The sequence below is a fragment of the Cololabis saira genome, chromosome 2, assembly GCF_033807715.1.
Source record: "Cololabis saira isolate AMF1-May2022 chromosome 2, fColSai1.1, whole genome shotgun sequence".
Taxonomy (NCBI): Eukaryota; Metazoa; Chordata; class Actinopteri; order Beloniformes; family Belonidae; genus Cololabis; species Cololabis saira.
This window is the reverse complement of record NC_084588.1, coordinates 29,574,763-29,646,851: the sequence shown is the minus strand read 5'-3', so window position 1 is coordinate 29,646,851 and position 72,089 is coordinate 29,574,763. Positions and strand designations below refer to the sequence as shown.

The 72,089-nt window shown below is 40.6% G+C and overlaps 1 protein-coding gene across 1 annotated transcript; it reads left to right on the top strand.

Moving 5' to 3' along the window:
* The first annotated feature begins 43,168 nt into the window (after positions 1 to 43,168).
* On the top strand, positions 43,169 to 68,720 carry lmo1 (LIM domain only 1). Its single transcript, XM_061742796.1, has 4 exons — positions 43,169 to 43,810; positions 57,248 to 57,461; positions 65,802 to 65,927; positions 68,019 to 68,720. The coding sequence occupies exons 1-4, from the start codon at positions 43,789 to 43,791 to the stop codon at positions 68,122 to 68,124; spliced, it is 468 nt and encodes a 155-aa protein (XP_061598780.1). The 5' UTR covers positions 43,169 to 43,788; the 3' UTR covers positions 68,125 to 68,720.
* The last annotated feature ends 3,369 nt before the right edge of the window (positions 68,721 to 72,089 follow it).

Sequence of the window (72,089 nt, the reverse complement as noted above, 5' to 3'; positions counted from 1 at the left end):
ACCCCCAACCCCCAACATACAGTACAAAGCCTCTTACGACCACATTAATGCAACTAATTACCATGTCAATCACAAGTAATGCTTATTAATTGCCCCTCAGAAAGAGGCTATATCAAACACTGAGAAGTGCCTTTAAAAGCCCACTGAAAGGCTGACTGTGGGGTAGGTTGAGGGAGAGAGAGCCATGTTTCAGCCCCACTGCTGGCATTAGTCAATCTGCTGTCCAGATGTCTTCCACAGGTGACAGCTGCAATAGCCTAACAAGCAAATTAATCACGGAGCTTTTGTGGCGCTTCATTTTAGGGAAACTCATTTCGTTTCATAAAAGGCTTCATCTCGTGTGAAAAATGACAAATTGCGGCCATGGAGCGATGTGGAGGACCAAGCAGCCGGCTCTCATTTCTATAGCGTGCCTGCGAGGTACTGAAGAATAGAGAGGCAGAGAGCTCGAGTGAGGGGAGAACTGAGCTAGAACCAGCCAAAGAGTAATGAAGCCCAGCTCTGCCCCCGTGGGCTCCAGTTCTGACGAGCCTCACAGGTGGCGCAGTCAGATTAAAACTCAGCTTGGTTGTAAGGACTGGGCTTTTAATGAGAGGGTGCATTCTGCGGTCTGTCTGTCTTTGTCCGGAAATGGTACCACGGAGGACATTTTGAGAAAAAGGCCATCACAAGTGTTTCATGGGGAGGAGTTTTATTTGCTCTAAACTCAGATGGATTGTACCTCGCCTTCCGCGGTTTGCATATTACACTTTATCCCAGAGATATAGCAGTTGTTTTGGAACCAAATCTAGGGAGTTTTAGTTTAGAATGGGCAGTCCAACTTGACAATGTTACCCTTTCAAGATCAACCGCACCATAGTAATAGTAAATACATTTTTCTTTGTGTTAAGTGACAGAATCTCCAACAGCCATGTTCAGTACAAAACTCGATACTGTCCTTGCAAAATTGGTTGAATTACAAAAAAAGAGAACTCCTTCCACTCCTTTTCTTCAATTTGATTTTTTTATATGCTTAAACTTAACACAATTATTGTGTCAAAGGAGAAAAGGGCATTACAGGGCACTGGAAAATTATGTTGTTGTACTGATAGAGGCCCATTTAGGACACACTTTTACGTGTTCCGGAAAGCAATTACAAACTGTGTTTTGTAGAAGTGTCAAGTGTGAGTGGGTTTTGAATTGAGCCCATTTAACTGCACAAAAACAGTGACCCCAGGTCAAACCCAAAGTGTACTTCACATTTTTGATGAAAGTTTTAATATTGTGTCTATATTTTAATGCAGAACATAAGAATGTCACATAGCAACTTAAAGGTATTTCAAACAAAAGTGTGGAAAATTGAAAAGTCACAATAGCCACACAGAAGTAACGAATTAAACTTTTTGGATTTAAAAGCCTCAGAAAGCCATTAATACAAAGAGGAGATAAATCCTTGAAAGCCGTCCAACAAAAACTATAATTATCATTGTCAGTAGAAAAGAAAAGAGCACAGGGAGGCAAGAGGATTACATTCCTACAGAACAGAAGAATGTTCTGTGTTTATTTCTCTTCATTTGTTGAAAGAAATTCTGGGGTGACAGATGTCAGAAACACTTTATAATTTACCGTAATTACCATGTTCCCTCTATTCTACCGGTGCATATTGTATTCCACCTTCTATTCTTCAAATTCTCACATAGCTCTGAGTGTAGACACATTCATTGCCACCCTCTTCAATGTTTGACCATGGCACAGAAAGGGAGTCCTTTGCTTAATGGATTAACAAAAGCAGATTCTTTGACAACACATTGCCTGAAAGTTTTCATTTCTTTTTATCTTTGCTGTTATAGCTCATAGCTTTTCTTTTTGTTTCCAGTGTCTTTTAAATTGTTGCACGTTGCTGGCTTGCTGATCCAGTTGTGCTATTGCTCCACCAGGATTGGCTGCATTGACCTGACTTCCTCTGCCCACCTGGTAACTGGCTGCAGCCTGGTTGGCCCACTCTACAATCTTATTTAAACTCAGTCTGTCAGTGGCAAGTGGGTTTCAGTTTGAGCAATGTGCCTCCTTGTTGGGTAGTGGTACTTGAAACACTGTATTGTTTCAAATCTTGTCTGCCACTGAATGGTCTTAGACCAGAATACATGCTTGATCTGTTAGTTCCCTATGAAGCTCCCAGACCCCTGAGCTTCATCTGGATCTGGTTTGTTGTGTGTCCCAAGAACCAGAACCAAGCAAGGTGAGGCAGCGTTCAGTTATTCTGCTCCTCACCGGTGGAACAAACTTCCTGTAGACCTGAGGTCTGCTCCAACTGTCAGCTCCTTTAAATCAGGCCTAAAAACATTACTGTTTACTGAAGCGTACTCCTAAATTAAATACTTACCTGCTGTACTCTACTGCCCTTATTTTTAACAGCTTGTGCTTTTTATTATTTTACCTCTTTTCTTATCATTTTATTTCATTTTATTTTTTATTTACTGTTTAATTGTGTCTTTCTGCTTTTAATGTTGATGTAAAGCACTTTGAATTAACTTGTGTTGAATTGTGCTATACAAATAAACTTGCCTTGCCTTGCCTTAGCCTTGTGCGATTGTATAGACTGAACAGAACTGCTAACAAGCGCCAACATTACAAGTTTTGGGTTGAAGATAGCATGTAACTAAGAAAGTTGCAGTTCTTCGACTGGCTTCAAAAGCGACTTTCTTGTTCCTGTCTAACAATGCTTTTGATACTTTCCAATCAGGCTTTAGGTCCCATCGTAGGACTGAGACAGTTCTGGTCAAGGTGACAAATGATTTTCTACCTGAACAAAGATGCAGGCAAAGTCTCTGTTTTAGTTCTGCTGGACCTGAGCACTGCCTTTGACACAGTTGACCATGAAATCTTATTTATAGAGGTTGGACGACTGGGTGGGTGTGAATCTCTGGGACTGCTTTAAACTGATTCAGGTCCCTCTCAAGTACAGGAGTTTTTATTTTTCCGACGAAATGAGGGCCTTTTTGCCCCCCTAAACGTGCCCCAAAAGTCACCAAATTTTGCATGCAAGCCAGGCCTGGCGAAAAACTTGATATTTCATGGTTTGCATTAATGGGCGTGGCAAAATGGCTCAACAGCGCCCCCTAGATAACTTTGTGCCTCAAGGCCCACAATACGGTTTGACGTACATGCACGAAAATCGGTACACACCTGTATCATGTCGCAATTTAAAGAAAGGTCTGTTGGCGCCATGGCCGAAACCGAACAGAAAGTCTGCCATTTTGAATTAATCGTGTAATTTTGGCGCAATTTATGCCATTTCTTCAGCCGTTAATGCGGCCTGAACCGTAACCTGCACCCAGGTGTGTTATACATCAAAATGTGCGTCTCGATCGTGCAACGATGAGCATTACTTTTCTCAGTCAAAAGTGTTACAGTGGCGACGAAAGACGCCAAAAAGCGCGCCCCCCCTTCATCTGATTGATCCATATTTGATAGTTCCTACTTTCTGCCATAATTTTTGAATGGTTTGATATAGAGAGTCGTGGGTGGTGTCATCCGCTAAATGTCCAGGCCTGAAGACATCTACATGTAAGTCATACAAGCGCTTCCACTGCAGCACGCCTGAACGTGCACAAGGGTGCGAGGGCCCGTTCATCGCTGCTTGCAGCTTTAATTGAAAAACTGTGTCTTGGACCAAATGGTTATGAGCTGCAGGGTTTCGCAGGGGTCAGTCTTGGGACCCCTTTTTTTCAATCTGTACATCAATCCATAAGGCCAGCTAATACGCATCTATAATCTGTTCTACCGCAACTATGCAGATGATACTCATATCTACGTGTCAATGACGTCCGGAGAACATGGGCCTGTAGATTAATTGTGACACTGCATCAAACAGATCAGTGAGTGGATGCAAAACAACTTTCTCCAGTTAAACTCAGACAAAACTGAAATAATTGTCTGTGGTCCAGAGAAACCAAGAGAAAGTGAAAGTGTTTTCAGTTACCTTGCGACTCTCATTCTACAACCTAATAATCAGGTTAGAAATGGAGGGGTAATATTGGACTCAGATCTGAACTTTAACAGTCACAATAAATCAATAACATCAGCAGCTTTATACTATCTAAAAAACATTGTCAGAATCAAAGGAATGGTGTCTAAACCAGATTTAGAAAGACTAATCCACATCTTTGTCTCCAGCAGGTTAACCTACTGTAACGACCTATTCAGTGGGCTCTCTAAACGAGCTGTAAGACAGCTGCAGAACATCCAGAATGCTGCTGCTCCAGTCCTGACTAGAACCAGGAAATACGACCATATTAGTCCAGTCCTCAGGTCTCTGCACCGGCTTCCTGTCACTCAGAAAATAGACTTTGAAACAGCTTTGCTTGTGTACAACTCTCTTCATGGCTTTGCGCCAAAGTACATTTGTGACATGTTACAGCCATGTGAACCAACTGGGACTCTGAGAACCTCAGTGAGTGGTCTCCTGCTGGTGCCCAGAGTCGGGACTAAACAAGGTGAAGCTGCGTTTTAGTTTTATGCTCCGAAAATCTGGAACAGTCTTCCAGAAGATGTGAGACAGGCCTCAACTCTGACAATGTTCACATCCAGGCTGAAAACAGTTCTATTTAGCTGTGCACATGACAACTGAAAAGATTTTATTTGCACTCTTTGTTTTTAATTGAACAAATTATAAATATAATATTGATAATTAATAATTAATAAGGAATTTATTTGCCTTCTTGTGATTTTATGTAGCTGTAAAGCACTTTGAATTGCCTTGTGCTCTACAAATAAACTTGCTTTGCCTTACCTTGTCTTGCCTTGCCTTGTTTCATTTCAGAGAACCACATCTATTTGCTTTTGCTTATAAAATCCACATAATTAATAGCTTTTACTTTTAACCAATTCTGTTATTCAATAATGTTTTCTTTCTTTTCCCTGACCTATCTGCGTTATAAAATTTGCTCAATACTTTCGCTCAGAAACTTTGTTGGTGAATTTATACTTTGCAATTCATAAACTTTCATCAATTTTTCTTGAGGGTGTCCAGTGTTTATGTTCATGTCTAAAGAGCCCTTCATCTGTTAATAAAAGCCTTCCAGTACTCTGTTAAAAGGACTGGATTACTTTTAATGACTTCTGGCCCCATCGTTATCAATGCACTGTGGTATCAGAATAATGGACACATTTAAATTTGAGGATTTATTTGGAGTAACCTGTTTCTGAGTTTTTTAAATGCTTCTAATATGAATTAAAAAAAAATAATCAAAGAAATTAAAGTGAGTAGTCCTCAAAAATAGAGCTTGAATGTAAAACACAAGAGTCCATTTTTAAGGTAGCATCTACATGTCTACATGTATGTTTTACAAGAATGTAAACGCCCGCTCAAGAACAACAAATGGGGGGACATTTGGAAACCAACCAATTCTGTTTAAATATCCCCTGTAAGAAGTTTAAGGAGGATAGTAAATAATGTTCTCATCTTGCGTCAGACTATGCTCTGCCACTGGGACCTTGGACCTTTGCTCAGATGCAATTCTTGTCCGAAGACTGATAGGACCAACCTCTGACTCCTCTATGTGGTCCCCCTGGCAGCTGTGCTCTTATCAGGACAGCCTACAATTTGAAACAGTCAAACACAGATACAGACAAGAAGTCTTATATAGCTTAATAGGTGAAACTGAGTAAAGGTGACTGTTGTATGTAACTCACTGAAATGCAGCCCAAACACAGCTGTGGAAAAACAAAAACAAATATTTTCCAAATTTGTTTTATGATTAACTAGTTCTTTTAACTTTCTTTTTTAACTTTTAACTTTTAAATGTGACTTGACTTTTAAATTGTTCAATCTTTATGTCAATATTATTCTTACATCTATGAATTTAGTTTAAAGCTGTAATTAAGGAGCGACTTCACGTTTTCAAAACCGATACCAATTTTGAAGTACTGTAGGCCTATAGAAAAGGTGCAATTCCTTAAACGATCACAAGGGGATGGATTTAAAAGTTTGTCAATTTCCACTGACTGCATTTTACACTCCAGCTGGGATGGGAACTCCTTGAATTACCAAAAAAAAAGAAGAGAAAACATGCCCTCGACAAGTAATGAGTGGCTCCAGTCCATTATTATTTCCTCACCGGGAACTGCTACTGATGTCCACTTTAAGTCCACTGTTCAATTTCTAGTGTGAACTTCCTGTTGACAGCAAAGCAAAAGCCAAGAGAAAAGGAAAACTTCAGTTTTTTAAGGTACATCAAACGCAGCAAGATATAAATTGGTACATTTTTAGGGAGAAAAAGATTAAAATGGATAATTCTACCTGCCGCTTTGCCACAGCTTTGATTCTCTTAATATGAGAGAATAATCACTGTGGATTATCTTTCAATTTGAGTTTCATTCTTGGAAGGGTTTAATAGTCTTGAGTGAGTTTAATTTTAGTTTGTTTTGTGACTCCATGGGCGTTGCTTTAGCTATGGGAATGATTTAGATAGTCTGTTTGTGTGTGTGCGAGGGGGCGGACTGAGAAAGAACAGGAAGTGAACTAGTGCCGACTTGAAGATTTGGCAATATGCAGAAACACACATCGTCACGCACACGGTCGGACACTCAACACACTCCTCCCTTGAGGGCCTATAAGCTAATTAGCTCCTGAAGAATTTATTTATCACAGATAAACTGTCAAACAATCTCACTGGCTCATCCCCAATGGAAAGAAGAACTACTCATTAGTTTGTTCAATTAAGCCTTCTTTTCCCACTGCAGTACACCCTCCCCACATCACTACCGCAATGAAAATACCTTTTTTGGTTTAGTTAAGTTGTGCCGCTGAAGTAGATTTCCCCATATATATATGCCATTGGAAAAGCTGAATCCTTCAACACGTCTTTTCATTTATTTGTATGTGACACAAATTCGATTTAGTGATTAATCATAATAAATCCCTACCAGCATTAGGAGGCTTCTTATTTTACATTATTCTGTCAGACACTCAAAGAAGCAGCCATCTGCCGGTGCTGTTGAATAAACTCATGAGGTGAACACGCATCACAATCTAAACTTTTCCAGCCCAAGGCTTTATTCAGGATTATTTTAAGCTGAATGAACTGAATTCATATTGTTGACTCTTCTGTATTTCATTTATGCAGCCTGACAAGCACAACAAGCTGGGCCCAAGTGGATCCAACAATTTGGTGTCAATAGCCAATTATTCACTGTACTGAAATGGTATTTCGAGCTTCCATCTGTTTGGTGTTTTCAAAAAAAAAGTTCTCCTTTCAGATTGTGCTGGATTTGGTAAATATGATATGTAATTTCTACTTGCCTTTAACATTATATGCATTTATTTATTATTCTGTGTGACATATTTTGTCCTCTATTGGAGCCAGCAAAATGATATATATACTCTATGAAATAAAAAATGGTTTTGTGGCGTAAAACAGAAGACTTCTTTGCCCCTAAATGGAGGCAAACTTCTCTGGCCTGCTGATGAATGCACTGAACTCTGAGAAGGATCCTACTTTCTTCCGGCCTGGGTATCTATCCCCACAAGACAGTATTGCACAGACACTACAAAGGCAATATTTGGCCTGTTCCATCACTCTAATTCACTCCCTGCACATCCATATTTCATTCAGCCTCGGCTTTAATGAAAGTCACGGCAACTTCACCACCACCGGAGTCTGCAGCGGTGGTGAGTGCACACACTAAGCAGAAAAAAAATAAAATCATAAATAAGGACGTTGGCCTTTATACACAACAATATGAGAGGCAATGAAACCCCCAAGTTGGACGGAGAGAGCCGAGGAAGGGTGGGAACATTCAGTACGGTAACCGAGGACACCATCTGCCCGGAAGAGACTTGCTATCTCCCATCCCCAGTCCCTACTTTTCCTCCATCTGACACCTCCTCCCTTCAACTATATGGACAAGTGTCTGTTTATCACCTATGCCCCTAAGAAAACATTAGCAGAGGTCTCATGTGCCACGCTGTTATCTTTGGCCTAAATATGCTCAGATTTTAAGTAGAGTTTGATGTGTTGACTTGAGCGTCTTTATCCCCAGGAAGCAAACATGACATCCCCACTAAAAGGCTGCTGGGACGCTGGGCTGTGTGGCACAGCTGTTACCTGTATGCATTGCATTTACTGTACACAGCCCCCTCCTGCTGGATACAACACTGCATTAGCTGGAGAAGCACCCTGCCATTTCAATGTGAGCTATTTTGAAAGTTCCTCACTTAACAGAAACATGTACAGAGTAGAATTCAACAATTTGGAACGGAATTCATGATATCTTTAATACAAATCCACAAAACACAGCACAGCATTGGCATTACACTATTTTTAGTTCACATGGTAGAAATCTGGAAAAGGATTAGACTCAAATGTTACACATGGTCCTCTGGCCATGTTCGGAGTGACCAAATGATGTTTACTTGCATCAAAGCAAGCCAATCTGCCAAATAGTCATTTATTGAAACATCTGTGACGCACCTAAAGTCTAACTCTGATTGACAGTCAGGCTGATTATATAGTTATGTGTCTTTAAGAACAGTAATATGTGACACTTTCCTCTCTGTGGACGCCTTAAAAAAGAAGATACCATTCTCAATTGTAATCTTAGATAAAATCAATTTAAAAAAAAAAAAAAAGCTGTAGTTTTACACTTGCCATGTTTAAAGGGGAAGGACCACTCCAAGTTCAGGCAGCAGCCGGTGGAGAATATGGCCATTTTCAAAACTGCATACAGAATACTTCACAGTATACAGTATTTACTGTATAGTGGTTTGGTGATCTGTGTTAAGCATGTCTCCACAAAGTTATTACACTACAGAATAACCAGAGGTCACATGACTACAGTAGTCAGTTTTCATTTTAGTGGCCCATTGCATTATGAGAAGCAGTATGCAAGGTAGACATACACTATTTTCAAAAGTGCATACAAAATTACTAGTGGAACTGAAATTACCAAAATGTAGTATGCAGTGTGTGAGAAATAAATGAAATGGTGTCCCACTTCTGGAACATTTTCAGCATCCAACAGACCACTTTTCTTCGTACATTAGATATTAAATAAATTAAAGTGTTTGGCACAAATGTATTGGGAAATGATGCATTTGCAAATATTTTTTTTTTATGTTTCAATAAAAAAACTTTTTTTTTAGTCAATGCCTGCTTGAAGTTGATCATGAACTTCACCACATTCTGAGTTTTCCTCCAGAGGATGCTTTGCCAGACCTTCACTGCAGCCACTTTCAGTTGCAGTTTATTTGTGGGCCTTTCTACCTTCAGGTTTGTCCTTCAGTCAATGAAAAGCATGACCTACTTGTAGGTTCAGATCAGATTTGAGGACAGCGAGGTCTTCAAAAAGTCTTGAGATGCTTTCACAGTATGTGTTACTTTCCATCTACACTGTGAAGCATCGCCCCATCAGTTTTGTAGCATTTGGCTGGTTGTGAGTAGAAAGTATGGTCCTTTACGACTCACCAAGCATCCGACTACTTCTGTCAGCAGTGAAATAATCAGTAAAAACCAGTGAGCATGTTTGATTAACATTCATAGATGTTCATACCATCACACTGCCTCCACCATGTTTGACACCTGTATCTGGTATGCTTTAGATCACTCTGCTCCTTTTCTTCCCCCATACTTCACTCTTAACATCATTCTGATACACATTTATATTGGTTTATTTAGACTGATGAAAGAGTTTCTTGGTTGCAAATTTTGACAAAGATACATTTACTTTCTCTGGAGTATTCTTGACTTCTGTTGATGTTGTGAAGGGAGTTTTCTTCATCAAGGAATGATGTTTGATGTTGTTGAACTCACCACTACTTTCTTTCTTTTTAAGAATGTACCAACATGCTGATTTGACCACAACAAAAGGTGTGATATCTCTCTAATGTATGTTGTTATTCATGATGATCTCCCTTCACGTTCACTGAGACGCCCCTGGACTTCACAGAAGTAGCTCCAGCTACCAAATAGCAACTCAAAACCTGAAATAAACTCCAGATCTTTAATCTGAGCATCCAGTTGTGTAGTTGCAAAGTCACATTCATGGTGTTATACTGCACAGTAACAATGACCACCAGAACAGTAATCAGTAAATACTATATACTGCATTGTATGCACAGTAGGTAGGAACCTATGTGGCCCCAAACCAGCCTCTTCAGTTGTTTTTTCTGGAAATTCATCTTGAAGAACCATCTGGGAAGTTCTTGCATACTGCAAATTGTGCAATAGCTCACATTCTGCATACTGGGCATTTCATTTGCGCAAAATCCGTACAAACTAGTGGCTTATTGCACAGTTTCTAAAGTCTAAGTTTAAAACAGCCTTTCTTGAAAGGGGTTGTCAGTGTTAGCTAAGCTATTTGTGGCAGATTTTTATCAGACACTGACATCCATGCGCCTTAGCGTGGTTTGGATTTTATAAATGTTAAATAGTAGTTTGCACTCTAGTCTTTGAGATGCAGTTGGAGGTGTTACAAATGTTTATTGGTAATTCTAAAGTACAAAACCGGTGGTGTCCACTTCCTGTTCTTTTACATGATACAGCTGATGTCAGTGCTCACATACTGGATCTGTGTAATGCCGGCTGAGCTTAACTGATTAACATAGCCTGTCAAAAGATTAATGAAATGGGTTCTCAATTAATTATTTCTAAATAATTATGACACACACACAGGATAATACATGCAGCTGCTGTTAAGATGGATGGATGGATGGATGGATGGATGGATGGATGGATGGATGGATGGATAGATAGATAGATAGATAGATAGATAGATAGATAGATAGATAGATAGATAGATAGATAGATAGATAGATAGATAGATAGATAGATAGATAGATAGATAGATAGATAGATAGATAGATAGATAGATAGATAGATAGATAGATAGATAGATAGATAGATAGATAGATAGATAGATAGATAGATAGAGACCTGTTTGTCAGCAAACATCATTCTTTACCTGCACTGATTGTAATACATGTATCAAAAAGGTTGATACACAAATACAGATGAGTCTATTTATCCTATTATAGCCACTCAGTTCAGAGGGAGATAAAGAACAGGCAAAGCCCATCAGAGGCCATTAAAAGGACCGAGCTTTCACTCTGTCCACTCTCTGCTTTCACCGAGAACCAATAAATGTGAGGAGGGAGGATCGGACAAGGACACAATTACACAAATAAATTGCTACAAAACTCTTATGCTGCTGTGTACAGTCAAATCCAACATAAAGAAAGTCTTCATGAAGAAGAATTATTTTATGCAAATAAAAACCCAAACAATTCAAATAAAACACCTAAATAACACTGAACATTTAAAATTGAACATTTTGAAATTTCATGCATCAATCCATGCATCTTCAAAAGCAGCTTTATCCCATCCAGGGTTACAGTTAGATGCAGCGTCCCCCAGCTGCAACGGGGCGCGAGGCAGGGTACACCCTGGACAGGTCGTTTGCTGCAATGTCACACTGAAACAGACAGCCTTACTCCATTTTAGGGAAAAGAATGTTTTTCTTTGTCTAATTAAAACCTGAAACTACATGTCATTCTGCTTTATTTACCATGTTTAGATCCACATAACCCATCTTTTATAAATACATAAAAGAGAGGCTGCTGTTACCTGCAGCTGAAGACAGTGTTTTAATTTGAATCATGTATGTAAAGAGGAGAACTGTAAGTGAAATGAGGGAGGAAGACTATCCCCTTAAGCTGCGTCTTTAAAGAAGCAGGCTCAGCATAAGGTATTCACTTTGCAGATAAAAGCGTTCTTTCCTCTCATAATCAAAATATACAGTAATGCATCATTCTTTACCAGATAGCAAGAGAAGAATTAACTCAAATTATTTTAAGTTTTTGTTAATTACTTTTGGAGCCTGAAGCAGCTCATGCCTATGAATTGAAGAGAACTTTAGAATCGCTCGGTCAAATTAGCTGACTTATAATTCAAGCACTTATCATCCAACTCTAAAGCAATGCTTTATGGAGCATCCCGCTCTTTATCTGTGTGTACACCTCCAATGTGATCGCAAGCCCAAATGATATTTCTGCTAACACTCATCCCTTAAATTAAAAAAAGCAGTGGGCGTGCATTTCTGTGGGCTTAATCTAATTTTCCCGATCTCAATGGAGCATTTATGGAAGGTTTTATAACTCTAATTATCTTAGCCTATTACAGTATATCAACTTTTAGCAGTCCTTTGTATTCCTAATGCGCATCAGCCGGACAGATGCCTCTGTAGTGCAGTATATTCATCTCTACTAAGAACCCAGAGAGGCTCACTTTCAACCAGGTGCAGTGTTTAATGTCTGCATATCTGTGAATATAGCATACTAATTAAGTGCAACAGTTCACTGTAATATAAACTTTCTTTTTATAAAATCAGTTAACAGGTGGGCCGGAGCAGCATGAGGTTGACCTCACTGTCAAAGCCTGACACCCAGGTTTCATCCTCCATCTGTGGCCACATTTGCATTCCAACACAAAGTATGAAAGATTAAAAATACTCACAAAATAATACAACTCACAATGCAAACAGACAACAAGATAAAGGTAAAATTTGGCTTAAACACATGACTCCCTCTGCTGAACAGAATTAGAATGGTAGATTAAAAGATATGTAATTACTGATGGCATCTTTTATCTGTGTGTTATGATGTAAAATTAAATATTCTGAACGCATTTTTGTACAAACCGAAAAATTGTTTTTCGAGCTGAGGCCATGCAGATATAGGGAAAATTGCCACCTAAGGTCGCTTGCAGGTCACCCATAGGTTTTGGAAAGAAAACGTCACAGATGGTTTGTCTAATTATTTTTATACATCTTATGCTTCTACCCCAACACTTCGATGGATGTGTGAAACATGAACGGCCAGCTCTATAGCCAATGACCGTCCCTTATGGGCTACAGTAGCAATGTGGTCGTGCATGACTTTTTTTTTGGATATAAGTTGCCCTTTCTAGGTTAATAAAAACATAACAGTTCTTATTTTCCATGTAATTCACTCTAATGACAACATACAGTAGTTATCATTATATTGCTACATTGCATTTGGGTCATTAGCTTGCCACAAATGTCCTACTTCAGATGTATAAAGGTTATACATACATTGTAGTTTAATGACATTCTTACCAAACAGGTTACTATCCTGTGTGCATTGTTTTCTAAGCTCCTGTGTTCTGTGTCGTTGTAGCCAGTCCACCCACAAGTGCATGTGTATCTCTGATACGTTGTTTAAGGCAGGCAATGTTTCTTTCCTTCGAAAGTCCTTTATCAAAAATTTTTTGAGGGATGCCAAAAGAGGAGGTTCAGACTTGAGCCCACATTACTCAGATTCTCCTAAAACATAGTAACCTCCAAGATGCCCGAAAAGCTCCAAATAAGGTTTTTGACTTATTCTGCCTATAATACATATAACATAACTATTGTATCAACATGTCTTGATGTGTGTAATCACATGTTGTAAGTGGTATGTTTTTATATTGTTAATAGGCACTCACTAACGGCTTAAAAATAGACCGATTTCAACTAAATCCTGCTGTTACCGTTTTCAACTGCATTATAAAAAAAGAATCTCCTTACATCTTTTGTTATGAAGCATTACTATTCATTACCATGCTTAAAGATGATAAATAACGTGGTCTTGCACTGTATATTTCAGGTACAAATTGGATAGGAGGCAATAAGTTGTTCCTCTTTTTTTTTTACAATGTTTTGTTATGGATCCTCTGAAACTTGGACTCACACCACATCAGCCCGTAGATCAGCCACTGACAGAGCTGTTAATGTTCTGCAAAGAATGTGCAAATTGCAGAAACGAGTCGAAGTGTGGGCAGAAAACACTTCTGGTACTTAGAACCACTGATGGAACAAATTTGGTCAAATTGGTAAAGTGCCCAAAGGGAGGAGGGAGATGTTCCACGGAAAACCAATTCCAAGCTTGGGTGAGCTCAGGATTGTTTGGAAACTCTCCAATCTGAGGGCCTGCATTGAATTGTGTGTCAGGCAGAGACTGTTAAATAAGATTAGAATAAGGACCAAGAGAGCAGCACAGGTACCTCACAGGATGGCTGTATGATGTTGAATCACCGTTATTCTCCAGCAACCATACATCAGCTACAGCAGCATTGGAAAAATGTTACATGAGGTAACATGTAAGCTCACTGGACATGAAATGTGAGGTTTTTAGTGCATTGTGAGCTCTGTTTGGAACAAGTCCTGTTTCCTGCTTTGATTTCTTTCTTGTAGCACCAATTAGGCTATGCCTACTCCTGGAGGAGTTGAGAAGCTGACAATGGATATGTCATGGGATGGTATGATCAAAGCAGAAAGAGGAACAGAGAGAGAGAGAGGAAGGAATTTCATTCAGTTTCATATTTATTAGGCTTTCAAGAGACTTGTTTTACAGCTTGTAAACGTAGACACTTCCAAAAAAATGCAACTTAAATCACAAGAAAGCAGAGCGAAGGCCCTAGAATAAAATGAACAGGAACATTAACATCTTTTGATGAACACTTCAGCGAGCTAAAGTGACAGGGAGATCTTGAGGCCTTCAAACACCGACTGATCCCTCTCTGTATTCCTTTTGGTTCAGTTCATCAAGGGGCAGTGAGTGATTATGTGAGAAACATTTAAAAGGGGTTATACTCTCTGCTACTTTCTATATTTTACACTGAGTGGCTTTGGACACAATAATCACTGGAATAATGGAAGAGCAGAGTGGATATGCTCTATTCACATCCTGTAATTTAAACTGAATAAAATGCAATGAGGTGATACTGGAGGATGAAATAGCACACATTCACTGTAATATTTTAACAGCCACTCAGGCACTGAAATGCATAAAACAACTGTAAGATGTGTATGCAAATTAAAACACAGATATATTTGAAGACACCAGTGTTTCAGCTATCACAGGAGGGAACACAGTACTTGTGAATAGTTGCTGGTCCATCTCATGAATAACGCAAACTGTTCAGACAGCTGAGCTCTAATTAAGGAGGTCTGGATGCTTTGCTTTTGTCGGTACAGACACTCAGCACACATATACTGTATACACGTATGTATGTATATATATATATATATATATATATATATATATATATATATATATATATATATATATATATATATATATATATATATATATATATATGTTGGGGATCTTAAGCAATTAAATGTTTGAATCGTAATTCATTGAAATATTTTTATAGTTAACTTATAATTAATCACGCTAATATTTTTATTTTAATGTTTTGTTCTGTTCTCTTAAAAGATCATTTTCAAATTACAATAACAGGTTCAGACAATTATCCTTGCTTTAAACAACTGCTTAATGTCGTATTATGATCTTTGTATGTATTATATTATGATGTGTCAAAAACATAACCTGAAAGCCGAGATGGCAAACTTTGGTCCAAAAAGCAAGAAATGAGAATGATATGTATATATATATATATATATATATATATATATATATATATATATATATATATATATATATATATATATATATTTATATTAAGAGCCCGAGCACTGACAGTGCAAAGGCCCTATTGTATCTGTTGGAATTGTTATTATTTTTCCTCCATCTTCCGACAAAATGAGGGCCTTTTTGCCCCCCTAAACGTGGTTTGCATCAATGGGCGTGGCCTAATGCCTCAACAGCGCCCCCTAGAAAACTTTTCATCAATTTTCGTCATCAATTTTTTTTTGTTTTATTGTAATATAGCTTTTAAAACAACACTCAAATCCACATATGCCATTTGTCGAAAAACTATTATGTTTCATTTGTTTACAGCAAATAACCATCTCAGGGAACTTTTCATGAAGAAAATGTAATCCGCACAAGCACTTTTAGACAGTTGGGAAAGAAAAGATTCACTTTTTGCAGGAAGACCCGTCTTAAAATAAACTGAATCCACCTGCGCTGTAGTTTAACATGTTTGGATAAGGCTTAAAGGAGACCTATTATGGCATTTAATGTATATTTTAAACAGGCCTTGAATGTCTTAAAAACAATCTAAAGCTTGTTTTTTCTACATAAATCATAAATCCAGCCTGTGGGCCCTGTCACTAGTTTTACCGCTTCTAACCTCTTTTTCTGCGCCTCATTTTTAGGGAAGGGGGGGCTATGATAATGAGGCTCTGTGCTGATTGGCTCCCTGAATGACGTGTAGCAGGGGAGGAGCATAAACCTCGCTCCGCCAGAGCAGCCCGAGCCTGTAAATTATCACAACACTGAATTTTCACAAATGGAAACTTTATTGTTAAAAAAATAAAATATGAGTTGTATATAAATAACATTTATGCACTATTTCAGCCGGATCTACCCGGCGGATGCTGAACGCTGGCCCCGCCGGAGCCATGCCGGGCGCCCGGCGTGGCTCCGAGGCTGGAGCAGCGCGCATCACCGCGGCTTTAACGGGGGAATCTGACCGGTTCCGACCGGCCGGGACCGCAGGAACCGGCCTGGACTGGTAGCAGGGACTCCCGGGGACCGACCAGCGGAATTTCAGCCGGATCTACCCGGCGGATGCTGCGCGACGGGCGCTGCAACCCCACGCCTGGCGCACAGATCCGCTCCGGAGCGCATCCGCGGCGCATCGCCCGTTACCGGGGATCAAACCGACAGATTTGCCTGAAAATCTCGGAGGGTGAAGCTGGTCTGACCTGGGACGGACCCCCGAGGACCCAGCTCCCAAACCACCCGGGAACCTGGATGATTTAACCTGGATCCGCTCTGCCGCGGCGCCGTCCGACTGGCTGAAGGAAGCCCCGCTCCAGCAGCGGAGAGAGCTGGTTGTGGGCGTGGTTTCAGCAGCGGAGGCTGAACCTATGGAAATGAGCGCCTAGGGTGACGTCACCGTAGGCGCAGATTCAGAATGGCTCAAAAAAAGGTCACGTGACACTGGGGGACTCTGTCGGCGGGGGTCAGAGACCTTGCAGAATTCCATGGTATTTTGTCTCCCCTGTGCTGGCAGGGTGAGGGGAGACCACTTTATACATGTTAAAACAAGAAAAAACGTGTTTTTCATAATAGGTCACCTTTAAAGCCTGACAGAATCAGATTTTTTGTGCTCTCTGTTCTCTCATGGCCATAAGCACAAAATATCAGGTCTTCCATCTTTGGACAAGAGAAAAACAGGGGAAGTAGCTTCTCGTCATCGCCGTCTTGTGTTCTCCACCTGAAGCAGCCATCTTCTCCCTGGCCTAACGCCGCTAGCTGTTGCTACCTTCTTGTCAGAACTTGCTAGTTTCTCCTTTCATCAGATCCTTCCAGTGCATGCAAATTAGCAACAAAGCTCCACTCTGCACGTAGGAAGGATTGGTTCCTCTAATCTTTTACGTGGTACTCACAGGCCATCTTACCCGGCTTTTCAGGGACTGCTGGTAGCACTCTGCAGATACAAAGCAGAAATCCTCAGCCACAGCGCTGATAGCTGATTTTGATCATGTCTTCTAACGCATAGAAAGACACCGTATGGACATGTTTAAGAGGTAGAAGAAAAAAAAGCTTCACTCATTTTGGAGAGGGACTTTAAAGATTGCCAAAGCTAATTGTACTCTTTTTCATAAAACGTAATAAGAAGGATAATTTAAAGCAGAAATGTAGTTTTGGTTTATGTAAAAGGAGTTTAATGCTAAATTCAAGGTTGTGGAATTAACAGGCCAGCTTTCTTCCAATCATTCTTGACTTAGTGCTGTTTGACTGAGACAGATGGGGAAGGTAAATCAAGGCAGCTGAGTGGAGAGCATCGCTGACAGCACATTAGAGCCTCTCTCAATGAACTGTCACAAGTGCACAGAGAAAGTAAAGTTTGATCATATGTGGCTGCTGTCCTGTCCGACATCCTTAAAAGCAAATGGGACATAAGTGCTGCAGAGTTCAGAATGAGATGACAGTTGTAGCCGGAGCAAAGGCTTCGGCACTCCATTCTCCGTCCTGCATAAGGACAATGAGATGAGAAAGACTCTGGCTGCATCTCTGGCCCACACCCGCATCTGACAAAGTGTCTGTCTTATACATCGTCATTCGTATCATTAATGACTAAGACTGAACCTCTATGTGCATATCTTCACACAACATGCACATTTTCATACCGTCCTTTACTGGTAAATAAAACAATTCTGAACAAATGACCCACATTTTATTTGTTTGTTATAGCAACACCAGTGGTCTCATATGATGCCATAAATGGAATTAAGATCCCAAATGTGATGAGTAAGATGCTAAAAATTGCAAATGTGTACAGTTTATAGGAAACTGAGCCTTTCATTTGAGCTTCAGAATTTTTATAATTTGTCCTAAAGCTTTATGATTCCAGATGTCATCAGCCAATCGGCCCATCTCGCCAACTGCCCCCTCAGCTGATATTTCAATTCATCCTAGTCTCTTTGAAAACATATCACTTAAAAGCCTTTGAATGTTATCTTTAAAGTTTTTATATTCCACATGTCACTGCTTTACCATTTGTATGGGCGTTTAAGTTGCAAATGCATTCATTCTTTTATATTTAATCAAAAAGCCAGGGTCTGCTCATGAAAAGCAATTTTTATGGCTACATCCTGAACAATTATACGATGAACCTAAGCAATGGTATTACCGACAATACATTGTTTTTTTTATTATTATTAAGCAAACATAATCATATCAAAATTACTGTCATCACCACTGAATAATTGTGGTATTTCCCTGTTTTAAGGAAGAACATGAGTACAAGTTGTTTTTTTTTTCTTTGGCTGAGGACTTTTTCTAATTTTTATGGCAGACAGTCAGTCAATAAATCAATGTTTATGTCTACTATTGCCAAACATTAACTGCTAAATGTCTGCAAGGACCAGACAACACAATATATAAATAACACATGGTAGCTGCTTTTTACTCACTTTCTCTTCATGATTATTTTAATGCATTAAGATAACAAAAATGACTGCAAACATGTAGCCTTTTTCTTGTAACACTTTTTATTGTAATGACAATAAAAAAAATAAAAAAATCAATTCAATTTAAATCTGTAAAAGTTGCACGCTTGATCAACACTTTATTATTAAATATTGAGAGTAATAGTGAAGGAAGTGGTTGAAAAGGCTACTGTATCTCTGCTGAACAACTTTGAGACCCCTGAATCAGCTTTGTTTTGTGTCTTGTTTACTTCTTCCTACACCATATGCTACTCCTCTTTTCCATTAGTGTGTGTGTTCAGACCTTTGCCCACTGTTTAGCCTGGCACAGAGGTACTTACAGCTGTTGGAATTTGGTCTTCCACATATTTTAAAACCCACTTTCACTCACTTCCCAGTAGACCAGCATACCTTATCTTTGATGCAAAACAACACTTATTTGAGTGTCCTGCTGGAGAGCGAGAAGTCACAAACAAAGAAATACTAACACATAGATTGAAGTTTGTTGTTCTCAACCAGTTTTTGTGGTAGGCGGTGGGGTGCTTTTTTTCTTCAGATGGAATGTTTTAAACACTTAAAAGATTTACTGGATGGGTGAGTAAAACATGTACATTGAATGTGGTATCATCATTATGGCATTAAAAATGTACACATTTCAAGAAATCCCAGTGTTAGAGCATTTCTTCTACACTGATGCTTTCAGTGTTGACCATTTAGGGCTGAAGCTGCTCCTGTCCTCAAGGGAGTTTTGCCTTAACAAAGATGGCAAGCTATCTCAGACACATTGTACAAAGAAAAATAGACAGTAAAAAAAAAACACAAAAAAATTTGGCCCATCTCTTTCCAGCTGAATGCTTTTAACGTCACTGTTCCTCAGCCCGACATCACACTGCGTCAAAAAGTGGGTCTGAACCAGGAGACACAGCCATTAAGAGCAATATAACTGCATGAAAGTACCGCCTGACAGGTCCACTCTTAGTGACAGATGCCATTATAACCTGTAAAATGTGATACTGGCACTTTAAGGTTATATCATTTTACCCTTCAACTACAGCAGCCCATATGCTTGATAATGAGGGCGAACTCTGTTTTAGGTCATACAGCCACCCCCCCCCTTTGACCAATGTTTATTATACCCATCTCACAACACACATAATAAGGATTTATTCCTTACTGTACATTTGTTGGCCAGTATTGTATATGTCTACCAGCTCAGAAAGACTTTGTTTTTTTCACATGTAGCATTTTTATCATCCCCCGAAAACAAAATGAAATCTACAAGTCTCTCACTTTTAAAGCAGGATCATTTTTAATGCTTTGAATCTTCATTGAACCTTCAATGCTTTGAACCTAAACGCTCCAGGAAATACAAACAGGAAGCTAAAACTTCCACAAGTTTTCATCCTCACCACAATTCAGATGACAATTACGACAGCTCAGGTTTAATCATAAAATCAGCTAGTTCATTTTCTCAATGTCAACATGAAACCTTGTCAAAAAATGAATTCCGTCTTTCTCTCGGGAGATAAGCAGGCTCCAGTGCACCGGGCTCATTCAGAAGAAGAAAAAAAACTTGCAGGTCACAAGGCAGCGACTTGCATGTTTTCTTATTTTTTCACTCCTTCTTTCTCTCTCTCCATCCTCCCCCTCTCCTTTTTTTCTGAAAACCACCCAAGAAGAGATTAATCATGAAGGGAAAACTCAACTTCACCCTCTAGCTGCAGGTCACAGTTCTTATTTCGTGTGGAATTGGCTTTCGGAAAGCAGAAGGCCTGCCCGGGGGCCAGGGACCTGATATGAGAGGAATTTGAGAATGAAGCAGAGGGGATTGATTAGCCCACTTCATATCCCACACTCCGTAAGCACAGTCCAGCTGCAATCTAACACACCGCTGAGCTGAATAGACAAGAGAAATTGGATTCCTTCCTAATATTTAACCTTCAAGTCAGCTCTAACAGCTGTTGATGGGCTGCTCTCCCAGGTAGTTACAAGAGGAGTTTTTACATGTTACATAGTGAGGGAATAGCAAAGTGGGAATGTGATGACTTTTCTGTAGGTTATTCAATTACAATGGTGCAAAGAGCAGCTAGGCCACTGAAGCACATCATCTGCATGCCACTGCACTGAAAGATTTAATTTTACACCTCTACTTGTCTGAACAGGCTTTTTTCAATGTGTGTGGGCACACACATTCAAACAGCTCACATATACATCAGTACATGTGAACACTTACACGTGCAGAAAAAGAAACGTATGCACATGTCCGCTCAGCAAGAGCAATTAATGCCATAGAAGTTGAGTGTGCAGCTAATGGATGGATCACATACTGCCATAATCACTTACTTTGATGTTGTTTTTCAGAGAAGACCTATTTTAGACTGAGGGCAAAAGGCGCTTGAAAATATCCTGTAATGCTTTCATTCTTTTTTTTCCTCTTTTCACAAGCAGATGTTCAAACAAAGAGCCATGCCATCACTTCCTTTCATTTAGTTCTGAAGAGAGATTTTCATTTAGAATACCAATTTCCTTGGTCTGCACTCAAACATGCAACGTATAAAACTACGAAGAGTCGATGGATAAATGGTGCATCTCACTGAGTCTGTAGCCATATTAGACACCAATAATTATAAAATGGATTCATTTATGGGGTAGTTTGATCAAATGTACCCACCATCTCCTGTGCCAGTCTCGGGAAAGTGTTGATAAGAGAGCAGGATGTCATCAGGCTCTTTTTCTCAAGTCATTAAGCCATACAGTTTATTCCAAGCAAAGTGTTGCCCATTTGAATGAGCACATTAGCAAATGTCTTATGATAATTGAGTGCTTGAGTTGCAGAATTGCAGAATTGGATTCATTAGTAGAGTCACACATTTTTTATTAGCACCTTATTCTGTTCCAGAGCTGGAGGCATTATTGCCTGACGACATGCAGTTTTTTTTCTCCCCCCACCCTTCTGCACAATGAAGAGAAATTTAAGTACTGAACTTCCATGATTAGAGAGATTGTAAAACTTCACATCATGGACTTAAAAGTAAATTTAGCTCATTTTAATGTTCTCACAAGAATTTAGGTCAATTTACTAAAGCATACTTGAAGCACGGGAAAGCAATCCAATAAAGTAGTCTGGTACAAATCTATAGATAAATGATGCTTCACTTTCAATTATACTGAGCATTTTATCTTGACTTTTCAGTGATTTTGTCAATTAGTCAGCACAGTATTTCTTAATTCATCAAGGACTGTCGTCAGTGTGTGAGCATTTATTAGATTAGCAAAGGTGGGGGAAAGAAGAGAGAGGCACAGGGTGATTTTCATGTTGTTGTTTTTTTTTTTATAAATCCACCAATAAATGATTAATTCTACATTCTCATGCTCTTTGTTATCTGAGGATGATGTCTTCTTCTTGTAGCAGGTTCATTGCAGCAGCATAAAAAGACAGCAAACAGTCACATAGTCCTTGAATTTAGTGCAAATAACAGCACACCAAACAAACCCACTAGGGAGTCCATGCAGGGACCACAAAACTGTAGCCGCAACACAAATTAATTGGGGGGAAAATAACTAATTCTGACATTCCCTGAAGAGGGTCTTTCATCTTATAAATACTGGCTGCAAACTTTTTTTGCTAAAGTAACACAACACTGCATGCAATAGGATTCGTATGGCTCAGTCCCAGGGGCCTCGCTTGACAAAGAACACTTGTTTTGCAACTGCATAACCAGGTCCCAACATGGGCCTGCGACTGTACCCAAACCTCACCTAGAAACCTTCTCCATTTGCATTCTACATCTCCAGACACCAGGCGACGCAATCGAAGGGGATACAGTGGCCCAGAGTTGCCACTGGAAGCTCACACATAAATTAGTCTTTTATTCTCCCATCTCTCCTCGCTCTCTTCTTCTTCTTCTTCCTCTTCTTCTCCCACTCCTGCTCCTCCCCTCTCCTTCTTTTTTGTCCCATGGCTTTATCACATCACAGTTCATGCGAAGGAGAAAGTGCAGTCAGACTTTAAAGTTTTATGCCTAATTACAATCTTTATTTACCTTCCTGAGGCTGCTGTGTGACCCACAGTTATCAGTTTTGCCTGAAATGTGTAATACAGTCCTGAAACCAAATGTTTAATTCAGCAGGGGATGTATCCTACGGAGTGATAAAACAACAGTGTAAAACAAAGTTCAAGCTAAATCAAATTTCACATAGCTGAAACCTAAAATTTATACTGAACAAAACGTATCACTTGAACACTGACATTAACAGAAATGTCCGGTAGTTTTGGTTTTTTCTTACTTTTTGAGTTTAAGAAACTTAAGTTGTGTCTAAAATCATCTCCTACTCACTATTTGCTATAGTGTGCTACTCTATAGTCACAAAATAGGGCGCTCTATGTAGGGGTCTATGACGTAAGCTCCTCAGCAGAATAAGTTTGTGGACAATAATAGCGTATATTTATTGAACTGTTCATTGGGTTCATCTGCTGCTGCACAGATAAATGACATGATTTTGGACACAGTCTTGGGAAATGAATGAAACGATTCTGTCATCTCTAGGTGGGAAGCATGTGTAGTGTTTTCCAGCAGAAGTTGTGTCTAGTATATTCTCCTTAACATGCCAAGCAGCTTTTGCAGAGTTAGTATTTTTATATTAGCATGGTCCAACTAGCTTCTTCTCCAGCTAGTGCTAGCCGCTGACAACAGATCAGCTCCAGACAGCAAAGAAAGCATTTAAAGCGACACTACGTAACTTTTCCACCTTAATATCATATTTCCAGAGTCATTGTGATGGTACATCAACTTCCAACAGGTTTAATGACACCTCTGTCATGGTCTGAGGGGTCTGTATCACCTTCACTGGCACTATGTAACTTTGAGGAGCATGGTAGGAACCCTGCCACACTAAAAAACTACAAATGTTTACAGCTTTGACTGCTTTACGGCATACGTCACTTCCCCCTCCTTCCCGATTTGCAGTCGAGACGAAAATGGGCGGGGCTTGGAGCGCAGCTCCGCAGAAGCTGGTAACCTGTTGCTGTGTTGTGGCTGCAGCAGCTCCACACACAACAGACGTGGGGAAAAGATCGCTAACGGTTTAACTTTTCACCGGTTTCCTGCTCGGAGGCAGAACCACGGACGCCAAGTATCTGATATAACAGAGTAAAAGAGTGAAAGAGTCGTCGGCTCGCTTGGATCGCGGCTGTAACGACCAAACACCTTCCACACAGTACCACAAACACTCACACAGACCGGGTCGGATCAAAACACCGGTTTTATTCCCCACTTCGCCAGCTAAACGCAGTTGCTGGCCAGCTCTCTGCGGTGCAATTAACCCCAATCTTCAGATAAAACTAGTTTGTTGAGGAAAAAATATTAACTCTTATTTGTAGCTGCAGAGTAAAAAAATAATCTCCAGAGGAAAACAAAAATATTGCTCACGCCTCGGAGCCTCTTCAACATAATATAGCAGTCAAAAAAAAAAGAAAAGAGAAGTAAGAGGGATACAAAACATGTACTGTATGTTGTACTATTATACAAATGTATTGAAACACATGGCGAGTCAAACATTTACCAAAGCAGCTGCCAAACAGTCCTAAACAAGGTAGCCGGAGACGGTGGTTCTGCAGAACTGCGGCAGTAAATCCTTTCTAAAGAGTGCAGCTCCGACGAGGAGCTCCATTCTTTGATAGGGGATTTCATATAGATCCAGACCGTTAATAATCATTATTTTCTCCATATACCACTCCCTGGCTTCCTTGTTTAAGGTATCCCGGTAAATTCCAGTTCCTTTCCAGCAGTTTAACATCTTTTTTTTTGCGTTCCGTCTGTTCACTTGGTGAAACAGAAAAATCCGTCCCGTCTTCATTCGCTATCAAAACAAATGCACGCGACGGGACAGGATCTTTCCAGCAGTACGCGCTGGTGCTCATGGGAAACGTAGTGTTCTTTCTGGTAAAGCACTACCGCTTTTGTCCAAAAGATGCCGCCAAACTCAGAAAAGCTGAAAGTTACGTTGTGCTGCTTTAATTCTAAATAAGTAAGAGCTTTTTTGAAAATTTCCTCTGACTTATTACTTTTCTTTTCTTTTGTTTTTTTAAGGTCCATGAAACTGTGGACTTTTTTGAACATGTGTTAGTGTTCTAGCTGAGCTGTGGTGTCAGCAAGTACACTGGTGTTCCAACAGTAGACAGACTGACCTGTGTACTCCTGCCCTCTGAAGTATGACCTGAACTAAAGTTGCTAAGTATAAAGAACCAAGTACCCAAGTACAGACTCATCAATCTTCAAACCTAGAAAAAAGACATTTTCTATATGTGCATGTAGTTCAAGAAGGAAAGTAAGGTCACGAGTGTGCCAACTTTTTCAAACAAAATCCCCAACCTTTCCTCAGCTTTGGTTGTCACATCATTTTCCATAGCCACAAATGTGATAATTAATTTACTGCTCCTTAACAAAACTTCATATACCCACGACACTTTCTTTTTTTCCCTAATTAAATATAAAATTTAAAGTTCTTAAAATCCAACTTCATCCAAATGCATAATCAAATTTTTCATTTGGTTTTGTATGCGATATAAGACATCAAGTCAATAATTTATTAAATTACTTTTCCCGTTCATTTTCCTTTATCTATAATTGATCTCTTCACTTGAAATTCTGTTGTCCTTCTTACCCGTCTGTGGGGAGTTTGTGTGGCATCACTGTGAACAGGGGTTCACCTCAACGTGCCCTCGCTGGAAAACACACACACACACACACACACACACACACACACACACACACACACACACACACACACACACACACACACACACACACACACACACACACACACACACACACACACACACACACACACAAAACTGCTTGAGACAGCCTTACAACGCAGATATGGGGCACACTTACTAAACTATAGTTCAGCCATTGAAATCACCCTTTGTACATCAAAATATCATATTTTCTTAATAAACTAAATAGTGTTGATTTATTATTTCTCAACTGGTAGCTGAGAACATTTTCATTAATGAAAATAGTTTAAAGATTTTGTTAAGTATTGTACAACATAGACATACTGGATTTGAATTGAAGGTAGTCTCTATGGAGAAATACTATGCTTTTTATGCCTTTTGCACCTTGTCTTGGTCTGTGTGTTGAAGTGTTGAAATATTGCATACAATGACCAAAAATACCTTACGTTTGTAGAACACTGTTATATTTTCAGCAAACACCACTTCCAGTTTGCTATCACATCCGAGCAGAGGATACAATCAGTGTGATTACATGCACATCTAAATCAAGCTATTGGCAACAATCTAGCTAAGGATTAAACTGGACTTTCAGAGAAATCCAAGTATACATACAAGAAGACAATCGATGATTGAGTGAGGTGCGTTCGAGGTCCCGGGGCAGTCACTAGCTTGGCTAAGAGTGGGTTGTGTATACATGCCGGAATAAAACGAATTAGGACCGCATTATCTGGCACTAAAAGCTCGATCTCAAGAGCTTCAGTTTGGTTGTACTACAGCCCGGCTAAGGTGTACACATGACTTTTTAAAATACGATATCGGTCGGATTGAGGAAACAACCAACTTTGTGTTAGTGCATGTAAATGTACTGATTTTCATTGCAAATTTTACTCACTCAAACTTGAATACGAGGTGTTAACACTGAATTTTGTGCCTCTTGGGAAACAAGACTCTTCAAAAATGCCTAAATGTTAGATGAGAGGAAGACCAAAGAGGAGATTTCCGGACATGGTGTAAGATGATATGTAGTTGGTTGGTGTTTCAGAGAAAGATGCAGAAGAAAGGCCAAGACGAAAACAGATGATCCCTGTGGTGACCCGTAAAAGGGAAGAGCCAAAAGAAGAACAAAAACTTAATGATGTTGTAACAATTTATATCAACTTGTACTGCTTTTAAAATGGTGTGGTAAAATTCCTCATCCTAACCTTTTCTGATACTTAAACCAAACATTTATTACCTTAACCTGCAAGTGTTAGAAAATGCAAGTGAAATGAGTAAGTAAAATTAAAAATTAAACGACACACGCACGCACGCACGCACGCACGCACGCACGCACGCACGCACGCACGCACGCACGCACGCACGCACGCACGCACGCACGCACGCACGCACGCACACACACACACACACACAACTAAGCCTTATGGGTGAAAGTCCTCCATTATTACACTTTTTGCACACACTTATCACGTGCTGTTTGTCATGTTGTACAGAAGTCTCTCGTGAAGAAATGAACGATTCGCTTGGTGACATCTGAAAACAGCCGCTAAAAGAGCTGAATTAAAGAGTTGGAGTGTAGGACTCCAAGAGGGTTTTCTGTTCTGGCTTTTTCCTGTTTAACCATAAACATGACACCAGATCATTCCTGGAGCTGATAGAGTCAGGTCGTTCACCACAAAAGATAAGCCCATCCATAAATATGTCTCTTTATTTTAGATAATTTATAGATTTTTCAGTAACATTTACGTAGTCTGATTTTCCTTTGGGGTTAATGAGTCCTTGTGCTATCCAATTCAATTCCAAATCAGTTGAAAACCACTTCTAAATCTCCTATTTCAACCAAAATATCAGAGCAAGATTAGCAATAGCATTGGAGGTACATGTAAACTTTCTTCTCTTGCAAATGTTTTTATACGCTGTAGCCTCAACATTGCCAGTTAAGGGTAGGGTAGGGTTTTTTGGATGATACCATAACAGTTGATATTTGAGCAAAACATCAACAAAGCTGAAATTATAGCTGAGAGCTGAAATTAGAGTGCCATTGACAGACTTGATGACAAGTTGACAGTGATCCAATCAGGTGTGTTTGAACAGAGAAACATCGAAAAAAATGTAGGGCAAAGTGCCCGAGGAACAAGGTTGCGAAACACCGGCTAAAACCAATTAGAAAAGTTTTTGGCCTTGCCAAAAGTTTCCACACACATTTGTTGATGTTGCATCTTAAATGAAAAAACAATGGATAACTGAAAATGGATCCTCATACAGGAACTTTAGTGGGGGGTGGAATTAACTTCTGCCTTATTAAATTCTAGATGCTCAAAGTCCAGGTGCAAAGCAGTGGTGGTTCAATTTGTAACACATCTCAAAGGTATATTGGCAACAGCTCATTAAATGGGCCTTTTGGTTTTCCCATATTTGAGGTGGACAAGTGTTTTAAGCATCTGGGGTTGCACCTGGAACACCATGTGCATTAAATGAAAACCCTTTCCCAGCAGTGAGCCACGTAAAAACTCGTGAAATTCCAGAGTTCGGCCCTTCTGGAGAGTGTCCCCATACTCACAACTATTCTTAATAATGAGGGGTACGGTATGCATCCTTTAGGTCACCCACTTTAAAGGAAACTAAAAACATATCTTTTTTAAAGTATAGGCGAGGTGAATGTTCAGAAGAATGTTGAAAAAAATGACAAAACAAGCACCTTTTGCTTTCAATCTGAAATAAATCTGTTTTGAAAAGTCCTTGTGGTATCTGAGCCATCCATTACCAGTACACTCAACTCATTGGCATTAATTATTCTAGCAGGATATGTGCATACTGATAAATGATGGACTAGAAGTGATGCTTGCGGTTCAAATCACAACCTGTTTTAGAAAGAAAAGAACAACATATCTAATCATCTCTACGTCCAAATAGCAGACTAGTGGTTACTATTATCTGTTTCCACTGTCCTTGCACTGAATCTGTACTGTACTGTGGGAAGACAGTGAAAGTGCATATGTTTCTGTTCTTTTCACTGCCATGTCTGATAGCAAACTCTACCACCACAAATGATTGATTATAGTCAACATTGATTCATCCCAAAACAAGGAAGTGAAAATTAGGCTCTTATTGGTGTCTACAACTTCATTATGATTTATATTAATATGAGAGATTCATAGCTTCTATGTCTGACAAAAACAATGTATAACTAGATCTACACTGTTGCCTTTGTGCCTACATGCAGTTTACAGTTAAATGCACCTGGCTCAAAGTGTTCTGGGATAATTTTCCCCTGATACCTTCTGCTTTTATTTCCCTGCAAACGTATACACCCAGTTGGGCAGGACTTAACTGTCTTTAAATCTGCATCTCCATAAGATCATGTCAGATTACACAAGTTCCCAGGAAGTGGTGCATTTGTTTATGATCCTTCACAGTATCCTGAAGTGCATGGTGTCCAACTGTTTTCTTTTAAAATGTGCACATATTTGAGATTAGAGAAGATTATCTGTGTTGGTAATGTGAATGATTCCACCCAGTTTAAAAATCCAGTTGAATTTTTAGGCCCTGTTTACACGGAGCAAAAACTGTGGCGTTTTCATGCGTTTTGGCCGTTCGTTTACACGAAAACGAAACTCAAAGTCACCAAAAACGATCATTTCTGAAAACTCAGTTTTCATGTTTGCTTGTAAACGGAGGGAAACCGAGATTTAGGCTTCAGAACGTCACATTATGCAACAGAAACGTCACCAGCATCATTTGTGCGACTTGTGTTTAAAATTTGTTTGCCGACCGTCAATATTTTCTTGTATTTTACCTGTTTTATATTCTAAAGTCACACTTAAAAGTAACTCCACTTCTCCAAACGAAAGACTCTCGTTCCGTCTTGGAAGTAACTGGCAGTCAAGGCTGATTTATGGTTCCGCGTTAAGGCTCAGTTATAGTTCTGCGTCACACCAACGCAGAGCACACGCCGCAGCCGTGACGCCGTGCTGAACCCTTCAGACTTCTCCGTCTCTCCATTTGGTCGCGGTGCAGTACCCCCCGCGGCCACTAGTTAGCGATCTTTTTCTGAATGGTTTATCCGACTTTTTCCGGTCACAGTAAATCAAAGAAATAAGGACAACTATTGTGCAAAAAACTAAAACAAAAAAAATCACATATAAACGAAGAAAAGAGCCCTGGAAGTTCACTACTGCTTCAAACCGGAAACCGGAAATGCTTCGCTTTCAAACGAACCAATCACAGCCCTCTCGGTCTGCGTGTGGTCTGCGTCTCCTCGACGCGTAGTTACAATTTTCAGGAGGTGCACGTCAGAGACGGCGCAGGTGATGGCGTGTCCTCTGCGTCGATCCAAACCACACGCCGTAGGCACGGCGCCATTTTGACGCAGAACCATAACTGAGCCTTTACACCAACGCAGAGCCTACGGCATAGGGTACGCGGCGACGCGCACTTTACGTAGGCTACGCCGTCGATTTAACGCAGAACCATATTATTCAGGCTTCACACGTGTCATTTGTTGATGTTTTTTTTCCAGCATTCTGATTGGCTAGCATGACTTTACGCTTCTCGTTACACTGACCCTGCAGGTTTGGCTGCTCATAGCACCATAACAGCATATTTATGCGGGTTTGTGTAAACGAGGATATTTTTCAAAACTTAGAGGGGGAAATATCCGTTTTTGTAAATACCCGGCTATGTGTAAACGTGGCCTTAATGATGTTACAAAAATTGCAGCTTGCTTACTACAACGTATACTTTTGTTGTATTATCTTTAAACGAGTCATCTTGCATGTAAGGGTTGTGCATCGGGTTAACAATATAATGAGAATTAAAGCTGCAAGCAGCGATGAACGGGCCCTCGCACTCACGGCCACCGCCCCCCATAAGCATATCAGAAAAGACACCACCCACGACTTCCTATGTCAAACCATTCAAAAGTTATAGCAAAAAAAAGGGACAACCAATCAGAAGAAGGGGCGGGGCTAATTCAGGCCAATGAAGGTCAAGGAGTCCATACAAAATCTGATGACACCACCCACGACTCTCTATGTTAAACCATTCCAAAGTTATAGCAGAAAATCGGGACAACCAATCAGAAGAAGGGGCGGGGCTAATTCTGGCCAATGAAGGTCAAGGACTCCATAGAGAATCTGATGACACCACCCAGGACTCTCTATGTCAAACCATTCCAATGTTATAGCAGAAAATCGGGACAACCAATCAGAAGAAGGGGCGGGGCTAATTAAGGCCAACGAAGCTTAAGGACTCATTACAGAGTCCCATGACACCACCCACAACTTCCTATGTCAAACCATTCAAAAGTTATGGCAGATAAAAGTATTCTAGGGGGCGCTGTTGAGCCATTAGGCCACGCCCATTAATGCAAACCATGAAATATCAAATTTATCGCCACTTCTGGCTTGCATGCAAAATTTGGTGACTTTTGGAGAACTATCAAATATGGACCAATCACATGAAGGGGGGGCGCGCCTTTTGGCGTCTAGCGTCGCCACGGTAACACTTTTGAAAGAGAAAAGTAATGCGTGGTGTCGCAGGATGTAGACGCACATTTTGATGTATAACACACCTGGGTGCACGTTACGGTTCGGGCTGAATTAACTGCCGAAGGAATGGCATAAATTTCGCCAAAATGACACAATTTATTCAAAATGGCCGACATCCTGTTCGGTTTCGGCCATGGCTCCAAGAGACTTTTCTTTAAGTTGTGCCATGATACAGGTGTGTAGCGATTTTCGTGCATGTACGTCAAACCGTATTGTGGGGCTTGAGGCACAAAGTTTTCCGGAGGGCGCTGTTGAGCCATTTTGCCACGCCCATTAATGCAAACCATGAAATATCAAATTTTTCACCAGGCCTGCCTTGCATGCCAAATTTGGTGACTTTTGGGGAACTATCAAATATGGACCAATCAGATGAAGGGGGGGCGCGCTTTTTGGCGTCTAGTGTCACCACGGTAACACTTTTGAAAGAGAAAAGTAATGCGTGTAGTCGCAGGATGGAGACGCACATTTTTATGTATAACACACCTGGGTGCACGTTACGGTTCGGGCTGAATTAACTCTCGAAGGAATGGCATATCTTGCTCCAAAATTACGTGATTAATTCAGAATGTTCAAAATGGCCGACTTCCTGTTCGGTTTCGGCCATGGCGCCAAGAGACTTTTCTTTAAGTTGCGACATGATACAGGTGTGTACCGATTTTCGTTCATGTACGTCAAACCGTATTATGGGGCTTGAGGCACAAAGTTTTTTCTGTCTGAACCAATCAGATGAAGGGTGGGCGCGCTTTTTGGCGTCTAGCGTCGCCACGGTAACGCTTTTGAAAGAGAAAAGTAATGCGTGGTGTCGCAGGATGGAGACGCACATTTTGATGTATGACACACCTGGGTGCACGTTACGGTTCGGGCCGTATTAACTGCCGAAGGAATGGCATGAATTTCGCCAAAATGACACGATTAATTCAAAATGGCCGACATCCTGTTCGGTTTCGGCCATGACTCCAAGAGACTTTTCTTTAAGTTGCGACATGATACAGGTGTGTACCGATTTTCGTGCATGTACGTCAAACCGTATCGTGGGGCTTGAGGCACAAAGTTTTCCGGGGGGCGCTGTTGAGCCATTTTGCCACGCCCATTAATGCAAACCATTAAATATCAAATTTTTCGCCAGGCCTGGTTTGCGTGCAAAATTTGGTGACTTTTTGGGCACGTTTAGGGGGGCAAAAAGGCCCTCCTTTCGTCAGAAGAAAGAAAGAAAGAAAGAAAGAAAAATTCCTACAGATACAATAGGGCCTTCGCACTGAAGGTGCTCGGGCCCTAAATATAACATAATCAAACTGAATACCACCCTGAAACCTTTCAAAGTTTGGGTGATAAAAAGAAAACAGGAGTCAGTCAAAGCTTCCGATGTGGGGATGTCTATAACTAAATGTTTACATTAACACAATAGTTCATTTTGTTTAAATCAAAAAAGAAGTGCTTCACTGGAACAATTTCCTGTTCGTAATTGCAATTTCCTTCAAGTCTGGCATTCAAAATGTAATCATATCTCAGCAAATTAATTTTTGATTTATAATTTCCTCATCACAGGAGTTTGTGTCAAGAAATTAGTTTATAAAATAAGAGCTCAAACATATCAGGGCCTTTTGACCTGCAAAGCTGACTCATTACTGTTTGTCAAAGGAAAGCTGAACATTTTTGACAACCGTGTACAGCAGAGGAAGATCAGAGGAAGAAATAGGTTGTTTCAATTTTCTCAAAATGCCTCTCTGCTATTGAAATGAACTGAAGGGACATCAAACACTCTTGACTGCGTAGCTCTCAGAGGGGAAGACAGGCAAAATTATTTGATGCCGTCTGAGGCTCACCAGTGCTGAGGATCACAATACAGCTAGCTGACACACTGGTGATTATTCATGGCGCTCACGCTTATTATTGTGGAGAGACTGAACAATGGTTTTCTGTTGTGGGAAGTGAAAAGTTAGAAGTTCTAACCTGTGCCAAAACAATGATCCCATGCATTTCTCTGAGCAGTGAAACAACAGGGACAGCAAGAATTGCAGACATCTCTGTTTCCCTTGGGTGTAATGTGACTCAGACAAATATTTGCTATGTGGTCTGAACATCACACAAAACCATTGTGATGCTCTTGTGAAGCTTGCAGTGATTGCTTTAGTCTACTGCAGAGATGGATTCTACTTTTCAAGTGACTTTTCAATTTAAAATGGTCATTCTTTGCTTAAATTTATACAACAGGGTGGGCTATGCAGCTCAAAGTGGAGGGAGAAATCGATTTAAAAATCAATGAAAAATAAATGCAATCTCACAAACTTTTACAAACATTACCTCTGTGGGTAAAAATATTCATTCTGAATATTTTCAGAGAAATGTTAGGATGATTTCTTTCTTGGTCTTTGTATATTAAAGCTTTATTGTTTCCTTTTGAAAATGTGGCAACAAACAGGTGGGCTGAGAGCTGGCACTGACACAAATTATATCACTTTGTTCTTAAAGAGAATTTCTCTGAATTTCTGCTTACTGGCCCATGTAGCTTGTATTTTACCATCACAGACATCCATCACAGCGTCAAGAATCATATCAATACTTGCCCATTTCCCCATTTGGGGTGAGCAGAGTAGATCAATTCATTTAAAAGGAACCACAGCCAGTCATCCGTTTTAGAGATTAGTGCATATATTGGCCAGTCATCTCATGGCGGGTTGAAGGTTCATTAAGTCGATGGAATCCTTAATCAATAGGCAAAGTTTAAGTCCAGGCTTTCACAGCAGATTTTCTGCTACATACGTAGTTACACTGGGAAGGCATGACACACTTAACAGCCCTTTTTTCAATTTCCGGATGTTTCTATTGCCGTTAATGTTTGTTTATTTTACCTTGGGGCTGATTTCACAAAATGCTCAAAATATGTGCATTAGGATATCAAGCCAGTATTGGGGAAATGCCTTAGCAAATACATTTCATAACCTTTGCGTTGTTATGAGAATTTGATCTATGTGAAGACTACTTTCTCGTCCCTTTCCCACAGCCAAACAAATGGCAATCGAGGATAGTTTAACCCACACTGGAATATCATCCTCATATGACAGCTTGTCATATCAACCTAACCCGAGAGCATTGTCCAAATGACAGAAAGTGAAAAGTCAAATCAGACGGAGGGTCTATAAACACAGGAGCTCAAGTTTTTGTACAGTCCAGCATATCCGTCTCCAGCAAAATCATGGGGCACACTCTGGCTGTGATTCTTAAGTGTCACTTGTGTCCACCTGAATTATTGTTTGTGTGTAATGCAGGGGAAGAACCAGGGATGCAATGAGAAGTGGTCGTGTCCTCTGATTGATTGTTAAGTGTTGTCCAGGAGCCCATCGCCAGACTCCACTTAACGGCCTGCACAGCAGAAAGCAATCAGTGGTTGTTACTAAGGGTCTCTTGGGGACGGCCCCTTTCATGATTGATCTTCAGTGGATCTCTAAAGATGTCTAGGAGAGCTAGGCTTCACTAGAGTGGTGTTCAGGTCAGAGGGAATGCCCTCCAACTTGAATGTCTGAAAAGTTTGTTCAGCTCAACACATAAACATTCTTTTTAACGCTTTACATTTCCTGATGTGGAGAGGATGTCACAAGTTTTTCTGCCACATGAGATTTTTTTTTAATTGGCTTGATAAATGGTGAGCATTTGCATACATCATTCATATGGCGTGTTAACTGCATGAAGCAGTGGGTTATAATCAAATGGTAAACCCCAGTGGATATATTGAATCTCTCCAGGCACTACCTGAATACACACACACACACACACACACACACACACACACACACACACACACACACACACACACACACACAGCCACCACTAGCACCAGGCTGCAGAGCTGTCGGCTCTCCAGTGGTGTGTCAATGTGCTCAGTGACCACAACGTCTGGTGTTAGTCTCATTACAGAGGGATCAAAGGGACATGAGCTTCATAGCAGCGGGGACTCTCTTCAGCCCCCCGAGAAGCAACTCCTCCTCTAATCTCAAAGGTCTCATTTAGTCATTCAAATATAAAACTGCGTCAGATCGCTAGCACCCATGTGATCTCCAGAGCTGCGGTTCACAGGGGACCAACAAAACAAAACAAAACAAAAAGAGTATGAAACTTTGTATAAACCTTCTTAGGCGCATTATGGGAAATGTGTGCCTACTGTATATGAATAAGTTGTAAACTGTACATTTTAATCATTTTTAGACACACTTTGTTTTCTGTTAAGTCAGTTGCAACAAGTTAACTCTGAAATTAAATATCCATGAACCTTTTTTTTTTATTTTCCCCTTTATTCCTCAGTCAAGAAATATTTTATTTCTATTTTCACCTTCCTCTTAAAAGATTTATATACATATAAATCTTAGAGCACACACACAATCACAGCGGATAACACAGTTTTTACAATTAACATCACACCAATGATTTTTGTCATGAAATTTCTTTAACTGACACAGTGAATGGACAATGATGGTGGCAGCTAATAACATTGCAGTGCCAACAGCAGTTCCTCGGGATCTGAGCAGCTGTTCTGCACTCTATATTGGCCTGTTCTTCAAGTGAAGAAAAAAAGAGCAACTTAGATGAGAATTTTGTGCTTCAGTGGCTATTGAAAGATGAGGCAATAAACTGCTAAACTTGAGTAATCACACAGTCCCTCGGGAATTCCTCAAATGGGGATGGTCAAAAACCTTGAAATTTGAGCTCCACGCACACGACCCAAGCTTTAACATTTGATGAGATTCATTATTGTAGAGAGCTGAATACAAGTGTCTTCTAATTACAGGGCCTACCATTATAAGTTCCTGCCAGTGCGCGTTTCCATGCTAGAATGTCAATGGGATTAAAATCTCAATTCATTCCAGTCAATTCTCCAGTAACAAGATTTCATTAAAAGCAGGCAGGGAGCAAAATGAACTCAAAAGCACTGAAACAGCTGGACTATAAATTATAAAGATGAGCTTTCTGCTAACTGAACACACCTTCAGTTTGCAGATGCATTATTATTTAATGTTCAGAGGAGTTGGTTTTATGTAAATTGAAGGCTTCTATTCTTTCCAGTCTCCTTCTCAATGCCAGGTACTTCCAAACCGAGCAAAATGGAGAGATTATGCAAAGCAATTAACATATGAAAATAATGTATTAATATACTGTCTCTGAACTGTATCCAATCAGTTCCTTTTCACTGGTGTGTATACAAAACAATTAAAATTAAATTTATACTGCTCTTCCTTAACATATTCTGCAGAAAATGGAATCAGTGAACAAATGCTGACAAAAGTTTTACAGGCCTGTGTTCTTCCTTAAAGGCACACTGACTTGAAGAATATTTATAAGAAGCCATGCTAATAAATTCCAGTCTTTGTTTCTCCCTAATGATGTGTGCATCTGAGACAAAGCACTGAAATCCATAGCGGTAGCCAGGTGCTAATGAATGGCTTACATTATGCTGTCCACTAATTACTACTGCACCATAAATAAAACACAAGACAATCAATTAGGGGTAGGCGTATGTTTGTTAGTCACGGGCAGCAAGACCCTCCCGGCCAAGGCTTTGCAACAAGCCAGCCTCTTTAAGGTGTTGTTCTGAAAACAGATAGAAGATAGTTCAGATGAACCACCTTCTGGATGGATGGTGAACACACTTCAGGCGGTCGGCTCAAACACATTACAAGTAAATTAATATCAGCGGAGGAGATGGGGAAAAATGCACATGGATCCACTAAATTAAACAAAGAAATCTTAAGGGCGGCTCTCTGATGAGATTTTGCGAGAAGACTCTCTTCTCTTCATACAAAGCTCAGACACCCAGACACCAGCCGGCTGACGTATCACCCTTGATTTGAAACAGAGCAGGAGAAATCAGAGTGCATTAACACTGCATGTAGAAGACACTAACTGAATGATTGTGGCATTATGTGGCCTCTGGTCCGGCCTATCTGCGTAGTCGGATGCATAATTTGAGCATTAATGTAATTTACATTTTAACACAGTCCCAAAAGTAAACTGATTAGTTGATAGTTATCTACTAATGTGCCAAGAGGACCCACATGTCACTTGCATCCAGGAGGAGGGACTGGATTACACATGACAAGGTTGGCCTTGCAAGAACACAGACAAAGAGACGGCGCTTGCCAGAAGGACAACAGAGAAAAGGACCGCACACACACTCACACAAAGAGTCTAGCACGAAATCTTTTGAGGTAAATGGTTGTCGTTCAGGTTTGCTAGTGTAGCAATTCTGTCAAGCAGGATCCATCTTTCTTCTTTATTTTCAAGGACTTTTAAAAACATCATACCAATAAGGAGCGACCAGCGTTCCAATAAATCTGGAAGATATAACGTTAGGTTCTCTGTTGCAGTTGCAGACTCTGAAACCACTTGTAAAACCGATGAACGCGTGTTTGTGCTCTGCTTCAAAAGGAGTAGGCTTGCATTGCATTGTATTAATCAATCTAAAATTCAAATTAAACATTTCAAAGTATTTCTGGAGCATTAACTTTCTTTTATCTCTGTCCCAGCAGAGTTTAATCTTTTCCATGGGACAAATTATTGTCCCCATAGATGACAGAAGCCCTTAAAAAAAAACACAAGAAAAAACCAAAACTATGTAACAGAGTCGCAGTCCCATGATGCAATGCTCCCAGTGGTTACATCTGCTCCATTCTTTTCATCTCTCTCCATTGTTAGGTAGGAGCTGTCACATTAGGAGGAGAATCGTGGCTCCTTCCCACCCCCAAGTACCCCTTTTTTCCCCATTCCAGCAGTTGGCAGGGTGGCAGGCCTATACAAAGGAGCATGCACCAGGAGAACAGAGGGGAGCACCGTTAGAGGAAAAACAGTTTGGGAATTAAGGTCATTAATTTTCCACTTTCAAGGGCTGCCACACAGACGGAGATAAAGTCAGCATAAATATTCTGCCGAAGTTTCTCCTGTTTTTCTCCTCTCCCCATTTTCATCGGCAGCCCATTTATCTCCATGCTGTCAATTAGAGGCAAAAGCAAAGAACTAATTAGGAACTGTGCAATTTTAATTAGCTGTTTTGATAATTAAACTAATTGGTTCCCTTGTGTTTCTGCAATGTGTGCTGAGAACTTTTTGATATCTGGGCAGCAGATTTCCTTTCCGCTGGTTAATTAGTCACTTTTGCATTAAAAAGGAGCCTTCCTTAATAGCCTTAATTTGCAGTTGAAAAGAGAATCTACCATCAATAATTTGTGTAATTGGTAACCGTTTGATTGTAATTTAGAGGCACGGCCGGACAGCTCGGCATGTCTAATTCCTAATGACTAGGATTAAAGTTGGATTAACTGTTTGGGAAAGGGATTCGCTCGCCCCTCTTCCCCACTCACCAAATGACACCTTGCTTACATTTGATTGGTCATGAAATTCAAATCGACTAGGTGAACAGCAGGGCTTATACTGGTTTTATTACTTTCTATATGGTGAGCCTGTCAGGATACATCAGAAAGATGATTCTTATTTTCCACCCACCATCTGAGCAGCTCCACGAAAAGGAGAATGAAAAGTGATTACAATTTGCTATGTGATGTGTTAAACCTCTTCTATCAAGCGTGTTTGTGTACAACTCTGAGGAGGAACATAGCCGTGCTCAGCCACTAGGAGGAGCAGAACCCCAAGTGTCAAGAGTAACAAAGCACAGCAGGTTTCTCTGTTACATGAACCTTCCTTTTTTTTCTTTGAGCATAATCATGAAATGGTACCTAAATGTCGGCCTTTAAGTTATGTAAGTGGTAGACTTCTTGCAGATAATGACTGCTATTTATCTGTTCAATGACTTCTTGCAGTTGCAGAAACACAAAAGTGGAAATCACATTGAAGTTTACAGGTGTCAGCATGATGCCCAAATGCATTTAAATATTGGTAAAAGCTGGGAAGCCTGGACTAAAAGCATATCATTCAGCATCTTAACTATTGGACACCATCTCTATACTTTTATAACACACAGCATCGTCAGTAGTCTGATTAAAAAGCATCATTCATCCCACTTAGCCAGAATACAATTAAGGGACATGGCTTTAAAAGCCCAGCCCTGAAGCCTCTCCCCACCCCACATAAAAGGAGCACTTTCCACTGAGCCTTGCCTGTAAATATCATGTTTGATATGAGGTTTTAATCTGCTTAGCCATTCTGAACTATAGAATGGGCTCATCCTCTCTCTTAAACCCCTGTCCAATGGCTGTGTGCCTGAGGACGAATAGGAACACAACACAAGTGTGCTATCTGATTAGGTGGGGTTAATTACAGAGCACTGTTTTGTAGTGGCTGCATTTGAGAGCCACCCATAAATAGATGGGCATAGCTAATGCATGCTCAGAAATGAATTCTAATTAACTGTGTATCAGAGAAGCCCACTCAGGGCCTTGTTTCTAGTATTCACCACTGACCCAGGTGGTGGTTGTGTAGTGGGGAAGGGTGTGGACCCAAGACACTTTGAGGGGCTAAGAGGTCCATCATGACCCACAGGACGTTACAGTCTAACCTGCTTTCAATTCTAACATTTTATACATCACGACATTATTAAAAAAGAAAGAAAGAACAAATTAAATAAATTCTCTAGGTCTTAACAGGTCTTGAAATTAAGTAAACGCAGCCTCAGATGAACAACAACTCATGATGTATTACAGACTCATTATTCCTTAAACAAGAACTAAAACAAAATAGAGACAATGTGGAAAACTGAGTACACCCTATACTTCAACAGTTTGTGGAGCTTTAGCAGCAGTGACTTCAAGAAAGTGTTTTCTTCAGATTCTGATGTTATCTGTGTCTCATATGGTTGTGGAAGAACTCTGGCCCATTCCTCTTTAAAATGTTGCTTCAGTTCATTGAGGTTTGCAGCCATTCATTCATGCACAGCTCTTTTAACATCCCGTCTAGGCACTTCAATCGGCTTGAGATATTGACTTTGACTTAACTTTTACAACATTTTGATTCTTGTCACTTTCAACCATTAGGAAAGATTTCTTACTGTGTTAGGGGTCATTGTCCTGCTGCAGGATCCAACTTCAACCAAACTTTACCTGTCAGACAGATGGCATCTCATTTGACCCTAAAATACTTTGAAAATACTTAAACAGATAAGTGCAAAGTCTAATTTATGCTTTTCCGTTGAATTGACAGTGTATCGACGCAGAGCCTCTCCATCTACGCAAACCCCCCTCTGTAGAGAGCTGCGCTGGCAAAATGTGCACCTCCAAAATGTTCTGATTATGCTTCACATCAATGCAGACCCCCAAAAGAAGGTGGATTTCTTCTTCTATTTCAAGTTTCCCACCACCATTTCTTCTTTGTTGTTTTGATGTTGGGCATGAAGATGGTTTGCTGCAATATCTGTAAAAATGACTGATGGGAAACATTTATCAGCTCCAACTTGCCTAAAAAATTCCTTATTTGGTCCGTTGCTAGGTCTGAGCTACATAGAGGGCGTAAACAAAATGAAGTTGGGAACTGCTTGCTACATGGTTGCAGAAAAGAACCAACACTACACTAGACTACCGCCTAGCTGTTGGTGGTGTAAATACAGAGCGACCCAACCAATACAGCAGAAGTAAGGACACCAGCGATGGCGTAGGGGCTGTACATAACCTACGTGAGGTGCTGCTACGCAGAAGCATATATCAGGCTCAAGGTATCCGGGTTCTGTAGGGGTAGGGTGAACCCAAATTACCCCACTCAACCACTCTGCCTAATTTTTGGTATGGAGTGTTTGTCGAAAGGTAATTGTCTTGGAAGTCCCATAGTTTGTTCACTTGCATCTTGGGAAATCTAAGCGAAATCTAAGATTGGCAACTGCCTTGAAGGCTTCCAATTGTGAATATGTTTTATCATTGTAGAATGCTGGATAGCAAATTGTATAAAATTGGTCTTATGACCCTTCCTAGATTGATGGGCAGCAACAATTGCATCTATAAGATCACTGCTGATGTTTTCCCCCCTTGGTAAGACATCTGGTTGTGATCACACTGGAATGATCATAACCAGTGAACTGCCAACAGTTCTACTTTTATTGAGGTGGTCATGTTTTATAATGACCAATTAATCGAGCACATTAGATGAACAACTCCTGGCTCCAACTTATACTAGCAATTCCTGTGGAAGCAGTAGGGTGAATGTGATGTGTTGCTACTCATTGGTTATATACTGTATAGTGAAAGCTAACATGAAATCTTTTTCATGTTTTCATATTATTGTTGAAACAAGAAATCATTATTGAAGCCTGCAGGTGCTTCACGTGTCCAACAAAGGATCTAATTCTACTTTATATACACACACACATATATATATATATATATATATATATATATATATATATATATATATATATATATATATATATATATTATATATATATTATTATATATTATTACATATATTACATACACAACTACATTAGATGGAATTATGTTGCATGTAAACTTTAAAACCTATTTTACAAGCGACTTAACTGTAGTAAATTCACAACACCATCCATTATTACTCACACCTCATAAACCCAATTTCCGTGCCTTGACTGAATGGTCTCCACATTCAAGTGTCAAATGGCTATTTGAAGTTGAGCTCTGATGATACTGAACCATTCTCCCCCCTTTTTTTGCAGTTTTTCTGTGTGATTGGATTAATTATGTGTCACTCACTCAATGGTAGAGGTCAGCAAACATACATTCACGGTTGTAAGTCATCAATCTATGTGACCGTGGAGATGAAAAGTCAAGCATGTCAGCCAGAAAGCTGTACAGCGAGGGATCAGCCCATTGATTTCAGGGCCAACCCAATCTTACCAAAGCCTGCTGCCTTGAGAACTGAAATGATCCATATGGGTTATGTACAGCGAGCTGTATAGTTTGGATTTGTAATGCATGATCACATCAGAGGGGCCTGTAAAACGTACATTTCAAATGAGGTCTGTTGCAGGCCTTAACATCACTTAAGTAAAATTATCACTTATTTATCACAATCATTAGATTATAGAGAAATGGTAATGATAATGTACTCAGAGTACGTAATATCTGGCGCAAAATGTAACAGAAGGCAGGGACAGACTGAGCAAGCTCACACCACAGGCAGCCTGCTGGCCACTGATGAAACCAGCATTATTGTAGCTATACTCCACTCCACTCTCCTAAATGGCTAATCTTTGTTGGATCTCACCCTTAATTGGTTAACAGTCTCTGCAGGGCAAGTAAAAGTGGTGCTATTTAAGGCTCCACCATGAAACAGCAACACTTTCATCTTGGCATTAACAGGCAACAATTACATTACCAGATTTGAAACTAAACCTTCTATCTACCCACTAATCAAAAACACGGCCCATCTGTTGTGCCGTCTCTTTTGAAACGACGTTTATCTGCAGCCTGTATGATAACGTGTCTGGACACTAATTAACAGCTAAATAGCACCCCCTCCCCACTTCCCAATTAGATAGTTTAAATTCTGCAGAGAAAAGTAAGTAGAAGCAGAAAACAATAAGCGCATTTTATGTTTACTTCTAACTGTACCAGGCGCTGATGGAGCAGCATCACTTTCTCCCAATGTCTCTCTCTCCTCCCTTTCCCTTTCTCTCTCCCTGACACGCGCACCCGCGTGCGTGCCCACGTGCATCAATAAGACCTCTCTCTCTCCATCACACACACACACACACACACACACACACACACACACACACACACACACACACACACACACACACACACACACACACACACACACACACACACACTTACTTTCCCTTAGCTGTGCTTTTGTGTTTTGTCAGAATTAATGAGAAAAGTTCCCTTGCCCTAGGGGTAATTAGTGTCCTTGGAGTTAAATAAGCTAATACTTAGACACCTCTGGCACAAGCAATTATGTTTGTGTATTGAATAATTGATTCAAAGAGGGGGGAAGGGCTGCTAATCAGATCTGAGCATAATGAATTGATTTAATTAACAGGGGAATCCGAGGGTCTCTGGAAACTGCGCGCATTTATTCAGTAGCAGCAGAGGCGAGCGCGGCTCACACGAGCTGGGAGAGAGGAAAGAGAGGCGGCGCGAGTTTGCTTTTAGCAGTTGTCAGATTTGCAATTGGATTTGTTTGAATATAGTTGCCGTTTCGGAGCAAATGAGAAGGAGAAAGGGAGAGAGCGTTAACAGTCAGCGAGGAGAGCTGAGCCGTTCAGTCTGAGCGTCTGATCCGACCGTGTGTGCGCTCCTGTACAAAGACACTCTAGATTTATATCGCTTTTTCATTGTTTTGGTGCTCTTTTTTAATTTTTTTTTTTTACATTTTTTTCCTTCGCATGGAATTTATCAAGAGCAGCAAACGCTGTGTGATCGCTATTTCCATGCATTACAGTTCAGCCCGGATAGGGGGGTTCTCGTCGTGTTTATGACCGCATTCCGTGTATGAATTATTATTGATAGGAGGGAGAAAAAAACGCACAGAAGGCAATTCATCTTTTTCCAGGGGCTTTTTTTTTTTAGGGGGGTGGGGGGGTTGTTTTTTGTTTTTCCCGTCGAGGCGTAGCCTGGTCAGCCGCGCGTTTCAAAGCCATTTCCAGGAGAAGCGGTGCAGCCTGCCGGAGGGAGGACGGACCGCCCGGGGAACGACTCGCTCCTCAGGACGATGGTGCTGGACAAGGAAGAGGGTGAGTACCGTCTCCAACCAGCCCGATCTTCTTCCAGCCCAGCCGGTCACGACCGGGGCTCCGTGTTTTTCGAGAGAAAAACGTGAATACAGCGCGTGGTCACCGCGGAGTTCCGCGCGGATGCCACTGCCACGTCCAAACTGCAGTTTTAAGCCTGAATTATGGTTCCGCAGAACCCTACGCCGTAGGGTACGCGGCGACGCGCTCCGTACGGTGCGCGGCTCTGCATCGGTGTAACGTGGAACCATAAATCAGCCTTTTAGTTTGTTTGAGTAGGAGATCTGCGTGTTTATTCAAAGCTCAATTTCAAGTTTTAAGGCTATGCTCCACAGACTGCGGTGTGTGGAGCTTCACTGTTTTTTTTTTCTCCTCCTCTAAGTGCTTTTTTTTTTTTGCTTCTGTGAAGTTGGCGAGGCAGCCTTTTTTTTTCTTTCTTTTTGACATCACCACGGGATGGGAGATGACAGCAGAGTGCTTTTAGCTTGATTGCAAATTATGGATAGCGCCGTGCAATGTTCACTCCCTTTCCATCAAAATAGGCCTACTTGCATTACTTATCTATTTCAATGTATTTAGGTTAATGGGTGAGTCAATCTAATTAATTTTAATTTAAATCAAACTCGCCTCAAAAAGACGTCCCATTTTGGATTAAACTGATGTTCAGATGTGGAGTGTATATAAGCACTGAAAATACTGAAATATTTGAATATCTATAACAAATAGTCTGAATAAAAGCAAGTATGTCATGCTTTTCCTCCTACTGTGTTTCTTTAAGTGTATTTGTGTATACAGACCACCTGCTGGCATGGACTAGGGACAGCCTTCATGGACCATAAAACTTGTGTTTTAGTTTAATTTCCTGGTACATTTCTGTTGTACATTGAAGTTTATCCAAGGCTCATCTTCTTCCCAAAGCAAGGGATGCTTTTGCGAGCCATTATTCATGATTGAAAACGGATATTTCATTTGTCGTAGCAGAGCATCCCTTCACTTACACATCTAAGAACCAATAAAAGGATTTGTGGCACAGAGACATAAATTGGTCTGTCTGGCTGAAGCCATGTTGTGCTAATGTACTCAAATTAACTCAACTGTAAATTGCCTCCTTTGGATGTCTGTCTTGCTAAAAGTTCCCTATATGATTCATGATTCAGATTGCTTTTAACAGTTATTGGCTAAGCAATATGGTAAATGTACAAGGTGATGCAAATGGCATTAGTGGGAAAGGATGCACAGGAGCATGTAATGCAGTCAATACTACATTAACTACTGATGCCCAATTACAGAACCAGGGAGAGAGGCTTTTAGGAGCATTAGGACTTGCAGAAAAGCTGAGATCACCTGCTGCTCATTGCCTAAAAGCTTCACCCTTTTTTCGCTGGGCCCAACCCGCAGCTCCAGCATTTTGGCCAGGTTGTCAACAAAGCAGCTTGGCTCTGGTCTCTTTCACTACAGTGCCCTCTTAGCGTTTATTGGCTCTAAAGTTATAGGCTTGTCAATTCAATCTTCTTGTCTAATGTATGCTCTAAGTGCCTGTGCAAATAAATGCGTGCATATATGGCAGGGAGGTGTGGGTTGGTGTTTTGGGGTGGCACAACGGGTGTACGATCACTGTGTTTTTCTTGATTGATTTACTGTTAAGCTCGCCTGTGTTTGCACAAGTATCTTAAGTGTTCATATTTCAGTCCTTCCGCAGCCTGTAAAGCAGATCATAAGGTTGTTGGATGTTCAGAGTCTGTGATCCAAGTTGGCAACAGAGGAAAGGACGCTGCCTGTTTTTGAACTCTGATTTCTCTCAGAAAAGTCTGCAAAAATGAGTCTGACAGAAGCCTTAACCAGAAATGAGTGTCCATGCTACCCCATCATAGTTTTATACAGAAGATTAGAAAAAGTTTGAGACGCATTATATATATATATATATATATATATATATATATATATATATATATATATATATATATATATATATATATATATATATATATATATACATACATATATGTTAAGACTTGTACAGGTTGTATGTGTATCTCCTTTTTTTCTAAAATGATGAGGCCATTAACTTGTAATATAAACTGTCTGTAGCACAGAGGAGGACTGTGGAGGGAACACAGGCACTGCTTTCTGAAATGACCTCATATGCAGGTTATAGTTGGTAATGAGCAGCAACACATGTATCAAAATGTTCTGTATCAACATTTTGCTTCACCCTATGATATGAGGTTCCAATTTGTGTCTAATTTGAGAGGGGAAAAAAGGCAACTCAGCCATTTTCTCTCTTAACTTCAGGAGAAGAAAGTGGGTCCATGCCGAAGGCAGATTTTTGCTGAACATTACCATAACTACCGTTTAATACTTACATACTGGAGCAAAAAAAAAGGGGGGGGGGGCTCCAACCCTTGATACATCTCTGGTCACCTTCGCTGGTTAATTCAAGATCCCGTTATCATCCTGTCCAGTGGAATTTGTACTTTCATAAGGCATGTGATTGAAAAGCAATGCTTCGGATGAATACAGACTGCCGATCTGTCGGCTGCTGTAATAAAACTTGGGCTTCAGGCTCAGATTTTTATTTTGAAATAATAAGAATTTCTTCATTCTTTACCAGTGTTACCATGGTAATACTGTCGTGTAGCAATCTTATATTGATTTAAAAAGTGGACGGTAATATTTCTTTTCTGTTATTTGGTTTCTGAGGGTTGATTTCTAATTTCCAGCTGGAGATTACTTTTATATGTTCCTTAAGTCTTTTCACTTTTACAAAGGAATGCAATTTGCTCTCTTGTATTTGCCATTTTCTCATCTTATTGGTTTGCTCTTACTTCAAAATTAAACTTTCCCATTTCAAATATTGAAATTACATCTGTGCTCTAGGCCTTGAACAATATTACAGACACTTTTCTTTGTGCTGTATTTCTTGAGTCAGGATGTCTTTTTTTCCCCCTGTTTTTTCTCATCAAGCTTTATTAAAGGCAACTGCATCGCCCTTGCCGTGCTGTAAACATAGTTGTGTTACAAATAGTGATAACAAATCAATTTCTTCAGTTTTAATGCATATTATAAAATAGCAATGTATGTAAATATAACATTATGTACTCTTGTCGTGTGCCGTCAGTGTTTTGTCCTTCCACGTCACACTAACGTGTCTTATTGTTCATTTTAGCTGCTTAGATAAGAACCAAAAACACGCCGGTAATAAATAAATAAATAAAAGAAACATGTAAGTGGTATTTAATTCCCTGTAATCTATGTCTGATCTTACAAATGCAGAATTCTCTCTAGAGGAAATTTCATCTGTCGCAGCTAAACCTCCAGATCCCTATCAGCCCTGATCGTTTCACATTCACGAGTGTGGGAGATGCGTATCATTTCCATGATGTTAGTGGAATTCAAAGGGACCGAATTGAGACTTAAGAGGCACGTGCTAGCGAGCGCGCCCACCTGCCTTCGATGTAAATGGCTGCACTCATCACCAGTGTGGCGAACAAACTCAATTATGCACTCTTGAGCTGTAAGAGCATCCCTTTTATTACTGCCAGAGGCCACATGCTCGCCATGTCATCATACAGATACACGCAACGAGATGTGTGGCTACAACATGCATCACGGGGAGCAGACGATCCCCGTTGTGTCGTTCCAAAATCCAGATCGCTGTATTTTATTCACCCCAAGTGATGCTTTCAAGGAGAATTTCTCATAGGCAGGTTTGCAGTCAGGTCGCATGCACAAAAAGAGACATTCAAACAGCCCAAAAATATACAAACAGACAAGTTGAGATGACTCACTACATTACGATGTATTCAAGAGGCCAAGTGTCTCATCTGAAGTTTAGAAGTTCAGCAAAAAAGTAGGAAACAAAGAATATTAGTGGAATTACACTCACTAGATACACCAGGTGTACTAGTAAACTGGCCGGTGAGTGTACTGTATATGCTGGCAGCAGTCAATAAATACTTATATAGTTGGTTACTTGTGTTTTAATCTATACGAAGAACATCTCACAGTCCAAAGATGTGATGGTGTACACAAAACTATGGGAGACTGGGAGACTGGGAGTGGGAATAAAATAATACAGAATACAGAGAGTGATGCTTCATTGCATATACATGACATCCCATCAGGGTTTTTTATTCACTGGTTCACCTAAAAGAAACTCTGTTCTGACCGGGTTTAGTATTGAACTTGGTTAAGTTTTGACTTTTCGGTCTCTAGACAGTAAATTCTCTTTGATTCTGTCTTCACAGGCTTAAAAAAAAGACATGAGACATGTAGCAAAGTTACTGAGATGAGCTGATGTTGAAATTACGGTGTCATCAACTGTAGTTCATCTTCAGCCGGACAAAACATATCTGATCACTGCAGAGCGTTACTTATGGGCAAACTGAATTTCAGATCATATTGCACTGATATGTCTCAGAGAAACCGATCAACTATTATTTATTCAGTGTGTGATCTGAGCTAAAATACTCCCGTGATGCGTAGTCCTTTAAAGTGTTGACTTAAATGATGATGATACTTTAAAGTGACATTTTTCAGCAGATTACATGAGCAAATGTAAGTGTCTAATGTGTCAGTTTTGATAAGAAGTGAAAGAAATTCAAGGTAAACAGTGTGAAGCGAATGTTTTAACAAGAGAGGTATTGGATGTGGAGCTTTTTTATCTTCAAAATGGACATATGTGCAAGAAAATGCAATAAATACATTCAAGAAGAATGTCAACCTGTCAAGGGCATTGCATTCACTTGTGATTATATAATTACTGCAACAGATGTCCATTTAAGGCCGTACATGCCACACCATATATGCTTGACATTTTTACACGTAAATATCACAAGATTTTAGCCAACACAACAGTAGAATAATTTTTGGGTTTTCTTTTTGTTTGTTTTTCACAACATTTGGATGCTGAGGGAAAAGAAAAAAAGGCCACCAGCAGTTAAGACAACAGGTTTCCGCCTCACCAGAACTGCAGTGTGGGAATATTTTTGCTGGAAGATGAATGAAATAGGAAAGCCAGTTAACAGAAAATGGACAAATAGATGACCACACTACTGACACATTTTGAATATTTATTTTAACTTTTTTTTTAAAGAACATATGAGGCCATTTCATGTTCTAGTTCACAGTCTTTGTTCTATCGCTAATTTCAAAAACAAAATTCCTGATCATGGGTGATGGGTCACGGAGTGGCAGCGTTGGTCGGTCAGTAATACTGTTCTTCTGTGTAATGAGCAGAACAGCCTCCAGGGGCCGCTAGTGAGGCTTCAGGAGTCTCACTAACTCCACAACAGACTACTGAAATCCCTTTGGTGAAATCAGTTATGTGCAAGTCAGCTGTGAAAAAAAGTAAATTTGGCCTTAATTAAGAACTTTCCGAATGTTTTTTAGTCTCAGACCCAAACAGTTTACAGTTTACAACCTTAAAGATGCATATCAGTGTAATTACACTTAAAGAACCAATGAACTGCATATACTGTATTTTGTAGGCTTGTCTATATTTGTAATCCACCTTAAATGGCCTTTACCATTTCTAGTTAAAAAATAAAATGTTACTTTAATTACATACAGCAAAATTAACAGCCTTCTTTGAAGGGAATTTCACCGCAAGATTTCAAAGAAAAAAAGAGGATGGGGTTTTCACACTTCCTTAAGATATTACAATTATCTTGTTGGTAAATAGAAAAGCCTGGGGTGTCTTCTCATGAATCACAGACAACTAGACAACCTCTTACTGGATGACCTTCAGTAAATAAAATCTTAAATAGCTAATTAAAACCTGTGATTAAAGAGGGTTGTTCTTTACCCCTGGAGGCTAATAGATTAGGTTTTGGTTATTGAAGTTGATGATTTAATCAGCGTTTCAGTGTGATATTTGTAGTTTCAGATTCAGAAGCAAACGGCAGCTGCCATCCACAGGCCACCCCGTTGAACTTAACATGGACTTAAGCTTGTTTTACAGACCTTGGGACCCCATCAGGATAAAACTCTACTTTTCAATTTCTTTACATTTCATTTGACCAGTTTTCTGAGGTTGAATCGTCATTTGATTTGAGCTAATAATAAGAATTAGTCCTGGAGGATATAAAGTGGGGTCATTCTTCATGTAATGAGGTAATATAAAGCACTCAAAGGAATTCATTAAGGCCATATTCATAATGATACATTGCATTCCATCAATAGTGTTTCTCTAGAGAGCTTTAGGACAGCCTGACTGTATGTGACAGCTGAGTTTACCATCCCGTGTGACATCACACTGCATTTTCATAAAGGCCTCCTCTCTAATTGCGCACCCGCCCAACCAGCCTCATTATTTACCCCATCAGGTGTGAGAGTGGGTACTTGAATGACATTAGAGGCCCATGCTGCCAAATAACTGCCCCCTGTGGGGAATTTGCATTATTCAAGATTAAAGAACCTCACACAGTGCAACACAGTATGGTGTTCCTTCTTCCCTTCCATTTTCAACTCACCGAGGACACTGAATGGCACACCTGTCTCCTGGCATATCCTTTCAAATAATGTGTGTGCAGTAATTGCTGGGGAGTGGGAAGGATTTTGTACATCACTTCCTGACCTCATGAGTGGCACAAACTTTAGTAGGCTGCATTTATTCCTCTGCAAGTGCATTTTTAATGTGACTAAAAAGTGTTGGCGCATTTTGTTCTAGATGGCGGAAAGTGGCTGTGACAGGTCTAATGGCTTTATTTTTATTTATTTATTTTTATAGAACTCACAGGTAGGCAAATAAGTTTGTCTCTTTTCTGAAATTTAAAATGTATATGATAATAAATAGATTTTTCCAATATTCAATCTCAAATTGAGACTAGAGGGGATGTTAGCTGATCTCATATGTACCAGGTAAGGAATTAACCATTCTTGGCTACTCCGTGCGTTTACATGCACTAACAGAAAGTCGAATTGTTGCCTTAATCCGACCGATATCGAATTTTTAAAAACCATGTATACACCTTAGCCAGGTTGTAGTCGAACCGGACTGGAGCGCTTGGGATCGAGCTTTTAGTGCCAGATAATTTATTTTGGCATGTATATGCAACCCACGCTGAACCGAGCTATTGACTTCCCGGGACTCTCCCTTCCAGAAGTGACGAGCCGTGAGAGCGGGATTAATAACAGTCACGGCATCACAACAAAACGGTAACAGAAGAAGAAGAGGGAGACTTTGCATATATCTTACCTGCACCTTGATCAAGCTTAGTATGTACGAAATTTACAGAGCTGCTGCATCATTAGCGTCCATTTTTTTCGCATTTTGTTGTCCTCCTTCGTGCTTGTTTACTAATTGTACCGGAAAAATGCCAACGCAAAAGTGCGTGTGGCACCACCTAGCGTCCCCGAGTCAAACACACCTCACTCAATAACCGATTGTCTTCTCGCCCATGTACAATTAGATTTCTCTGAAACTCCAGTTTAATCCTTAGCTAGATTGTTGCCTATAGCTTGATTTAGATGTGCATGTAACCGCACTGACTGATACCTTACCCTGGAATAATAGAATGGCAGGTTTCGAAATGTAAATACCTCAGACCAACAGGATTCAAAACCCGATAGCTTCCACATTTGAGTGGTTGGATAAAATATTCCAGATCTGCCGGAGAATCCTGTTTTCTGACTCTAAGAGCACTTGTGAGTTTATGCGGGAAAACCCGCAGGATTAAATAATTAATATTTGGTGTCGCGTCTCCTCCTCTTCATTCATCTTATTACCTTGTTTTCATTTGCTTTTCCCATCTAATTCTTCCTTACTCCATTTCACTTCTTACCTTGCAGAGCTTCACTCTCAACCTACTACTGAGCAACCAAGTGTTGGAACAAGTCGCCTTCTGTAATGATTTGGAAACTCTGCCAATTTCATGTCTTAAATAAAAAAAAACAAGCAGCAATGAATTTAATTAGAAAGCTGTTGCATATCTGTGATACATTTCTTTTAATTAACCCCATGTGAATAAATTAAAAATAATAGGGGGGCTGCAAAGTGTGGAAAAAAACACCCTAATGAAGTTTTCTGTTAATTGGGTTGGAGTCTGCAGCCAAACTACAGTGAGTAGTGAGCACCAGGAGCTAACAATGCCTTCTGTAAGCCTCAGAAAAGGGCCCAGGGCCTTCGTGCTGACTTCAAGTGTAAGAAATGTACCTCTGACGTGATGGAAATGACCGTGGGCCGGGAGAAAAGGCAGTCCTGTTCCAGGCTGCTCTGCTGAGACTCCCCATGCCGCGCTTGAAGCCGGGCCAGTGTTATTGCAGCCCTAATGCGGCTGACTCATTTGGAGCGGATCAGGAGTAATTATGGTAGGGAAAGTGGCTGCCGACCGTGGGGGTCAGGACACTTGTAACATGTGAAAAGAGCAATTATTCCAGGAGACAAAACCCTCCCTTATCCTGGCCAGTGCCAGGGTCAAAGCAAGGGACGGCTGGGCTCCGTTTCAGCGGGGCTTATTAGCCACAGCAAGCTGCAAAGTTTGAGAGAGTGCATCTTGTTAATGAACAGTCCCTTGCACCAGCCGTGTCTGCTCTCTCCCCCACTTACTGTGGGTGTTAATTATGTCATAATCATAGCAGGCATGCAGTCCCAGAAATCACCTCACAGACCCCAGCATTTATACACAACCATCTGGAAAAGTAGCATGCAGTACTGTAATATAAAAGACTCTCAGAGTAAATTATAAGAGAAAAACACAGCCAGCTTGAAATGTAATATTTACTTGGACCTTGTAAGAAACTACCTAATTTGGGAAGAAGACTACATGCATGTGCCTTTCTTTGAGTGTGTGTGTGTCCACGCATATCTTTTCTTTTACTCCCATATGCTCCAACAAATGACGGGAACATGAATCAGCGGTCTTTGTTTATCATTCAGAAGATGCTCATCAGACTTCCCTCAGCTGACATGTGTATTCCAGCTGATATTATTACCAGATGTCTTGTATTTTGACTTGGCAATGGAAAAACATGTCTTTGGGCCCAGATTTGATGGAGGCTGCAAGGAAGGAGTGTGTGTGTTAGGGGGGGGGGGGGGGGGGGCTGCACACACAATAGCAAGCCATCTGCATCAGATCTCTATTAACCTCAGTGGTAGGCACCTTGGCCCAGGGACAATTTTTATTTGGGATTGCCATGGCCACAGCGTTTACAGTGGTGGCTCAACCACAAAAGACTTGGCTAAATTGGGGCCTCAAGGCTGTAAACCCAGGAGAGACCATTAAACTTGGTATAATACAGAAACAACACTGTCTTTTTCTACCATTCTGTAATCCATGTTTTTATATAATACAATATAACATAATATGTTTATAGATTCATGATAGACTATTAATATCTTGAGTTTATAGAAGCTGTTATTGATGATGGCGAGTGCCCGTGTTCTCGGTAAATGTAATCAATTGATGATGCAGTATCTCATTTCCCTGCTGATCCCAGTCTGTTAATTCACCATGCTGATTGCTAAGACCTCCTTACTTAGTGAGGGGGGGGGTGTCTAGCCCACCCAGGGCCAGCTTCCTATTTCTTGAAAGCCCACCTCCCCTCCCAAGGGTCATGGAGTCTGAGTGATTCTCATCAAGATCCTTTACCTACCCATGAATCAGCAAAGTCTGCATCGCACCGTGGCGTCAGTGCTTTTAATTGATCAAAAGGCATTTAAGAAAAAAATAAATAAAAACAATGAATCAGATGTAATTGTTCTTTCTGCCATTAAAGGTTGAGTGCCTTATGAGAGCAGCTGTTCCACCGGGAGTATGTGTGTAGTGATGGATACCGTGAATGTCTGAGCTAGTTTACTTGCACTTTTCAGAAATGACGGGGATTTTGATAACTTGTCAGGTTAGTCATTTTTAGGTTTCCCAGATGTTCCTATGACCTTTTCTCACTCTAAAATGAAGCAGTATGTAAATATGTAACTATGTTATGATTAGGATTAATGCAGCTACAACTGCAGCAGTCCTCCTGCAGGCTGCATGAGTGACACACGACAGCTGACGATGGCCCCGGGCTGCATAGTAAACCTTCTTTTTTTCTGATAGCTGTAAAGATTTGAGTGTAAACGGGGTAACAGAAATTAGATCCTATCTATAATGAATCCACATGCTCTGACAGACTGCTTGAGCTGAGTAAAACTATCCGTACATGTTCTGAAAAGATACAATCTGAAAGAAAGACAGAAATGACAGGGCTTTACACGCTGTACTAATGGCAAATTAAATTCCACCTCGGGAAGGATATTTGGCAGAGCAAGTGCTGTCTCTCCACTTTGAGGGGTAAAATGCACCCCCTTGTTGTGGGAATGAATTGTGATGTAGAGAGGCATGCTTTTGGTGACATCAAATGACACTGGAAGGTCAGTGGCACTTGTATCTGTTAAATGGAATGGATTAAGTGGAGGCTGCCCCCTACGCTGCCGTTTCCTTTATAATGCAGCTTTTTCTTTCTGGGAGGTGGCAAAGAATTGGAGGTTCTGGTCTACTTTGCTGTTTTCCAGAACACCCAGAGTGGTGACAGGTGCAAGAAAATGTCTCATGACATAAAGAGTCGAAATCGAAAAGACATTTGCTTTACACCGTCACTTTCTTCCTGTTTGTTCCATGTGTTTGGTACGTATTCGCCACTGCTCGCTACATTACGATTAAAACTGTTTTCCAGTGGGAGGTTTAGCGGAAACTCATGTTTGTGTCCTCCAAAGGCTTCAAGAAAGAGACATCAGTTGAGTATGCAAATTTCTCTACAGGCAGACTTTAAAAGTTTTCCAGCTCTGAAACGTTTCACTTATTCTCTGAACTGAAGGACCAGCACATGCACCTGTGGAAGGAATGTCAGACTAACTGCAAACATAGGACTCGGGTCATATTAGACACAAACTACGCTGTCACATTAACGATGTTGTGTGGGGTTTTATGGATCCAGTGGTAGCAGCGAGCAGCGTAACGTAACTGTGGGATGGGTTAAGCTCTGCCCTTTTCAAATGTGATGTAAAACACACATGATACGCTTAAGGAGTGTGTGGTGGGGGGTGGTCTCAACCAATTAGGAGCGGTTCTCAGGAGGTGGAGGAACGACCTTTTTGTATAATTAGTTCTCTTATTTAAAGCAAAGATTTTGAGTAGAATAACTAATTAGGTGTCTTAAAAGTCAAATTAAGGATTTTTGTCTTCCTTGAGGGAATTACACCAACTGCTTTCTTTTGCCTTGCGCAAGTTCTGAAGCACATATGCATACACACCTGCACACATGCACACACACATAGGTAAACACACACGGTCGCTCCTCATTAAGACTGTTTTTAGTTCTGTGGAAGCCTGTCAGGCGAGCACTGTTGGCGTACCTGCAGAGAGCTCCCCTAACAAGCCATGAAATACAGGTAGAAGATTCCGCCCTTATCCAGCGCGGGTTGAATTTGAAGCTTTTTAGCTTCATTTACAGCGAACATTGGTATTTGTAGCAGGTTTTGTGATACTAATGCAGCAGCTTCAAGGGGTCTGTTTTGGGGAGGGAGGGAGGTGAGGGAGCTGGAGGGCAGGCAGAACACTAATTGATGACTCCCATCACCAGCACTGGACCAATTAGCCTTTCCTTTCTACCTCTGATAAAGAAATAAGACGGCTGAACACCACTGGAGCACTTACTGACATATAAACCAGAGCCATAAATTTGACTAACAAGCTCTCCTATTTCTTTCCCCTTTTTTTGAAAAAAAAATGGGGAAATGCTAATTATATTACATTCATAGCCTTATTGATGTGAGGATGGCCAAAAATTGCAGAGCAAATCTGGATCCAATAATCTACTTTGTGAGTCCATTTATGTGTGTGTGTGTGTGTGTGTGTGTGTGTGTGTGTGTGTGTGTGTGTGTGTGTGTGTGTGTGTGTGTGTGTGTGTGTGTGTGTGTGTGTGTGTGTGTGTGTGTGTGTGTGTGTGTGTGTGTGTGTGTGTGTGTGTGTGTGTGTGTTCTGCATGTGAAAGTCAGAAAAAGAGAGAGGGGAAAAAAATCCAAACAAGTTCCTCTGAAAAGTGGTGTTAGATTTTTGTGAAGGGGAGCAAACTCAATAGACGTGGCTCAGAAAAAGTGTGCAGGGTGAAACAGTGCCTTCCTGCCAGCTGAGTTTGTGTTTATCACTGCCGAGCAAAGCCAAATAGCAGGTCTAAACGCACAATGAGCTGTCACTATTGCACACACTTTCCTGCCAAAGAGATGCAAAAAAATAAATAAAAATTCTTATCCAGTCTGAACAAAATAGAAAATAAGCAGCATTCATATCAAATTCTGTATAACATGTTTAAAACGGGGCTTTACAGTTACTCACACATACAAAATGTTGGCCTAATCCCCAGAGACGCAGAATGCCCACCCTCTTTTTTTTTTCGTCGAATGAGACGGAGAAATGTGTTTTGAAAGTAGAGTGGCAAGTGGCGTCCACTGTGTGTTCTTTTAGACAGATCAATAGCTCAGTGTGTGAGAGAGTGTCTTAAGAGCTGTTGTCCTGTGCTTTCAGCTGTGGCAGACCTGTTAGTGCTACAGAGGGGAGCTACGCTCCCCTGCCTCTGTACCAGCAGTGGCCTGAGGGGGGCTTTTAGTCCAAACACAAATGTCAGCCACACATAGACTATTAGTGTTTAGTGCAGTTATTAAATGGACTTTATTTGTCCTTTAGGAGGCTAAAAGGCACACTTAAAGGGGACCTGCGTGACAGCAGGGCAATTTGTGAGTTTGGTAACTTAGGCTCGCTCATTGTGGACACATGAGTACAGATAAGTGTAAAATGAGGAAAGGCTGTAATGCTCTGAGTAGGGAGCACTGTGTGTGTGTGTGTGCGTGTGTTTTTGAGGTTTGAGTGCATGTGTGTGTGTGTGTCTTGATGCAGCAAACACAGAGTGAGTGTATGCTAAAGAGCACTTAGGCCATAACATATCTCACTGGGGTCTGCTAGCAACGTTTTTGTGGTCAGAGGCTTTTTAAAAGGTTAATGTTAATCTATACCAAACAAAGCCCATGAGGAGCTTTTACAGCTGTGGACAGTTGAGTGAAATGGGCTTTGATGAAATGGTAGGTAAGTAACATACTACATAGCTTGTTGTGAATACCACATTAAGTTAAATACACATTGTGTCTTATTCTCAGAAATCCATGAGAAAAGCTTCTCTCTGTGAAGCCTGCTGCCGGCAATCATGAAACTTTTTGTATTGCAGCATGCTCTTAGGGAAACAAGTGAGTCAAGACTCTGTGGTCCGGTGTGACCTGTGCGGCTATCTACATGGAAGAATGTTTTCTTTAATGCATATGAAGCAGGTAGGCAGTGTGCTGTGGCCATGTGCGAGCCCAGGCTTAGCCGCCTCGAGAAGCAGCCGGCTTATCAAAAAGAGAACATGAAAAGTCACTCGTGTTCCCGGGCTGTAAATCACGCACGGCTATTTGTCTCCTTATCACTACAGGTGTGCCGATGCTCTCCGTCCAGCCCAAAGGGAAACAGAAGGGGTGTGCTGGCTGCAATCGCAAGATTAAAGACCGCTACCTGCTCAAGGCCCTGGACAAATACTGGCATGAGGACTGTCTCAAATGTGCCTGCTGCGACTGCCGCCTGGGGGAGGTGGGCTCCACCCTGTATACGAAAGCCAACCTCATCCTCTGTCGCAGGGACTACCTGAGGCAAGAAAGACATCCAATGACCTTTTTCCACTCACAATAAACACAAAAGCCACACCAGTCCAAGTGCTGCGTGACATGAAAAATGCTCTTTCTTTTTTTTTTTTCCCCCAACCTCCTAGTAGAGTTTACAGATGTTTCTCAGTGAGCTCCCGGTGGCTCTCACACACAGTCAAAATCAGTAAGTCGTGCAAATGGTCCTCAATTGTAACAACACCAAGGCAAAACCAAGAACGGGTTTGTACCGCAGAAGGCAGCGTTGGTTTGTGGGTTTGAGCCCCCCAAAAAAACATTCGGATAGTGACTAGAGCAGCACATCAAAACAACTAAAATGGTTACCTGGTGTTTAATACCAAACCCTTACAGACGTTTTTTAGCATTAAAATACAAGATGGGGCTCAAGAGTTCCCATCATATTTAATAATGGTAGTTTCTTTGATGGCCATTTATTGAGAGCACACGACTCCTGACGATAGACGTGTAGCATCAGTAGGATATAGGGAGTTATAGGGTTAATTCTATGTCTTATAAAATGCAACAAATTAATACTAATAATGGCTTTAATTTGAGTAAATGTAAATGTAAAACATTTAAGCTAGATTTGACCTGTTAACCAGTCTATTACTAACGGGACAGCAGTGCATTTGAGAAAGAGAAAAAAAAAAAAAAAGACAATTGCGCTCTGTTTTTTTTTTTTTTTTTTTTTCTCATGCTTGTCACTGTGTTAACATGGCGACGGAAGACCTCTGTCATGAAAGTACTCAGCATTAGCAGAGCTGGAGGCTGTGAGAATCCTCCAGGCAGGCTTGTTGCTTCAACAACCCCCCCTCACTTCAGATGCCCCCGCCATCTGTTTGTTAAATTAAACATGACCATTTCCTGGGCGTTAGGTCACATTCCCTACCATTTATCTGAGAGGGAATTCCCCCTGGGGCCGACTTAGGGATGCCGGTGCCCTCTGCCCAGCCACCCCCTACCCCTCCCTTTCCACAACTCCCCGTCCTGCATTGTCCCCCCTCTTTACCTCTCTCCATTCCCCTTCTGTCTCCTTGTCTTTCAGCTTGTCTCTCTCATCTCTGACCTGCTGCTACACCTAGTTAGCGTTGGATCAGTTTGCTGTTCTTGTTCGAGAGGCTACATTTAAAAGAGCAGGCTCGTTATTACTGAAGCCCAAAACAAGCGGAATCTTAATCAGCTCGGTGTTCCTCCCCCTCACCCATTGCTTTCAGTGATGTTTTACTTTCAGCTCAGCACGTCCTATGACCTGAAGAAGCTTGCAGCCTACTTGAGAGGCGCTCAGGGACGTTACATTGAGAAAGGCCATTACCATCCATCAGTCCCCACCCACATTTAATGCTTTTAAGATGCAGTGAAAGGTCCGCTAAGACTTTATGTTGCCCCCAGAAGGGGCAGATGGTGCAGATGAGGTAATAATAAATGGGGAAATGAACAAGAGAAGGCAAAAAATGATGAAGCTCAGAGTTTCACTTGGTAAAATACATCAGCTGAAAAGACAGCAACCCCAACCCTGAAGCCGTAAGTGCCTAACTGGCGCAGTGATGGGAGAAGGAAAAGCTTTTTCACACATTAGACCAGTAGGATCTAGAGTTCAGTGCAAAACACAAAAATAAGAATAAAAAAGTAAGAGGAGAGAGCTTTCTGTGCTCCTCTACTGCCCCAGATTGTCTATTAAAATCCTTCCCACTCGCCTGCTGCTCAGCCTGCGACAAATGCACAACACTTAAAGTCCTAGATGCTTGAGATGAATTCTGTTATGGAACAAATTAAAAAAACCTTGCCTTGCGTAGAGAGAAGAGGCAGTTGCAGAGACCAGAGCAAGCGAAAGCAGGTAATGCAGTGTCCACCCGGCGCCAGTTTCCTTTACATTACTTTTTTTCTTTCCCGAATATAAGATGAAGTCGACTCTCACCTGCAGTAATAAAGTTAAATCGGCGCACAGAATTAGCCCCCTGCACTTCATTAAATACATGCGGCGGATCAAACACACACACTGGTTATTTCTCAGGGTTTGGAACCTCGCCACGCTCGCATTAATAATTATAGGAGCTCCATCTGTGATTGTCCTGCAGTGGAATTAGCAAACCGAATGGACTTACACTTTTTAAATCACACACACGCACACACACAACAGATGCCTCCCCACATCTCAGATATCACCCTGTCCAATCCTTCATAAGATATACCGACAAGAAAATTGTCAGTTTTTGTTTGTCCACTATTTGTTTTGTTTGTTTTGTCAATTGTTCTGTCAAAAATCTGAATAACAAATTAATTAGGTCATTGTGTCTTGGGCTGATATAGTCACAGTGTGATCATCTGGACTGATATCATTTAATCTTCCCTTTTATGTACTAGAAAGGACATGATGGTCAACCACTTATCAAAACGAGGTATAATTAACTGCAAGAGGAAACCGTGTTCAAGATAATGAACGCTGTAAGTTATTCACATACCAATGCAACAGCAGGGGGAGGATGACAGCTACACACGCGTGTGACTGTTTTTCAAATGTGTCCTCGCCTTACTCTTTTAGGAAATAAAACAGTCGCTCTTCTATTTTGAGCATGACAGATCAGAACAGTATGGTTTACACTTTGAAAAAGACACAATCGTTGGGGAAGGTCACAACACGCGATGCATGCATTAACAGCTTCCCCTTTTATAAAATCTAGCAAAAACCCTGCGCAGTCTGGGAAGTCTCAAAGAGCTCAGAGCACAGGTAGAAAACTTCAAGAGCCAGAGCCCAATCTGAAGGAAGCTACACAGGCAGGCAGAGGATGCACTGCAGGAGCTTTAAGGGTTTGAAGTTAGCAGAATAGCAAGTTGAAAGAACTAAAAGAAGGCCCTCTTTTCTCTCAAGATCCATTGTATTAACTCGATAACAGAAGGAGAGCCTCTTTTTGGTGCCGCCGTCCAACTCTGCTCACGACATTCCCAATCCAGCAAACGCAGATGCAACTTTAGCAATTAAACAAGAACTCTTTTAATGAGTCCCGCTGTCAAAGTGTTGAAAAAGGATAAGACACACATACAAAAAGTAAAAAATCTTAATTAATTGTAAATATATCTTGACGTGATTTGACAGTATATCAATACTAATGCTGGCAACATAAGCAGGAGAGAGAAGTGTACTTGTTCAGTATAAAATGACGGATGGTCAGAGCCATGTTCATGAATAAAATGACAAAATTATGTCAACACAACAGCACTGAGACCAAGACGAAAAGACTCATGAAAAGAAAATAAACTTACTGTGTGAAAAAGCTAATCAAAATATGTGCTGCACATGAATACAAATGCAATCGGCGTTGGCATTAACTATTCATTTCTTGCTGCAGTGAGAAGTGGATTCCATGTGAAATCACAATTCTCCGTTTTACTTGTCGAATGTGATGGCGACTTAATGAATCAACAACTCTAAAGTTGTTAGTGGGCTCAATACTCATTTTATTTGTTGCAGATCAAGACGTACTAGAGTGTCTGAAGCAAACAGATATCACGCAGTCCGAACAAAACAGCTATCATGGTTTTACTTTACTGGATAATTCCTTTCAGAAACGCAGAACAGAATCTTACAGGTTGCAAGAGATTGCCAACCCTTAAGTACGTTTTAAAAACGATAGAGCAGTTTCGTTTCAAATTAATGGTGAATATACAGTACACAATTTTAAAGACTTATGATTTCTGAGCAAAACATGCAAGAGTTTTGACAGTTTTTCTTTACACACTTGCTTAATAAAAATGCATCACTGTAGAAATTGTTTCCAATTTTTTTCTGTTTTCCTTTAGAGAATATTGGTTTAGTTAATCCAAAAAACCAGGGAAATTAAAGTGCATTAGCTACTGCACTCATACAATGCAACAGATATGTCAGAACAGTCCTTTTGTTTCAGAAATTAATCTATTTCGACCAAAAAAATGTAATTTTATTAAAATGAAATAATTTGGAAAAGCTTAAACGTACATGTGTTATTCAAGATGCACATGCAGCTCTATGGAGCACACCAAGTTATGAGTGTTTGCGTTTCTGCTACATATAAGTTTGTGTGAGGGACAATGCAGCTGGGATGCATTTTTACATCTGGTTATTATGCAGATGTTTTTTTCCTATTCAGACCTTTAATGACTCATAAAATGGGAAAGGAAAAAACCATACACTGGTAGGTAAACCAGATAACGCTGATTGTTCCAGTGATACCTGTCAAGGGTGGGCGTATCAGATGACAAGTCAGAACCGTCGGTTGTTCAAGGTTAGGGTTTAAAGAAAGAGAGATGGGCATGAGTGATGATCTGAGGAACTTTCACAAGGACCAAATTGGGATTTTGGGAGGACTGGGTCGAGTTCGATTATGCAAGCATTAATTCAACTTTTGTACATCATATTATCGCTTTAGATTGTTTTTTTTTATCAGATTTTGTCCAATTCAATTTATCCACATTCTACAAATTTACAGCAAAAGTCATGGCAAGAAAAAGTGAAAAAGTCCAATTAAATAAGTTAAATTCAATACATAAGTATTTCTCGAATGGACTGGCATTTGAAAAATGTTATGTAGCTAAGGAAAAAAAATATAATCTTTATTTTCAGTCAATCCCTCGTCAAATGAATAAAAGGAAATAAAAAAAAACACAAAGTTAATGCCAGCAGTAATGACATTCACAAACATCAACAGCGATATGGCAGATTGAGGAAAGTGTCCAGTGCATCATGGGAAGTCCCACAGCAGTCTAGCACAACTAAAGGGATGGCTCACTCAAGTTAGCTCTAATTAACCACTTTATCAAAAGGAAAAAAATGTAGACTAATCTTAAAGAGGGCGTCTGTCATCAGGAGGTAGTTTGGGTTTGTGACGAAAGAAGAAAAAAGAAGACTGATGACTCCCGTTCTGCTTTTGGAAACTCCAGGAACCACAATTACGTCTGCAGTGTGAGAGGAAAGTAGGGTGTTGAAATAATCTGGCACTATGAGGTCTTTAAGATACGATGGAGTCAGGTCATTAAGGGTTTTATACGAGAGGAGAAAGATTTTAAATTCTGTTCTGGTTTTAACACGGAGCCAGTGAGGAAAAGCTCAAATTGAAGAAAGATCATTTATTCTGGTTATTCTCACCAGAACTCTCGCTGCAGCATTTTGGATCAGCTGGAGGCTCATCAAAGTACATTTTTGTTTGGACAGATTAATTACAAGAAGTTGCACTAGTCCAGTCTTGAGTTAACAAATGCGTGAACTCGTTTTTCTGCATCACTCTCAGACGGGATGTTCCTTATTTTTCCATATTACGAAGGTGAAGAAAAAGGCAGTTATTGTTTTGATCTAAAGAACTAATCCTGGTTTAAAAAAAAAAAAAATCATACTTAAAAGGTTTCTCACAGTAGCACTCTAGAGTAATACCATTCAGAGTAAATACGTTGTTTGTTTCTGAGGTGAAAAGTTTTGTCTGAGTTTAGAGGCAGAAGATTAAAAGTCGTCCTGGCATTTATGTTGAGCAGCATTATGCTGCATTCTCTCAGATGATATTGAATTGTGTAGTGAAATTCATAGCTTACTTTACGCAGCACCCCCTCAGCTGTTACTCATGAGACCATTGCAGTGGTTTCTCTCTGGCTGTTTATGGCTTCATACTGTAGGAGGAAGAATAAAGGAGTGTAATGTGTTTGAACAGTTCTCTGGGGCTGTAATCTCCTTTTAGCACAAGGAGCTTAATTAAACCATATGTTGATGCCACATTAAAACCCAGTCACATCAACTGTTGGCTGAAGAACTGTATAGGCGGGACATAGTCACATCCCGAGCACTTTCTATCTGTCCGAGTCCTCTGTGCCAAATTCCTGCCTGTGATTATAAATCACAAAGCTGATAAGGCGACCAGGTTAGCATGAAAGAAGCGGACCGCTTCATAATTTAAAGGTGATGAAGACGGACCAGCTTCGGTGCTTAAATGACGTGGGCATTTACCATGCTCTGCAGGTTAAATGGGGGGGAAAAAAATAGAAAAAAATGACTCAATGCTTTGTCTGAAGGTAGAGCTTACTGTCAGCAGCAAGCGTAGCTTACCCGCCAGGCACTTTCATGAGATCCATGTATCATATGTATCAAGTGAGCACCGTGTCAGCAGCCCAGCGGGGTGTGATAGAGATGGGTTACAGTAATCCTTCTAGCTGACATGAGGGTTTGAATATCAGTCTGTGCAAGTGACCAACATCCGCTAGGTTTTTTAGCCTAAAGGAGATATTCAGACAACAAGATGGGACCCACACAACTACCCCCTAGTAGTCCCTAATTATCATGATACAGCTTTGTCGCAGGAGTTGAATATTACACGTTTTCTGAAAATGTGTCAGCCATGGACACAGTATAATGTGTCTCTCAGTATTTTTTTCCAGGTACTTCCACAGGCCAAACCCTTTCATGTCAGGATGTCACCATTGATTGTAAATTATCCGGTGTGAGCATGAGCACGTCTGGTTGTTTATTTGCCTCCGTGGTCTGATGAACTGGTGACCTGTAATGGTGACCTGCAGTTCAAAATAGATGGAAAATGTAAAACAACTATGTCAGAAAGAACTATCAGGGTACTAAAACCAGTTTTCAAGTAAAAACCATCTTATGACTAGACAAATAAAGATAGATCTAAACACATTGAGCATCACTTCCATGAGCTATAATAAGTCTATAAATCTTTCCCACAAGTCATTGTGGCATCATGACTTAGATTCCCTCATTGTAAAGAGCATCCTGAAGATAATTGTAAAAGTATTTACAAAATCAAACGTATTTCATGCTTCAAAAAGATGTATTTTTATCCAATCCTATTTTACTAGGATTGGTTTCCTCCAATTTTGGCTACAAAAAGACTGTAGTAGTGACAGATACACGCTGTCCACGACGTAGGTCCTAGAAGGGAACAACGGCTTTTCCATCCAAGCATATTTTTCCATATTAAGAAGTCAGTCAAAACACTTAACCAGAAGAAATAAAAGATGGCAGCGGTGGTGATGGCACAGAGCTGTGGGTTTTGATCAAATCAACACGACTTATCCAGTTTCGTGAGGATATTTTAAATATCAAACAACAGGGAAAAAGAATGAAGCTTCTTCTAATCCAAGTCTGAAACTCAGAAGCAGTGGCATGGATGAGTGTTGTATGCACGCACACTCGTCTCTTCTGAATGGTGGGATTAAACAAGGTCCGTTTATTTAGCGCTGAAATGTGGACTGTTTAAAGATGGATACTTAATGCTGAGATTTTTAAGGCACTCAGATTAGCAATAGACTTTGTGACTCTGAGGAAATCCACGTTCCTTGCCTGTGGGTGGCAGATGCCTACTGTATGAGAACATCGAGGGTTTTTTTTTTTTTCACTGATGCAGTCACCAGTAGTAACAATGTCTCAGTTTAACACCCTGTGAATCCCTCTCATGGAACATAACAAGCTTTCTCTCTGTGTCTGTCTCTCCTGCTACTCTGGGGCACTGGCCCCTAATTAGAAGCAGAGCTGTTGGATAGACGTTTTCTTTAACAAGGTGAAAGCAACTGAATGGGACAAGCATAAACGAGGCAGAATATCAACGCCGACTCCTCCATCGGAGCCACACAAGTTTGGAAAGAGTGTTTAACATACTAGTGGAATGACAATTTGCTCTTGCCTTATCCCCTCTTGCAAAGCTGTGAAGCGGCCCTTCTCCTGCTGCTGAATATATAAATCTATCTGTGATCCAGAATCTCCAAATTAAACAGAGGGGCAGGCGCATGGAAAATGAAAATGTAAATCTGACGGGGGAAAGCGTTTGTGGTTCCTTTGCTTTGAGGAAAGAAGAGATCTTCACCAGTGCCTTCTTTCTGTGTTTATGACCTTTATCATTTGCTTCCTATCTAATAAGGGAATGAAAGGGGAAGATTGTGACAGAGGGAGAGAGTCGGGATGGAGTCTGAACGGCTGTATCAGAAATCTTTTTGAACTTATGTCTACATTATAGAGCATAGCCCCGTTATGTATTTTTGCTTTAAAGGATGAAACAAATCAGACGCTTCAAATGGTTTGACTCAGACCTGCTTTTGTTGCTTTTCCGATGTGCAGACAGGAAATTCTTTGAAGAAAGATTAAAACCATGTGATAATTTTAATGAGATTATTAGTCAAGTATCATTAACAAAAATACCAATAGAAAGCACAGGAATATTTGAGCTTTACGTTCTGTCCTCTTGCTACAATTTACTTCTATTTGCCTGTTATTGTTGCTGTTGTTTTGGTACATTTCTCTCTTTTATTGTGTAAAGGTAAAGAGAAGGTGGGTTAATCTTTTTTTCTCTCTCTCCCTTTCAGGCTCTTTGGTACAACGGGGAACTGTGCAGCCTGCAGTAAACTGATTCCAGCCTTTGAAATGGTGATGAGAGCCAGAGATAATGTTTACCATTTGGACTGTTTTGCCTGTCAGCTTTGTAACCAGAGGTAAGAATGGGGATCATAACTGCACAACAACATTGCTTTAAAAAAAAAAAGAAAAAAAGAAAACATGAATGGAGTGTTAAAATGGCCAGTAGCTTAAATATTAGAAGCTCTTGAAAGGAAGGGGAGAAATAAACAAAAAAAAGCTCTATGGTGCAAATGAAATTTTCTGTTTAATTACATTATTGCAGGCTGCAGTTTCTAAGCCTGAAAAAAAAAGTATTTTTGTTGTTTTGTTGTGCCGTTCTGCTTTTGTAATACCCTGCTAATTATTTTCTGTTATGACACACAGTTTGTCTTTGTTTGTGGCTACATCTGTAAATCTTTTAAAGGTATTGTGACATCATTTTTAACATGCTTTTAACACTATTAAAAGTCTTGGCCAACATCCCTCAAATGTGTCTAAAAGAGTGTAACAAGAAAAACTTCAGTCTAGTACTCTTTTCCTGGCTTTTTATTACAGTGTTTTTTTGCGCCGTGAAAAATGCTTCCTTTCCCCCCTTTCCTGTCAATCATTGCTCCGCTCCTCCTCCAAACCTCCTCCTCCTCCAGCCATACGCTCACAGCGGCGTCGGAGAGCGACAGGCGAAGCATGCACGGAAAAGCAGGAGGGCGAACCACAGCAAACAATCATAAAAATAAAGGCATGCAAGCAGCACTGTCCCCTTGTCTTAAGTCCAGTCAGTGGCCGCGGGTCTTCTTAGCAGTTTTCCTCCGGTGATTAGAACAAAAGAGGCTCTAAACAGCTCCTTGTTAAGCCTCATTTATGGTTCCGCGTTAAATCGACGCAGAGCCTACGCCGTAGGGTTCAGCGTATGGTGCGCGTCGCCGCGTAACCTTTGCCGTAGGCTCTGCGTCGGTGTAACGCGGAACCATAAATCAGCCTTTATGGTGCGCTGGAGAGGAGAGGAGACAGGGAGCTGGGTGGAGGGGGCGGTGATTTAGCGGATCGTTACGTAACGATCCGCCACCAAACCACATGCGCCGTTTTTGCATAGTTATGCGGAAAATCCCAGAAAGCACACAATACACTGAATGTTAAAAGTTTGTTGTTTTTTGGGTGTAATTGATGTCAAGACACCCAACAAAACACAAAAAATCAAGAAAAATGTGTTTTTCATGTCACAATCCCTTTAAGCCAGTGGGATGTAAAATTGGCTCGTTTGCAAAGAGTTACAGGGGCTACAAAAATGAAGCCCTTCAGAGGTGTCTTGCTGCACAAAGGATAACATACCCACACATGTTTAAAATAGTGTTTTCAAAGGGATAGGGACCCGTTAAGAGATTGGACTGAGTGCAAAGTCTATGGAATGATGTACACAGAACATGACATACCCAAATATTGCTTTTTCCCATTAATATACTGTCAGAAATGGCACCAGTATGAGAGCAGAGCGTCCTTTGCATGCTTGTCAGGGATGCTGTGACCCTGTTACTCCACACAGCACAAGCCCATTAACCTTTTGCAGGCCAGATTCAGTTACCATAGTGAACACCCGCTGTAAGGGAATTATGACTGCAGTCTCTCTCTTCTCAGCTGGCAGACAAGAAGCCAGGTCTCATCTGGCACACTATTGCCATAGCTGTGACTGCCACCAGCTTTATTTACTGTGTTACTAGCCTGGCATATTACTGAAGCCGAGCTATTTTCAGCTATATTCTTATCGTCACCCTCCTTAAGTCATATTATGAGGTTGTGTCCGCTGTCACACAAACAAACAGCAAGACAGAGAAGGCACATCAGGCTGTTATGTGTTATTTTCCCTCTTGAATCGCTTTAGAGTTTGGAGGGAAAAAAGATTTTGAACGCTGGAACCACACTGGTGTGTGGAAAGCTAACCCTGTGGCGGAGATTCCTCAGACTCTCCCGAGGCGATGCTCTCGTTTTACCAGGCCAGGGACAGTTGACCAGCCTTTCACTGGGTGCCATTGCTTGTGTGTGTTTACTTTCAAACGTGATGTAGGTGAAATGTCGAAGTCTATCAAAACAGACTTGGATTACAACGGGGCGTAGTCCCGATCTGTTCAATGGGAAACACACACACACACACATTCAAAATGATAGTCTTAACTTCTGTGTTTGTCTGCCAACAGGTTTTGCGTGGGGGACAAGTTTTTCCTAAAAAACAACATGATTTTGTGTCAAATGGACTATGAGGAGGGCCAGCTGAATGGGAGCTTTGAGACACAGGTTCAATAGTTGGAACCTCATGGCAGCAACGATAGGCTCCACACTTTACACACAAGATGGATGTTCTGCTGCACTTGGAAAAAGACAAGCGTCTGTCTGCTTGCCTGCAATACTTTTTAAGACCCCTTTATCAGTCCCCATGGACTCTATTGTAAATGTTCAACTTTTTGCCCCTCCCACACCCCAACACTGAGCAGTTACAAATGTTGATGTACAGTTGTGCCTGCTTAGCTGAGCACTGTATTGCTTGTATGTTTTGTGAAATTTGTTTTAGGTTTGTTTCGTTTTTCTTTTGAGAAATGGTTCACTGGAGGGTATGTACAGTCTTGTTTTCTCTGTATATATAAACTGGAACATTTATTTTATGAAATGTAATGCAATTTTATTACTAGTGTGAATTAAAGATTCTTAAATGTTCGTAGTGAGTTTTTCTCCCCCCTCTTAACTGAAACCAAAGTTGTTGGATGTGACATGTCCAAGAACTACAATGGATTAAAAACCTTTTAACAGAAATATATATATCTGAAATCCTCTTTAAATCATAAAGCAGCTATACACATTTTATTGGATGTTGCAGAACCCTGACAGAATTAAAAATGTTGTTTCAAATGAACTAAAGATTTTGTTTGGAATAAACGTGTGTTGTTATGACCATGCAGGTGTCATGGACGTGCAATAAGCTGAGCTGCTCTCTGTCATTCATGCTTCACTAATTGTCATCTGATTATAAGGGTGAATTGGCCTGGAAATGAAATGCAACAGCAAATAAATTAGAGAGAAAATAAATGCTCATCGAGTTTAAGCTCATTCAAACTCATCAGCAACAGAAGCGCAGAGCTATATTAAAAAGTACTTTTCCCAGTAGACTCTGTTAATGGAGATGTGTGACGGCGTCTGTTCAGCTGATGAGGCTTTTTCTGACACACACACACCGGGAGCAAACACGCAGCGTGAGCAGGAGCTGTCAAAGTTCCATCTGATCCATCAAGTGATAATCCACTTCAGTGAGTTTGCTCATTACATCTACTTGTATGAAATAACCTCTAATCTGAAAATCATAACAATAACAATAATTATAATAATGATAGGCAAGACCGTTGCTATGATACATGAAACTAGAGGAGTGACCTCTCAGAGGTGAACCCAAATTATCATGTGAAGCTAGAGTTTACAGATGTCCCGTAGCCTAGCATGCAAACATTTAATTGTTGTGAAAGCAGAACACATTATTTTGGATATATACACCGTACAGTATATAAGGTTGTAAGTTGTGCAGCAACTTTATTCCTCAGACGTTTTACATACACGTAATGAGTGCCTGTCATAGAAAACAACTTTACTTTAGAATACTGGAACCTCTGACCCAAACAAGTCCATACAGCTTTTCTTCACATCCAAAACGTTGATAAGTTTAAAAGATGATCAGTTTAGTGATAGTTTAGAATTCTAAAACAATATTTTTATAGAAAGTGCTGACGAGTGACTGTCCAGGGTGTACCACTGCCTCTCACCCGCTCACAGCTAGGAAGGGCTGCAACAGACCACTGTGACCCTGAATACTACTGAAAAGGGTGTGGATGGATGGATGGATGGATGGATGGATGGATGGATGGATGGATGGATGGATGGATGGATGGATGAAAAATGGTTCCGAAAGGAAAAAGAAAAGGCTCATCATCTGTTTTAGTTATGTTTATGTTCCGTAACCACCATTATGTCGTACATCAGTCCAAATAGGGGTCATTATCTCTGAACTTGGCTCTGGTACGATGACATCACATGATATCAGACATCATATGTGACATGTCTGACACTGAAAAGTAAAAAGGTTTTTTATGGGATGATTTCCTGTGAGAGTGCAGATAAAAGGAAAGTGTAGATCACATCTCAATGCTGCTCAGTTAAGCCTGGGATATACTTGCAGTTCAGACCGTGTACGCGTATGCATCATTATCCTGCGTTCATTTGACGCGTCGACATGCAGGTTCTCAAAAAGATACTGAACGCGTAGCGACCTGCAGTTCTCGCTCTGGCCATGAGTGGCGCTGTTTCCGGTCAGATACCAGCTGGCCACAAGTGACGACGCGGAGGTATATTTAATCACTTTTCCAACTGTTGCTCTGCTTACTGCCCCCTATCGGTCACCGCCAGTATGATGCGCTCTCCTCGCGTACTACGCAAGCGACGTTGCGGTTGGTGGTGCACGTGAACGGACGTGAACGGACACGAACGCAAGCACCAACAGCAAGTATATCCCAGACTTAACTCAGTTAATGCATGTTTGATGCAAGAACCCCAAACATATTTCAAATCTGTAGCAGACAGACAATGTGAATGGAGACTATTACAATGACATCACTTATATCACACTTTTCCAGTATTGTTTATCACTCAACACTACTAAAATTGAGTGCATATGTCTTACATACACACCCAAGACAGTTCAACACATAGACTGAAGAATTCAGAGATCAAACCACCGATCCTCTAATTAGTGTGCTGCTATACCTGCAAAGCCACAACTGCCCATTGTGTGGCTTAGCTGATGTATGAATTAATGCACTGTCCAGGGTATAGAAGAGGTTTTTAATATGTTTAATTTGCAAGGCTTATTATGTCTTTATTATTCAACACAGTATTCTTCTGCCTTTTTAGAGAAAGAAGGAAAACTTCATATTTCAACCCGGATCTGACATTCTGTAAGCACTTTCCTACCAGCAGGACACAGAGCAGCAATATAATTTGCCAACACACAAATGAAGTGTGCAAAGAGCATTAATTAGAAATTCATTAAAAATTCAGACTCACTGGCAGGTGTGCAAATAAAGGATTAGGTAGACATCAATTATACCACATAAGAGAACATTTTAATTGCAATTCCTGGGCTGATTTACAGAGGGAAACAATCAGGCTTCATGCAATATGCCTGATTGCTCATTTCTCAGAAAAATAATGAGGAAAACCTCACCAGGTTACAATGTCCCCAGCTTTAACTTGATGCACATGTGATGATTCAGAATTAGGTATCCTGTTATGACGCTCATTTACACATTCGCGGAGGTTCGTTAACCAGTATACTACGCATATCTTTGCACGTGTCTATCATACGTCTATGAACGTTGTTCATGCTCACAAAGTTCATGAAACATACCTGCACACAGATAGCATTAGCTAAAACCAAACACACACCCAAGGATGAATCCTCACACACAGACACATGGACCGCAGCTTGCCATTCCCATCTGCTTGTGTTGGTGGAGAAGTTCTTAAGCACCAAATGTTGTGCTGTTATGACTCAAGTTTGTGAATTCTCCAACCTCTTCTGTGTTCCTGATTACTGCATTATGGCATCTGCTCAATTAGCTTGGCTGGTGTCATATGTTGCACACAAGGGGGTGTTAAAAAGTGCCCTTCCCTCTTGCTCATTATCTGCCTCGATTCATGTGATGTATAATCTCTCCTGACAGGCATTCATATTGACATAGGGGCAGCTGTCAGCAAAGCGCGGTCATAAAGGGTGCACATAGAATAGAAACCGTAAGGAGCGCAGATAAGTGGAAAGGCTGCCAAATTTTTAAGTGAAACTGGTGGTTTTACGTTTCATTTCAGGTCCATCAGCACAGCCGCAGTTCTAATTATACTGAATTTAATTTTATGGTTGAGAGTTTTTTGGGAGAAAAAAAATGATAGTAAGCTGTGCCTTTTGATTAATACAGGTAATACTGAAAATAACCTCCTGCCTGTTTATTTTCTAAATTGGGGGGTGTCCAACTCTAGGTGAGGAATTAACCTCATTAATGTCATATGGGAAATGCTGATAATTAGCTGCATAACAGACCTAGGTAATTATTTCCATCAAGTTCCGACAATAAACTACTTTCTTGCAGGGAAGGAGAGTCTGCAGCCTGGAAATGACTCCTCTACAAGTCAAAGGAACATATTTTGTCGTGATACAAAAAAAAAAGTACAACTTT

Coding starts and splice junctions, on each gene's coding strand:
- lmo1 (XM_061742796.1), top strand. CDS start 43,789: ATGGTGCTGGACAAGGAAGAGG. Junction 43,811..57,247: donor GGTGCTGGACAAGGAAGAGG/GTGAGTACCGTC, acceptor TTATCACTACAG/GTGTGCCGATGCTCTCCGTC. Junction 65,928..68,018: donor TGTCAGCTTTGTAACCAGAG/GTAAGAATGGGG, acceptor GTCTGCCAACAG/GTTTTGCGTGGGGGACAAGT.